The 67862-nt window shown below is 52.6% G+C and overlaps 3 protein-coding genes, 3 long non-coding RNA genes and 1 other non-coding gene across 16 annotated transcripts; 4 read left to right on the top strand and 3 right to left on the bottom strand.

Moving 5' to 3' along the window:
* Positions 1-496: 496 nt before the first annotated feature.
* HOXA11 (homeobox A11) lies at positions 497-4722 on the bottom strand. 2 transcript variants are annotated; one of them, XM_047850774.1, is made up of 2 exons: positions 3769-4722; positions 497-2343 (listed from the first exon to the last, which is right to left on the bottom strand). In XM_047850774.1, exons 1-2 carry the CDS (start codon positions 4514-4516, stop codon positions 2111-2113), a joined length of 981 nt encoding a protein of 326 aa, XP_047706730.1. In that variant the 5' UTR covers positions 4517-4722; the 3' UTR covers positions 497-2110. The 2 variants fall into 2 exon arrangements, with proteins under 2 accessions (XP_047706730.1, XP_047706729.1); XM_047850773.1 differs by having other exon boundaries at positions 3757-4722.
* LOC125161141 (uncharacterized) lies at positions 4401-8661 on the top strand. The gene is made up of 2 exons (XR_007150476.1): positions 4401-4990; positions 7925-8661. It is a non-coding gene; the product is annotated as an uncharacterized LOC125161141 (long non-coding RNA).
* Positions 8662-15687: 7026 nt separating this feature from the next.
* HOXA13 (homeobox A13) lies at positions 15688-25543 on the bottom strand. Of its 4 annotated transcripts, none has more exons than XM_047849800.1 (4): positions 25475-25543; positions 23694-23754; positions 18802-20445; positions 15688-18079 (listed from the first exon to the last, which is right to left on the bottom strand). In XM_047849800.1, the coding sequence occupies exons 3-4, from the start codon at positions 19724-19726 to the stop codon at positions 17835-17837; spliced, it is 1170 nt and encodes a 389-aa protein (XP_047705756.1). In that variant the 5' UTR covers positions 19727-20445; positions 23694-23754; positions 25475-25543; the 3' UTR covers positions 15688-17834. The 4 variants fall into 4 exon arrangements, with proteins under 4 accessions (XP_047705756.1, XP_047705755.1, XP_047705757.1 ...); XM_047849799.1 differs by lacking the exons at positions 23694-23754; positions 25475-25543 and adding exons at positions 21888-22074; positions 23471-23517; XM_047849801.1 differs by lacking the exons at positions 23694-23754; positions 25475-25543 and adding an exon at positions 21888-22638 and having other exon boundaries at positions 18802-19759; positions 20180-20445.
* On the top strand, positions 22051-41474 carry LOC125160645 (uncharacterized). Its single transcript, XR_007150329.1, has 3 exons — positions 22051-22356; positions 39515-39653; positions 39807-41474. It is a non-coding gene; the product is annotated as an uncharacterized LOC125160645 (long non-coding RNA).
* LOC125160643 (uncharacterized) lies at positions 31547-55657 on the bottom strand. 5 transcript variants are annotated; one of them, XR_007150327.1, is made up of 5 exons: positions 55089-55657; positions 51115-51442; positions 47372-48454; positions 45312-45515; positions 31547-31558 (listed from the first exon to the last, which is right to left on the bottom strand). It is a non-coding gene; the product is annotated as an uncharacterized LOC125160643 (long non-coding RNA). The 5 variants fall into 5 exon arrangements; XR_007150328.1 differs by lacking the exon at positions 31547-31558 and having other exon boundaries at positions 45033-45515; positions 47372-47685; positions 48281-48454; XR_007150326.1 differs by lacking the exon at positions 31547-31558 and having other exon boundaries at positions 45033-45515; positions 47372-47685; positions 48269-48454.
* On the top strand, positions 42440-42546 carry LOC125161334 (U6 spliceosomal RNA). Its single transcript, XR_007150550.1, has one exon. It is a non-coding gene; the product is annotated as a U6 spliceosomal RNA (small nuclear RNA).
* A 6890-nt stretch (positions 55658-62547) lies between the features above and the next one.
* On the top strand, positions 62548-67375 carry EVX1 (even-skipped homeobox 1). 2 transcript variants are annotated; one of them, XM_047849456.1, is made up of 3 exons: positions 62548-63056; positions 64667-64914; positions 65538-67375. In XM_047849456.1, exons 1-3 carry the CDS (start codon positions 62630-62632, stop codon positions 66075-66077), a joined length of 1215 nt encoding a protein of 404 aa, XP_047705412.1. In that variant the 5' UTR covers positions 62548-62629; the 3' UTR covers positions 66078-67375. The 2 variants fall into 2 exon arrangements, with proteins under 2 accessions (XP_047705412.1, XP_047705413.1); XM_047849457.1 differs by having other exon boundaries at positions 62935-63001.
* Positions 67376-67862: the final 487 nt, after the last annotated feature.

Here is a 67862-nt window from a genome sequence, read left to right on the forward strand (position 1 = left end):
CCAAAGGGAAAAGGCAGCCTCAGCTGGGAGCTTGGGACAAAGTGCCCATAGAGGCTCCTGAGAGTCTACTCTTTGTACCCAGACCAGTCTCTGTCTTCCTAAGGAGATCCCCAGGGCACCCTACAGTGCTTCTACTTCAGGCCTCCTAGTCCTGAGGTGAGCAAACCCAGCTTGGGATCAAACTAATCGGCCACTTCAAAGCCCAGGGCTTTCTCCCAAGCCTCTCTCCAGTCTGAAAGGACGAAACCCCCAATTCCAGGTCCTGAGATACTCCATTCCTGGGACCCCGCCCCCCACCCTTCCCAAAAGGACCTGGCCAGCCACCTTGGCTTCCCAAGCCTGGCTTCCAGTGGAGTTAAATCCCGACTAAGTCACCTCCCCACCCCTGCAGGGGCCTGATAACTTGCCCCTTTTTGGGGGTGGGGGGGTGGGGGGGCAAACATTTGGCAGTAAAAGGCAAACAAGAAGAGGACTGTCACACCAGGACCCAATACTCAAGTTTCCACAGTCTTTATTTTCCTTGTGCCCTGTCACCTGTGTACATGCTGCGACATACGTGGTGGGTGAGAACGGAGGACAGGCCAACACTCCCATTACAAACAGAGCCACCAAACACTTCTTAAAACAGGGAGGCAGAGGAGATTCAATGGGAGGGTACCTGGCTTTCTCAGCTGAGGTCCCCAGAGCCTGTAGGGCCAGACTACCTTAGAGCTTACCCCTATGCTTTCCAAACATTCCAAGAAATCAAAAAGATCATTCCCATACCCTTCCCGCCCCTCCAATCCCCCAAGGAAGTCAACGAATGGCAAAATTTAAAAAGTATTCAAACAAAATAGGTTATGGTTCTTTTATTTACAAGTCTTTTGAACACCATCCCTGTATGAAGCGTACATTCAAATATTTTTAGCAGTGAGTGAGTTTAATCGTGGAACACTGTAAACAGACAGAGCCTTTAAATATTCTCTTCATCATCTTTTTCCCCCTCTACGTTGCATCTTTTAAAATTCGCTTTGGTTCCTGCAGGGAAATATATATATATATATATATATATATAATATAATATTTATTTTTTAAAATAATTCCAAACTCCCTTGAGCTCTTCGAAGGTCGCCGGAAGCTTCCAAGCTCAGTTCTGGGGCGGTGAAGGGCAGAGTGCGGTGCCAGAACTGGGTATTTTGGGGACTCAAGCCCCTCATAGCTGGGGACCGCTGGCCCGGCCCACTGTGTCGCTGAGCAAATCCAAGCCTCAATTAAGTGTGGTGGAAACTTTGCCAGGCTGCCGCACTCCACAGGCATTTCCTGCAGAGATCTTGGGGCCAGCGGCCTGGATGCAGCCTCTTAGCTTTTTGATGTTTTCCACCTCGGGAAAGGTCTGCTCTGTGACCAGGCTTTAGGCCTGAGTGGCAGGCCAGGAAGAAAACCCTCACCGGTAGGAAAAACTAGGTGGGCTGCAGGAGACAACTGCTAGAAGCCCAGGCCTCAGACAGTGCATTGAGTGGCTAGGAGGGGTGGAGAGCTGCTAATGCCACCTGGAATAGATTTTTTTTCCCCCTCCAGGATCAGCAGCCCTCTCCCACCTCACAGTCACCTTTTAGTCCAGCCACCGTCTTTCACATTGGCTTTGGAAAACAGCCCCACTCGGAACATCTAGGAATCCTCCCCCCTTCCTCCTGTTCCTGTCCCCAAGCTGAACTGTGTTTAAAGACAGAATAGCTTCTTGACGCAGGGGTCCTGGGGGTGGGCAGGCTCCATGTGGAGGGTCCTGGGCCCAGGTCGTTCTCCAGGGCGCTTGGCAGGGGGCCCAGTCCTGATGGAGACCACACCCAGCCCAAAGCTCCACAGTCTCTAAGAATGAACCACCAGGGGTCCCAAACCGTTTATTCTAGTTGATGCACAACTCTCCAAATCCAATTTTTGTTAGGAATCTTAACCACAGATGCCCAAGAGAGTCCCGGGCCGCCTCCTTAGAGGCTGTCTCCGTGTAGCCTCCTCTCTTTTGCACATCTCTTTTCTTCGAAAGTCACCACGTGCCTTGACCTTGTCAAGGGCAAAATCTGCATATAATCTCGCGTGTATGAAACCCCCCACCCAATTCCAGCAGGCTGGAGCCTTAGAGGAGCGGGTTGGCCGAGTAGTACTGTAAACGGTCTCTGTTAATTTTTTTTTCCTTCATTCTCCTGTTCTGAAACCAGATTTTGACTTGACGGTCAGTGAGGTTGAGCATGCGAGACAGCTGCAGGCGCTTCTCTTTGTTGATGTACACACTGAAGAAGAATTCCCGCTCCAGCTCCCGGATCTGGTACTTGGTATAGGGGCAGCGCTTTTTTCTGGTGCGTTGGCCACCTGTGGAGGGAGAAAGAAGCAGGGAGTGAGTCAGGTATGGGGGCTGCAGTCCGTCCTTGAGCCCCGAGCGGAGGAAAAGGGCTGGCCCAAGGGACTGCAAACCCCATCAAGGTCTCCTCAGTCCCCTGCCTTCAGACTCCTACTGCCAGCTGGGGACAGGCTGCAGGCGGAGACTCAGCCCCAGATAAAAGCCAGCTTCCTAGATAGGCCCCCAGGGAAGCTGCTCACGCTGCCCCCAGAGCAGAAAGGAGGGTTCCTTACAGCAACAGGCTAGTTTGTGCCGCAGAGGCGGCTTTCAAAGCTGCCGAGTGGGGGTTGCCGGCTGCCTCCAGCCCCGCCAGACTAAACAAACAGCCGCCCGCGGACATTTCACCTTCAAGCACCTGGGCTGCTGGTTCCTGAGGCAGTAAAGTCGGCCCCAGCCCCAGTCTTTCCCGGCTGCCGCCCTGACTCGGCCCTTGTTAGCATCTGAGTCAGCTGCCGGGTCTTTGTCAGCCTGCGTTCTGGCCACCAACTCCTGCCTCCTGGACCAGCCTCCTGGCTTCCACGAGGTGAGGGGGTGGCAGCGGAAGCCCCCTACCCTGGGCCTTCCCTGAGCACCAAGGCCACAGAGCCACCCAGGTCCCCAGCAGGGCAGGGGTGCTGATTTAGATAGGGTGGAGGGAACAGGGGCTTCCCAAAAGCTGCCGGCAGGCTTCACTTGCTCCCCTTTTCAATAAAACTTCACAGGACGGAAAGGAAAAACCCGCTTTTGACAGATTGAATAACAATTGTTAGTAACATGCAGTTGGACAGAAGGCGGCACGTAATTGCCACCGCGCCAGAGGAAAATGGCTTCCTTTTGGATAAAAAGGCCAACTTTGGCTTAATTTGTTCCTTTTAATGTGTTGCTCGAGCTACAGCGGGCTATTTTATCTGTAAAACACGCTCCTAGCGCCGTCGTTAAACAGGGATGCCTTTGAATCCCGGCTGGGACTGGAGTCCCGGCGCAACACATGGCTTTTATAAAAATCTCCGGATTACCTCGCTATCAAAGGCTCCCGGAGCCTTTGCAGGGGGAATTTACAGGCGCCCACCTCCGGCTCCCCAGCCCGATCTGGCCCTGAGCGGGGTCGAGCTGCCAGGCTTGGGACTGAGAAGGGAAAAAAGGGGAAAAGGGAGTTGTGTGTGTGTGTGTGTGTGTGTGTGTGTTGTGTTTTTTTTTTTTTTTTTCAGGCATGCCTTGGCCGGTGGGTATTTCACGGCCAATTTCAGCACTCGCCACGTGATCCCGCCTTTTATAACAAAGTTTTGTTGGGGGAAACCTAAAGGCCCTTCATAAACCTTATATGCTTATAAAACAGCATATAAAAATTTAACAGCGGTGCTGCGCTAGATTTCCAACTCCCCTTTCATAAAGCGCAGGGCGCTTGCCTTTATACGTACTGGAGCCGCTGGCCTTGTCCTCAGTGTGGCCGGAAGACGACTCGGGGCTGCTGCTGCTGTCAGGGCGCCGTCGCCGCTCCTTCTCCTCCGCCGCTGCCGCCGCCGCCTCCCGGCAGCCGCCGCCGCCGCCGCCGCCGCCGTCCGAACTTGAAGTTGCCGGCGTGCCCGTGCCCGTGGCCGCTGCCGCTGCCGCCGCCGCCGCCGCCGCCGCGGCCGCGGAGGTCGCTGCGGCCGCCGGGGGCCCTTTCTCGGCGCTCTTGTCCCCGGGGTAGTCGGAGGAGGCGAGGTTTTCCGGGGTGCCGTAGGCCGTCTCGAAAAACTGGTCGAAAGCCTGTGGCAGAACGCCGTTCCTGCCCACGGTGCTATAGAAATTGGACGAGACGGCGGGGGTGGGGTGGTGGTAGACGTTGGCCGAGCTCTTGGCCAGCACGTCGCCAGGCACGCCGGCCGCGCTGGGCGCCTGCAGGCAGTCTCTGTGCACGAGCTCCTCCGCGGAGTAGCAGTGAGCCAGATTGCCGCGGGGGTGCCATTTAGTGGCGGGCTCAATGGCGTACTCTCTGAAGGTCACTTCGCGTACGGGTTGGACCTGGGGCAGGTTGGAAGAGTAGGAGTATGTCATTGGGCGCGAAGACGGGGTCTGGGGCAGAAAAGAAGGGAGGCTGGAGAAATCTGGACCCGAGACGTAGTAAGTACAACTTGGCAAATACATGTTAGAGGAGCAGGGACCACGCTCATCAAAATCCATCATTGGGCTACCTTGGGCTCTCCGCAGTAGCCGAGCTTAACATGATTCTCCACTGCAGCTGCCTCTTTGAAGCGGATCCGTGAAGTAGAAATTTGGAGACGTAAGCTGACGTGGAAATCTATCCCCATCCTTAGCAGGGAGGTGCTGGTCATGTGACCCGATGTTGAAATTGACAAGCTGCGAGCTGGTCCGGGCCTTTTTTTTTTTTTTTTTCCCCTTTCCTTTCCCCCCCTCCCCTCCCTCCCCGGCTTCCTTTCTTTGTAGCCACCTCAGGGGAAGCAACAGATCGTCACTCGGTGTTCTCACCGAAAGCACGTAATCGCCGGTGTAACTCATGTTGGCTGGGGGGCCTCCCGGCGCGCGGCGAGGCTGGGGTGCGTCCCATGCCACTCGCTTGTGCTCAGCTGCACGGTCCTGGCCCTCAAGTGCGCCGAGGGCGGTGAGAGAGCTCAACTCCTGCCACCCATCACTCCCCGGGTGAGGGATGCCCCAGGCTGGGGGTGGCCGGGTGGGAGCTCGTCGCTGCGTGGCCCGTGCGCGGTCCTGGAATCTATTCTTCTGGAGGCTCGCGTTCGCACCTCCTTCTTCGCTATCCCCCTCCCACAGGCTTGCTCTGGAAACCACCTCTGCCTCCGACTCTGGCCGGACCCCCTTCGGGGCCAGGGTTCGCAGCCGTGGATGTGCCTGCCTCGTGGCTTGCCCGATTTGCACGGTGACTTGATTACACGCTCGCATTCATGGTCACTTCCGAAGCGCTTTAGTGCCTTCCGTCCCTAAACCGCCAACAACCAGGGCGGCTTCCCCCGCGGTTTGTCAGGCATCTGCAGGTCCCGGAAGGGCCTTCGTCTTACCCGGGATCCACCTCCACTTCATTCTCCCCGCCGGCCTCCTCACTCCACCCCCTGCCCTTGAAGAACCCCCCACCCCCTCCTCCCCGCTGCCTGCCGGGGTTCGGAGTCGCCCGGCAGAGCCGGGGGCTGTGGGGGCTGCGCCATGGTGCACCGGTCCGCTCGCCTGCCTGGTCTCATGGAGCTGAGGACCCGGGAAGCCGTGCGGTTGAGGCGAGCCTTGGGCTGCTTTAGGGGCGCTGACAGCCGAGGAGCGTTTTCCTGGGTATGCTGCACCTTCCGCGGGCTCAGCAGGCTGCCAGCGGAGCTTCAGAGCTGAGTGGGGGCAGTGAGGAGACGGCTAGGGACAGGGAGCCGTGGCTGAGAAAAGGGTAACGTGCTTCCTCTCCTTCCTGGCGAAGCGTGAGAGCCAGTGATGTGCAGGGAGAAACTCAGAAGGCTCGGCGCCCTTTCTGCTACTCATCCCACAGAAGAAACACAATGCCAGAGGAAAGAACGCTGCTTCCCAAACTCGCGGGACCGGGGGTGACAAGAACGCCTCGGAAAGGCTAGATTTGAGCCCAAGGTAGAGACATAGCTGCTAGTCTAGGGGCCATAGCTGCTAGTAGGAGTCTTAGCTTTCTTGGGAAAAAGAAAGAAAAAAATTAAGATGGTGAAAAATGCTTGCCATCCTGCAGGATTGAATTATCAACGTTTGGGAGAAGTGAAAGAGGGCATAGGGCTGCCAGGCAGGACCGCAGCTGGGAGGGGCCCAGCCCTGGGGCCTCCCCACACCTATCTTCTTGGAAGGAGCTGGATGTCGCTGAAGCAAAGTTGAAAAATGAAAAAGGATAACCTTTTCCCTTTCCCCATCCAGGAAATAGCTGAAGGTATTTATATATCTCGGGGAGATTTAGAGTATAAACTCTAAGATCTTTGGTATTTAAGTGTCAACATCGATTTATTTATTTATTGCTGAGCTGACTGTAACTGACTCAATAACAAATCTAATCATGTATTGCACTGGAAAAGAACTATTCTCATTATGTGTTTTCTCCAAATGATGGCCCACCGTTGCATTTGAATACCTGCTGTAAATATCAATAATATCGAGTAATTACTCTGCAGTGGAGTAAACTAATTTATTGGCATTAATGTTTATGTGGCTCCTACCCCCTTCCTTTACAAGGGTTGCTTATCACAAATCAAACTGGTCGGACACATTGGTTTAATGAACTCTTTATTCAGGATTTGTTGCAAGAACTTTCATACCCCTTGAATCCCTAAGAGGTGAACTTGAAATTATTTGTGCATCTTCAGCTTGACATATTTGTCCACTGTGGCTTGTGCACTGTGCAGAGGGCAGCAGTGGTGTGAGTGAGGTCTGGTGGGAAGGAAGGTTATTGGGGAAAGGCAGCTTGAGACCTCCTAAAGCTGGGAATCGCAGTTACGGGATTGCCCTGCAGCGAAAAAACTTCGATTTCCCGCAGTGACCAACAAGGCAAAATATTTATTTCTCCACAGCATCTCTTTCTTGGAGACAGAATATAAAAGGGAGAAGGAGAGGTTTGCGAACAGTAGTGTTTGAGCCGTTCCCGGACTTGATTTTGGCTCTCTGAAACTATCTCCCGGTAGCCCACCCAGTCCCCCGCCACCCCGACCCTCGAACAAAAGGAATGCTTGAGGGGTTTCAGTGACTTTGCTGTAACAAAGGCGCCACCATTTCAGGGCTTGCCCCGCCCCTGGGTGAAGGCAAACAAATTCTTGCACTTGTATTAGGGCTTTTAAGACTATAATTGAACCCGGGGGCGTCTAGGAGAACCGAAAACAGTTCTAGACAGACCTGGGGTTTTATAGCAGTTTTGGCAGTCAACTTCAGCTTGTGCCTGAGCAGACCGGCTGCGGTGGCCCGCCAGCCGGGGACGCCAGGCTACCTCCCCCAGCTGCACGCAGCCCCTCTCCTAATTAGATCGGCTTTCCCCTTAGTGCCAGGGAGAGGGGGTACCGGCAGAAAGGTCAGTATGGGGATATACACTGTTCTGCGTAATCAACGCCTCCCGTGTCCCCGAGAGCCAAGCCGAGAGGGTGCCAGCAGGTCTGGATCCCATGGGTATCTGTAGGAGACAAAGGCAAATTTCCGAGAAGAGGCTGGGATGGAGGAAGGCTCTCCCAAAGCAGTTGGCAGGGTAATTCAAGAAGGCTGTACCGATGCGGGGTGTCGGGAGGGACACACAGCCCGGAAGAGGGTATGTTGGGGTGCTGCAGCAAAAATGGATGAGGGGAAAGGCTTTTGATGCCAGGAGAAGAGAAAATGCCTGGAGTGGCGAATGTTTTTACTTCCCCAGCAGCGACAGGAGGGGGTGCTCAGATCCCCAAGGCTTCGGACTTTTCCCAGCTTCGCCCGCTCCTGCCCCTCTTGCCCAGAATACACTGGCAGTGTGAATGTTTGCGGGGGTGGGAGGGAATAGTTGGGGGTGGGCGCAGATTGGAGCATCAGACCAAATCTGGGCAAGCAGGGGAGGCACAGCTGCAGGTACTTGGTTTTGACTTTGCTTTGAGCCTAACTGACTCTTCCGCTTTGCAGGAGGCCCTACACCCGAACTGAGCCCACCCTGCTCAGGGGAAGACCTGACGGGTGCTAAGGCCACCTGGAATGCCAAGTCCGAGTTGTATTTCTTAAAGAGATCGAGTGGATGAGGCTGTGACATTGGCCCCTGCCGACTGGTTTCCCACGAGCTGTTCTTTCTCAGGAGCTCCACAAAGCGGAGCCATCTCCAGAAAGCAATCTTCAGCATGTATTTCCTTTTATCCTCAACCCAGAGCCCCACGGCAGCTAATGCAAAAGGCCAAAAATGTTTTGGAGGAAGAAAAACAAAGGCAGGAAGTGGCGGCGGCCTGACGGTGCGTGTGTGTCTGCGGAGAAGGGAGGGAGCCGTTTCAATCTCTTCTTGTTGTTTTTCCAAACTTCAAGGTCTAGGCAGCCCTCGCAGGGCTGGGCCCTTTCGTTCCCCAAGCCGCGTTTGGAGATGGCCACCCGGAGAGGAGAAGGCTGGCGCCCCCGCGTCAGCGTGGTCAGGCGGAAACGGCTAACGAGGCGATTTGCTCAGCAAAGCAGACCGAGCCTTTGCAAGGCTCCGTGTGATTTGGCCTTAAATGGGTTGGGGGGTGGGGGGTGGGGGTTGAGGGGTTCGGCAGCACCTCCCGGATCCTCCTGCTGGGGCTGAATGCATCTTGGTGCAGATGATTCCTGCGTCCTACACTCCACCCACCTCCCCAGGCAGGATACTGGAATAAATTGTGTCCAGGTGCCTCTGCCCAGCACTGCCGCCTCCCTCCACTTCTTTTTGCAGCTGAAGGGTGCCTGCTGGCGGCGCCCGGCGCCCGGGCCAGGTAGCTTTGGTGCAGTCGGTGCGCACCAGGGCAACGTGAGGCTCTTTCACCGGTGTGTGTGTGTGGGGGGGGGGTTGTCAAGCTGGGGATGTCTGCAGCACAGCCATTTGAGGGGCATGAGCCGAAAGGACTGTCACTTGATAGGCAGCTTAACACCTGTTCACTCAAAGGGAGAACAGAACAGTGGGCAGGGAGCAACTCTAGACTCTGGGGTTCCCAACCCCAAGTGCCGCTGCTGCTAGGGTGCCCTCTTTTCCCCTTAGTGCTAGCTTGGGCACTGAGGCCAGCTCACTGACCTCCAAATCTGAGAATCTGAAGTCCCCAGTGCCTGCACTTCAGCCCCTTCAGGCAAGTCAAGCCCCTCGGCAAGTAGCCAATAGTGGGAACGCCAATACCAGGCTGCTCGCTCACCATATTCCCTCCCTAGCTGGTCCTGTCTCCCTGCAGCTCCTGTTTGCCTGTCTCCCCATCCTCTTTCCAGCGGAGTCTCCCCTTCTCCAGCCTCCGGCCTTTTCTGATGCCCCTCCTAGGCCGAGCAAGAACTGAAGTGCCATGGGAGGGCACCCAACACTCAAGCACAGAAAAGGGGGCTGTTAGGTTCCTGACCACCCCCCACCCAAGTTTAGGACTTCACCAGGGATCTGAACTAGATCTCTTACCTCATTCTTCTGAACACTCCATTCCAAGGCCCTACCGTGTTATTTTTCTTTCCTTCTCTCATCAATATTTCCTTCACTTCTTGGGACTTAGCTCCAGGATGGCAGCTAGCCTGGGAAGGGTCCAGCCCACTTGACAGACCAAACCTCACTCGCAAAGATCTACAGTCATTTACCTATGGATCACTTAGGGCACTAAAATTTTTTTGCCTTTTCTTGTTGTACTGAGCCCCTAGCTACCTCGGTCCCTAAAACGTCACACTTATTTCTAGAAAAGCTACACAGAAGACTATTTCAACCCCAGTGACCACACTGCATACAGGTGCAAAAGCCAACTGGTGGCCCGGTGTAGAAACAGCCACCGAGCCCTTCCTGGGTTTGGAGGCCAGGCTTTTATTTGAGGGCCATCTCCTTCTAAATGGGAGGTGTCTGGAGGTGCGTTGTCCTCCATGGTGATTCTGGATAATGGGTTGTCTGGGGAAGCCCAGGGGATCTCCCAGGATTTGTTCTCAGGAAACAGTTTATCGGCAGATTTTGGCCAATCTATATCACATTTCGAGGTGTTGTCCAGAGGTGGCACTGAGGCTGCCATGAAATATTTGGAGACCCTCTCTATCACTAGTAGGTGGAGGCAGCAGTTAACTTCTCTCCTTGCCTTGGCAAGGCACCCGCCTGTCCACAAGCTCTTCTACCGTTGCCTATAGCACAAGAACAGGTAATGCCTTGAACTTGACCTTACAGTTGGTTCTCATCTGACTCACAGGTTCAATCTTCCAAGGTCCCTAAACATCTGAAGAAGTCCACATCCTTCCTCTGGTTGCTAAAGAGTGGGGCATAGGGCTCAGCTGAGGGTCCCAGACACTCAAGCAATCTGGTTATATTTAGTTTAGTGGGTCCCAAATTGATGGGAGAGAGTTACTTCCTTTGAGAATAACTATTTTTACTTTTATTGTTGTGGATTCATTATTTAAAAAAAATCACCCCCCTCATCTTATCAAGTGGGAACAAATGGAGTAGGGGAAACTTTCAAGGACAAAGCCCTGGTTCTCAGCATCTGCTTTCTATTCTCCCTGAAACTTCGGCCCAAACGGGTTTCTCCAGCAGAGGGTATCGGCAATAAAGTGGACAAAAGAGGGCGGCCCAAACAGAAGGCTAGCCCTGGCCCTCAGGGTCTTGTCCCTACAGCTGTGGTTCACAGGAAGCCTCCAAGGCCCCAAGCTCCAGCTGCCTCCTAGGTCAATTCCCCAGGCTCCTTCACGTCTACTCCGGCAGCAATCCGTGGTTCACATTGCAGACTTAAAAAGAGCGAGCCCATGCCCAGCCCATGGCTACCCTAGGAGTCTTTCCCACATGCCCTTCCAGGCATTTCTGTGACCATACCTATTCATGGGCAATTCCTCCAGCTAGTGTCCCTTCAAAGGCCCTACTTCACCCGTGCAGCTTTAGGTATAAAGCCCAGCTATTCTGTCCTCTGTGGAGGTGTGTGTGGGGGTGGGGGGAGATGAAATCCTTTACAGGGCCTCTTTGATTCACCTGGAGCCTAAGCTCAGGGCTGACTCTGCCTAAGCTATTTGTTTACCACTGGGCCTGATGGGTGACCCTGTGCAGGCAGGCTACGGGGCAGAGGGCAAGGCTCCCACCCCTCCAGAGCACAGTGAGTGGGTTTGGGGGCCCCGGGAGTCAGGGATTTTTACCTTTGGCAGAGTGCACCTCACTTCTTGGCACAGATTTTAGGCAGGAGAAGAAGAGCATCAAAGTGCACAAAGCATCAGCATGCACTTCAAGGAGCAGACCTGGACTAGAGGACCTTAAGAGAGGTTCCCAGCAGGGTCCTTGCTCCCCTATCCTATTCCTGGCTCTGCTGGCCCACAGGCCCTGCGGGTCCCCTGTTTCTGCCGGAGCCCAGAACTCTGATCCAGCCACATTCGCTCTCCAGAGCTTGCAGGCGCTGCCTCTCGCCGGGGCTAGGCCTCCGCGGGCTCAGAAGTGTCCTGGACCAGCTTTTCCAGGACTCGACGGGGACATAGCCTGGGCCACATCTGGCTGCGGGAACTCCTTTTCAGTAGCCAGGAAAGAACCCTCGCCTCCAGTCCGCGAGTCCAGGCCATCAGAACCCGCTAGCAGCCGGCCAAGTGTGGGTCCCGGGCCTTCCTGAGTCCGCCGCGGCCCTGACCGTGGAGGCGGCCATCCTGCCGAGGACTTGACCTTTGCGGCTCGGCGAGGGGAGGGCGCTCTCTGAGCTGCCGGGAGGGGGATTCTGCTTTCTCCAGCTTCTCCCACCCAATAGCAGCCTGGACAACCCACGCATGCAGCGCCGCTCACCTCCATCCCCCCTCCATTTTGTGCAGTGTCCGCAGACCCGCGGCCGAAACAAAGCCCCCAGCAGTGCTCTCACCACCTCCTTTGCGAGCTCTTGTCCCCAACTCCCCTTGGCTAAAAGGTTCAGAGCTAAAGCCAAGCGGTCCAAGGCCCTCCCCAGCGTCCTCTTCTCTCGCTGGACCCCAGCCGCCCGCAGCCAATGCCAGGGTACTACTGAGGGTGCCAACCGGGCCCCTGCCGGTGCCATCTTCCAGGGAGAGGGGTCCTGGCCTCGGGCTGCGGGCGGCGCCGGGCCTACCGCCGAGCAGAGCCACAGAGGCGCTGGGCGCAGCGAGGCCGGAGGCCGCTTCCCGGCCCAAGCCCAAGCCCAGGCCCAGGCCCAGGCCCAGGCGGAGACCCGGGGCTGCTCGGAGGGCCCGGATTCGGGTCCACAGCGTGCTCCCGCGTGCCCAGCTCGCTCTCCGCTCCCTCGGATGTCACCCCACCCCTCGGCCCGGGGCTCAGAAAGCGGAAGTATTTGGTAGAGAAAAAACACGGTTTCTTTTCAGTCCGTCCTCAGAACCCCTTTTAGAGAAAATGCTCCTGTCAAGTTTTATTTCCCGTGCAAACCACCTTCCACGCTGCCAAGAATTAAGACCGGGAGAGATTAAATACCCGATTATTCTCTTGGGGAGGGCGGGGCGGGGCGGAGAAGCGGGCACCCGCACAAAACATTCGTTTCAATCGGCTTGTCCTCATCAAATCACGCCTGGAGAGGCCCGCTAAGGCCCCGCTCTCGGGCGACCGTGACGTCAGCCTGCAGCTGCGGGGCGACTCCCCGGCGCGGGTGCCCGGCCCTCGGAGGAGCCCGCCAGGCGCGGGCCTCGGGGGTCCAGCGCCCTGACCTCGGCCAAGCGTGCTGCTGCGTGCCTCCTGCGACACACAAGCCTTGCAGGCAAGGCCGGCTCTGGCAGGGTCGGAGCCTCCATTTTGAGCAGAGGGTTCGCTCGGAAGCAGGGAGGATTTGGAGCGTCGCCTCTGCCCCGGGGGCGCGACATCAGGCGGCGCTCTGAGTCCGCGGCTGGCGCTTCTGCGGCTCGTCCACACGCCCGCACCTGGGCCGAGCCCCGCGCCGCCGCGCCGCCGCCCGCCGACGTTCCAGCGTCTCTAAGGGGCCGTGCTCATGCTTTCTGCCGGGGTCCCGGCTCTTCAGCTGCGCGACGGAGCCGGGCAGAAATGAAATCAACTGTGACAAGGCCGTAGCTGCTTTCATGGAGGGATTTTTCCGTGCCGGCGTCTTTCTTTCTTCCTTCCTTCCTTCCTTTCTTTTTTTTCCCCCTTCCTTTTGAAATCAAATTAAAAATAGCAGACACCTCTCAGGCATTCGGCGGTGCTAGGTAGAGGTTGGAGGATGGAAGCAGCCGATCAGAAAGTGGGTGTTTTCATAAAGAATGAGGCCGGCTGCTATTTACCCGGCGGCCTAGCCGATGAAAACTTAATTGTTGTGTGCGGTTCCTAAAACCTAGGCATAAATCTCCCCGGGCCGCTCGGATAACGCCACATCGTTGTTTATGAAAACTGGGATGTGAGCTACTTCGCTGCACGTTTCTCTGATTCACCAGGTCTTGGGCTGCTGACACGCATTCGATCAACTTTAAAGGAACGCGCATAAATCAGGAAGCCCCTAGCGTCTCCTCCGTAGAGGTCCGCAAATGCGGAAGGGCGCCTCTGAACCCACCCGGTCGGGGGGCTTAGCAGTGCTGGACAGCCCCCGTCTCCCCTCCGAAACTCCGGAATCCGTAGAGAGGAAGCGAGAAGCCGCATCTTCACCAGACCCTCCAAACACACGCAGCAGGGTGTAATCTGCACAGACATTAGGCGGTGAAATCTGTGTCATTTCCCGCACGCATACGTATGACCCTCCGCTGAATTTCACTGACTCGTGAATTTTTCAGAAAGCACTTCCATTAGGTTGAGTTTTAAAAAAGAATAGTTTTCTTTCCCCCTTTCTTTAAAAATTATTGCTTCTCTCTCTCTCTGTGTCTCTTAACAATTTAAACGGATGGCTTCAGTTCTGCATCAGGCATAAATAGTAGTTAAATGCAAAGTGACATTTTACAATCATCCACTTAAAATACCTTAATAAATTTGACAGTATTAAGAGCATATGGAAAAAGTGGTTGTTTTTTTTTTTTTTTAAGTCCCATATTTACAGTTTTGTAAAGGGCAGGCCATTACAGGATTCAAAATCTTTGCTAATAGATGAAAACAGTGTCTAGCTGTTTTCATATTTACAATTTCTTGTTCAGAAGAGGCTTCCCTTTTAGGAAAAAAGAAAACACATTTGAATCAGCTATCCATCCAGCTGTACTATCCTGGTGTCTGGTGTTATTATTGCTATATGGTGGCTGGAGTCCTTCTGGATGTCTTTTTTCTAAAGGTTTAGACTAATTGCTATTTGGGTATTAGGGATCATAATCCATGCTTGCTTTCGGTTATCTGGTAGATCCATAAGAATTTTAAATAAGAGGGGAGCTACGTCGGGTCGACTATCACCAACCATTTAGAACGGGGGAAAAAAACCCTGAAATATCTTCCGTCATTAGTTTCAAAAATTGAAGGGGGTGGGGGGAAAGAAAACTACTACTTTACCCAGAGTTCCTGCGATGGGTTTTGAAAGGGGCGGTATTCGGGCTTCAGAGCGGCTGTTGGCCTCCTTCCTAGGCCTGAGGCTCAGAATATTTCTTACATCTAAAGAAAAATATCCCCCGTCAACAGAAGAGTCCCCTTTGGAGCTGTTCGTAAACACACAGTATGATCCAGCTTCGAGGGGATTTTCCACCACTTTAAACATTTTGGGGAGAAAGTTGTTCCTTTGGCTTGATGGCAGCTTGTTTAGAAAGGGAGAGCTGTGGAACACGATGTGGGGCGCTTGAACTGGACCATCATTTTCATTTGTTTCCACCAGTGGAGTTAAAATCCATGTTCGGGGCAGCAAAACTGGATTGCACGTCTCAAGACCAGCCCACACGTATGCTTCAAGACCATGCTGTTTCTGAGACAGCTTTAAAGATTCTAGAATTCTCCGTCTGTAAAGAAGCTCTAAGTCCAGGTTGGAGAGGTTTCCGTCAGCCAGGTTTCTCAGCAACCAATGTTGTTTTCCATAAATCAATGAATATGGTTTTTTAATTCACAATGACTTTCCTCTAACATAAAGATAAAATTAACCTCATCTCAAAATTCTGCATCCTAAGGCTCCTGGTTCCACCAACATTTCAATATATATATATATATATATATATATATATATATATATATATGCATAGCACGGATTTGACAAAAACACATTATCTTGTGTGTATATTAAATAGAAAACATACATGCGTGTTATTTATGACTCTAAACACAGCACCTGATGTGTTGTTGGGGGGTCAACAAGTAGTAGATATACTTGGTATTATTGTTATTGTTTTGATGGTGATCGTTAATATTAATTGTGTCTATTTCTTCCACAAATCAAATGGCAGTTTCTGCAAACAGCAGTATAAGATTGCACACCACCCACGAGCAGTAATCGGCTCTGAGAGATCCAGGATAACTCTCCTTCTGCATCCATAATATGGTCATTTTGTAGATATGAGATCTTTCAGCTCTCCATACTGACCTCCTAAGAGGTTTCTTTGAGTTTCTGAAATGTAACTCTAGAACCCTAGAGTTAGCGAGGCATCTGAAACTTTTTATTTGCCATATAGACTCCCCTATAGCTCTAATTAGGACGGTAGACCACCTTGGAGGGTGAGGGCCAGGAAAGAATGGTTATTTAAGAACACCTTTTAGACTGTAACAAAAACGTACAGCTTTGAAGCAGATCTGCAGAAATCTGAGGCAGAGCGGGCACTGGGAAGACAAATCAAACTTGGCCATTAAAGAAAAGGAGCAAAACTTCATCATGTAAAGTACATTTTGTACCTCAACTCTAGAAATCACCTTAAGTTACAACATCTTGGGTCATCAGTAATTAGTGATATTGGATCTGTACAGACTCTACAAATATATATATATATATATATATATATATATACAAGCACACACAAGCACTGATATGCAAATGTATACATGTATACACACAAATAATATATATTCACATATATACAGGCACATGTATAACTTACATATATTCAAATTTGTTCCATCTGGAGCCAAAGAAATGAGTACTAAACCTCTAAAACAAGGAGTCAAGGAGGTAAGACCTTTTGATTCCCTTGAAGCTGAAGAATTACAAGGAAGCTTGTCAACGCGAGGTGGCGCCCTTGATCTACTAATCCAGCCGAGGCCAATTCATGAGCTGTCAAAAGTCAAGGTCACAAATTGTCTTTTTTCGTCAAGGTCAAGGTTTAAGGCCTTTCCTAGTCCTGTCATTTCAACAAATATCAAAACCTGCCCTTTCAGACACATGCAGACCCAACAGTATATTTGAAAATACGATATAGCCTGGGCATCACTGATACTCAACAACTGGTTTTCATTTTCCACAGTGAGCCTGGGAATTTATACTATCTCTTCCTCCTTTCTTTTTTCTCCTTCTCAGAATGTCTAATGCTTTAACTTTCTTGAAGCACTTATCTAAATTTTCGGGATTTTAGTTATGAGGGAGTTCTCCTTTTGCTTAAAAAATTTGTAGTGAAAAAAAAAAAGACTGAATTAATAATAGAAAAGAATGGTCCTTGGTTTGTATAGGACAAACCCGCTCCATTTTTCCTTTCTGTGCAGTGCATATTTAGTATAGGAAAATAATGAGTATTTCCTTTAGATTTTAATGGCAGTGACTATTTTATTACCATAATTAATACCACTATATCATTATCTACAGGTCTAAGGTTTTTTAATTCTTATTTTTAGTAGAAATGTTTGAAAAGCAGGTGCACAAATACATTTTCACAGTGTGCTGAATGTCTTTATTTACAAGATAGCATTTTATAGTGAATGTGAACAAAATGAATGTGCTGGTCGAAATAACTGCTTGATTAAAAATGTGCTGTAAAGATGAATCCTTAAACTTCCTAATGCAGTCTTATAACACAATAAACAAGGAAAAAATACTAATCCCTTAATAGATCAAAGTATAGAATTGTAAACATCTAAATGTTTCAGGGGAATGGATTTCCGTTCTGAGTTTTCTAAAAAAATAAAAAAGCAAAATTATTCTCCAGCAAATGTTTAGTAAATTCTGGGGGAAATACCAGTTTAAATGAAACATGAACTCTGTTCAATCCAAAGCCCACCATGTCCCGATGGACCTCTCAGGATAGCTGATAAAGTGAATTCTATGAAACATCTGATGCTTGAAATATTTTTTTTGAAAAGTTATCAAATCCTTTGGAAAGTAAATGGTATCAGGCAGAGCATATAATCCAAATGCCACAAAATATGCTTGTTATGAGCAATTTAAAATTATTGTCAGAAAGACGTTCCCAACCTGGGGTTCCCTTGTAGCCTCAAAGGCTCAGCTGGTTGTATTTACTACCAAGACAAATGATCCTCAGAAAAGCTCTCTCTCCCTTTCTTCCTTCATTGTAAATAGCCCAAGATCATTATTTCAGTACCTTCTCCTCTCTCCCCTTCTCAATCTATACATGTTTTGCAGAATATACAACAATGGTAGGCATTTCACTGAGATTTACCTGAGCAGTCACTTAACATGCAAAGGAGATGTCAATGGCGACCCAAAGACAAGCAGATGTTTACAACAGCCTCTTACTTTTGTAACCAAGTTTTGGATTATTACCATATAACACAGTATCCTGAAATAGTATGGTCACATAAATACTTACAAGATTTCAGTAAATGCGTAACTTATCTGAAATTGCATATTTGGGGGTTGACGTTCAACTCTAGAGTTTGTCATTTAACGGTCTGGTGGGGTTGGCGGGAGAACTGAAAGTCTTTACCTTTTCTTAAAGTTTTAAAAGAGTTGTAGATTCCACCAAGGAGAAAGAGATCTCCCTTAGGAAAGCAAAATGCCAGTGTCTTTCTCTTTCTCTTTCCCATTCTTCAGTTATTATTATTAAGCATTATGTTCATTCTATCTGGGCAAAGCAACGAGTTCTGAAGCATTTCTTCAAGTTGCTCTCTCGCTCCACTTTTAATCCATTAACTAGTGGTCTTCAGTTTGTTGATGACTTTTTTCTCTTTGACCCTCCTGTTCTGGAACCAGATTGTAACCTGCCGCTCAGAGAGATTTGTCGTGGCTGATATCCTCCTCCGTTTGTCCTTGGTAATGAATTTGTTTGTAGCATATTCCCGTTCGAGTTCTTTTAATTGCACCTTGGTGTAAGGGACCCGCTTCTTTCTCCCTCGCCTGTAGGAGCTGGCGTCTGAGGGATGAGAAACCACGTCTGGAAGATAGGGAAGAAGGCAAGTTACACAGGGAGCAGACCCAGACCAGGACAGGCGACAGACAGCTCGATCTGAGCCACCCGCCTTGCATCGCCCAGCTGCCTTTTGCCATGCGTGGGTACAATCTAGCCTTCCGCTAAGACCTGAAGGGTCGGTGGGGTGGGGGGTGGGGGGTGGTTAGCCCTGCACTGAAATGAAATAGCCTATGGCTCCATTGGCCACCCAGCCGAGCCATCCAGTCCACACAGCGCGCTGGGTTCGCTTGACCGCCTGGCCCAGCGGCCCACACCTTAGCCCCAGACACAGGGGATAACACGTCTATGCCTGGCTCCTCTCTGTATACCCCAATCCCCAACACTTGATGCTTCTACACTGAAGCCCTTTTTTGAGAGAACGAATAGGGGCAATTTTGTAAACCGTTTCCAGGTCAACTTTCCATCCTTAAGTCGATGTCAAGGGCTAAGGAGGGCGGGGCACAGAGGGAGAAGGGAGCCAGCCAGGGTCCGCACAAGCTTCTTCCCAGCCATCCCTCCTCACCCAGAGAGAGCCAGGAGTGGGCCCAACTCAAGGGCAGCGCGGGCCGCGCCAGCTAGCCGGGGTCGGGCTCCCAGGGGCGCAGGCCAGGGAGAGAGCAGAGGGGCAGGAGGGTGACCCGGGAGCGAGCGGCAGAGAAGCTGGAGCAGAGCCGGAGGACCGGGGTTGAGAAGGGGGCGCCATTTACCGGGCAGAGTGGACTTCCAGAGGTGGGGAGGCTGCGCCTGCTCTTTGGGGCAGTACATTTGGCCGTTCCAGCCGTTGGGCAGCGCCCAGGGCTGGTAGCTTTCCATGGGGAGACCCAGGGGCTCGTGGCGCGACTCGCCGGGGCCCCCGAGGCCGGGCACCACCGGCATATCCAGGTAGCCAGGCACGGGCTGATGGTGGTGGTAAGGCCCGGGCGCGTAGCCCTGGTGGTAGAAGGCGAACTCCTTGGCGCGGGAGCTGAACTCCTCGGCCGCCGGGCCGGCCGTATCCATGTACTTGTCCGCGAAGGCGGCGGCAGCCGCGGCGGCCGAGGCTGGCTGCGCGCACGACTTGATGGCGTTGGGGTGCGGGCCCATGCGGGCACACGGGTAGTAGCCGCTGCCGAAATAGCCGTAGGGCAGCGCCGCGGGCCCCGACGAGCTCTGCGCCGCCGCCGAGCAGGGACTGCACTGCTTGGCGGCCTCGGCGCCCGCCGGGCCCGCCGGGCCGGGCCCTCCAGAGGACGACGCAGCCGCGGCCGCGGCCGCGGCGGCGGCGGCGGCCGCGGCGGCCGCGGCGGCCGACGGGGGCGCCTCCCCGGGCGCGCTGTTGTAGGCAGCGGCGGCGCCGGGCGCCAGGGGCGCCGGATGCGCCATCAGGTTGCGGCACTGGTTGGCTGCGGCCGCGGCGGCCGCTGCGGCCGCCGCCGCCACCGAGAAGTTGCCCCCCGCGGCCGCGGCGGCCGGGTGGGGGAAGCCCCCGCCCCCGGCCCCGGCCGCCGCCGCCGCTGCCGCCGCCGCCGCCGCCGCCGCCGCCCCTTCCATGTTCTTGTTGAGTTCGTCGGCCACCAAGCCACCGCCGTTGTCGTAGAGAAACATGACGGTGGGCTCGATCCAGCGGGGGTGGAGGAGCACGGAGGCTGTCATAGCCCGAGCCGCATGGAGAAGACCCCAGTGGCGCTGTTTTAAAAAGCCCCCAAGAAGTGAAGAGCGCGCGGCGCGGGGCCGGGGCCCGAGCGAGGGGGGCGGATCGCGCCCCGCGGGGTCGCGCCAGGCGGCCGCCCATTGGCCCGCCCCCCCCCGCTCCGCCCACGGCGTATGCAAAGCGGGCGGCTCCAACCCGGGTCTGCGCTGTGCACCCGCGGTCCCCGCCGCCGCCCGCGCCGTCCCCAGCGCCAGAGCCAGCGCCCGCCGCGCGGCCACGCACCATTCACCCAGAAGAGAGGCGGGGGAACCGGGCGGGTGGGGGCGGAGGACCGGGCGGGTGGGGTAGGGAAGGAAGGGCGGCCTCCTCCAGCTCCCCTTCTCTTCCCCTAACCCAGTGGGGCCCAGAGTAGCGTAAAGCGGGGAGGGGACAGAGGCGCGCCTTTGGGTTGAGACCTGAAGCGGTGGGAATAGATCAGGTAAATCTGCGGAAGGTTGGGGATGGGATAGTAGCGAAAACGGGGCGTAGTCCAGGCTGGGTGTTTCCTGGGGCCTCCGACGCTGTTTTCTTTCCAGGTATCCGCGAGTCTTCCTGCCGTGGGACCCCAGCGTGGACACTAGCGTTTTCGGCTTCGACAGCGTCACGATTTGGCTCTTTCCAGAGGAACAGTGGCGGGGGCATTTGCGGATGCGCCTGGCTCATGGGCCCCCAGGACGTTCCACTGTGGAAAGTTCGGACTGTGTTTAGGGGATCCCTCCCCTTGGCTGTCCAAAGTGTTGGTGGGCAATTTCATACACTCGCACTTAGGCCCATAGGGTCAGAACGACCCCCTCACACCCACACTGACACACGCACACACACTCAAGTGTACCCTGTCCACATCCTCACATTTAGGTATAGAGACTGCTCCTCAGTCTGCCCCAGTGACAACTCTCCCTCCTCCAGAGACTTTGGAGCAATCTGTGTGCACTGTTCTCTGGTGCTCCCACCTCTCCAGCCAGGCTGGCCTGTCTTGGGAATTTAAAAGGAACAGCCCCAAGTGCTGGCTGGGAGCTCCCTTTCTGGCGCCTAAGGAGGCTTCAGACTTCGTAGCTCTTGGACAGGAGCTCATTCTTCAGGCACCTGGGCACTCCCCGTTTCACTCCATTTTTCGACAGGAGAAAGAAAGGGACTCTGTAGGGCCACTTCAAGTAGAACTGGGGAGAGCGTTGTCGCTAGCCTGCAGAGGGTGTCCAGTCCTCCTCTGTCCAAGAACCAGCCCGAGAAACCTTCCCTCTGTGTCGGAAATGCAGACCCTTTCCTGAGAGCAAGGTGGGGTGTCGGTGCTGGAAGAGCCAAGCAGCCCCCATTTTTTTTGGTGAGGGATCCTGGAGGTCCTGTTGCTTTTGGGTTACATACTTCCGTTTCCAATTGTGGAGGCTGTGAGCGCGTCAGATGCCCAGGAGAGGAATATGCGTTCAAAATGAAAGTGGGTATATTATTCTATGGGAACATCAGGTTTGGAGAGAGCGTTGGACTCCCTTTGACACCAGGTGGATTGGTGAGCATCCAAGCATGGACCTGTCCTCCGGTCCTAGTTTGCAGACTCAGCCAGCAGCTCAGGGCACTGCAAATATCCCCAGTCCCTGTTCCCTGCTCTGATCTGCTCTTTAAAGCTCCTGGTCTTCCTGCAGAGTCCGGACCAATGACCCTGGGCTCTGACTTTTATCTGCCTTGATCCCCAGGTTTGCTCAGACCAATGTTAAGTGTTGTTCAATAACACCTTCTATGACACCCTCCTCCCAACATAGACATACCCAGTGTGCCCTTTCCTTCCTGCCTTTTTAGTAGCTCCGGGTAAATATTGATTTGCCTCCAGTTTACCTCCTCCCTGAATGGCCGTTTGCAGACTGAGGAGCTAGCCTCTGGAGCGACTCGATTTTTGTGTTACTTTCCGGCCCGTTCGCCCCCCTTTCTTCCTCCAAGTGACATTGTAAAACTCACAGTGACAAAGAAACAGGGTAGGGTTCGAGGCCCCAGTTCCCGAGGAGTTGAGGGCTGTTTTACATACAGGTCAGACACGGCTAGAGGCCAAGGTCAAGTTGAAAGTTGCAGTCTAGCCAGCGTGAGAACTGCCATGCAAGCCTGGAGACCCAGGCAGCTGCCGATAAGCCCACTGCTCACCTCCCTTGTCTCGCTCTTGACTCTTTTTTTCCTTCGGAATGATTCTTTCTCGCTCTGTTTGGTTCCTCGGCATTTTTTTTTTCTTTTTTCTTTTTTTTGCTGCCTTCGTGGAGATTTTGGGGCGGTGTTTACAGACTCTTCTTCTCTGCCTCCACCCTGCTCTCTTGGCCCGGGCTTCCAGCCTCTTCTGTTTTCCAGCCAGACCCAGAAAAACGAAAACACAGCTCGGGGAGCCCCCACCAGCCGGGGCCTGTGCCAGCTCACCTCTGGCCATGGCGCAGCTGCTGGTGCACACAGCGGCCAAGGCCGGCTCCACATTCCTCCCTCCCTCTCCCCACTTCACCGGAGACCGAGCCCTGCATGCAGAGGAAGGGCCCCAGCTCCACGGACTGCCAAGGTCGACTGGGTCCCTCCTCACCAAAAATGGTGAGACAAGATTTCATCTTGTCTGCAGAGAAGCCACAAGCAGGTTTGTCTGGGAGGGAAGGCGCTGGGGGAAGACCTTGGGTTGCATCTCGGATTAGGTTTTGCTTCCTAAACTTGGCGGCTCCTCCAAGGAAGGGCTTCAAGCCTGAATTATTTATTGAGCTTTGTGGTGGATCTTTAGTGATCAAGTAATCTGGATATTTTCTGAGTTCCCCATATCTTTCTATCAACTTTTAAATACTCTCAAGACATCATTACTTAGAAAGAGGCAGGCTGCCTGTTGTCCCCCCCCCCTTGTTTTTTGTCTTGGATCTCGATATATATGAAATGATTTTTTTTTTTTAACCAGGCAAGTCAGTGGCGTCCTGGTGTGCCTTCACTGTTTTTTTTTTTTTTTTTTTAAGTCTGCAGGTCCTATTAGATATTGAATTGCAACCTCCAACCAGTGAGGATAGTTTCTAGAATTTGAATGAGCTCTGTGAATAATTTTGGGTCTCAGTTTCTAGAATTTCGACTCAACTTTGAAGCAGGAAAGTCTCTCCACCTTCTTTTTTTTTTTTTTCCCCCAAGACATAAGAGGTTCTTTAATGGTTCCTAATACTATTTCTTAGCCTCTTACCCCTCCAGGCAGCTACCAAACTGACTTTTTGTGGGAAAAGAAAGGATTGAGAACAGCGAAGAACTGGAGTATGCCTTAGGAAGCAAGCAAAGGCTCTCCCAGTGCTCTTCCTCTTTCCCTAAAGGCAAGATCAAGATTCACTTGCCTGCCCAGCTAGTTGCATCTGACCCTGAGCCATTGCTTTGCTTTTTTTTTTTTTTTTTTTTTTGTCTACTAGGCTCAGGAATTCCTATGGGATTGCAGGGAGGCACCATCAACATGAATCCTGGAGATGACAGTTTTACCCTCAGACCCTTTGTGGGCTAGGCTGGGGAAGTCAGAGGACCCAAAGGGATCTGCAGGCAGCGGTCGCCCTTTAGCAAGAGGGCAGCAGGGGTCGAGGTGGGCTCTGTCTGGTGCTCCTTGATTTCCCCCTGGAGGAGCCCTGAGTGGGCAGCATGGGCAAGATTAGAAGGCGGCAGCTTAGTGGCTTGGCCTTTGTTCCAGAGGCTGCCAGACCCTTTCTCTTGCCAGATTCTTGGCAGGCATGGCTTCTTACCTCCTAGTGCAGGCCAAGGTGCCCTGCGGGGCTTTGGCTGCCCTGGAACCTCCTGCTGAAGAAAGAGACCTTGGCTGGGTTTTTTTTTGGGGGGGGGGGGCAGGCGGGGTATTTGTTGCCAGCCTGGGTCACGGGGCCCTGGGATTTCAGGGTTGGAAGGAAAAAGGACAAAAGGAAACCAGGTTCTAATCGGGTTTGATTTTCACTAGCAAATGAAATTTACCTGCTCTCACTTTAACTTGAGGAGGCTGTCAGCACTGCTCCTTGGCACTGTTTCTCTGCATCTATCCAGCATTAGGATAAACATTCCTCAGTTGGTTTAAAGACACTTTGTATTTCAGGATATTCATGTGTTTCTAATGTATCCAAGCAGCTTTACGAGCTGCGTTTGCAGAACATCTTAACCCTCTCTCTCCCACCGCAGGAGGGGTAGGGGGGCACAGAGATAATGGCAAAGGAAGAAAGATCCAGGGGCGGGGGTGGGGGGGGGATGGCTGAGGAGCTGAGGCTAGCTAAGAGAGAAAGAGAAAGAAAAGGAAAAACACCCAGATAACATCTCAGAGTCTGCACTCAACCAGACCATTTAGGAAGAGAGAAGTGAGGCACTGCTCTATTCACCGCGGGCTTCGAGGCTTCCCTACCCTCATCCCAACCAGGGCAGAAGCTTCTGAAGAAACTTGGGCCGAAGCTGGCCAATAGGCAAAGAAATAGCGCATCCTGAGTCACTTTTGGTCCAGCTCTCACTCTAGATTTTTGTGCATTTTGAAGCGTTAATGAGGCAGCAAAAGACCCTACAGCAAAAGGCTGTAGGGATAGTTCTGGACTGTGGGAAGCCACTTGGCACTGTGCTGACCAAATGCTAACACGGTGAAAATGGGAGGAAGAGCAAGTTCCAGAAAAACCTACGTAGACCCCACCTTGCCTTTAAGATCTCACTCCACGGAACTTCGAGGAAGGCGAGGTTTTGGAGGAGCGGCTCTCCCGCTGCCTGGTGGGTTCCTTCCAGTACCAGGCCTTCAAGGTCACCGGTGCACAGCGCCTGGGAAGAGCAGGCGCCTGGGAAGAGCAGACGCCCAGGGAGCATCCCAGTTCCAGCGCTGCCCTGTAGTGTTTTCCCCAGAAAGTCCCTGAGCGGGGACGGCCTCCCTCCCCCTTCAGAACCACCAGCCCCAGGTCCCAGGCTCCCTGAAAGAGCAATTTCTTCCGCACAGTGCCTGTCACGGGAGCCCAGACTCCCCAGGTTGGCGCAAACTTGGAGTGAAGGGCACGGTGCCGCCCCGGCCCTAGGGGAGGTCGGGGTGATTCCGCCAGCGGTGGTGGTGGTGGTGGTGGTGGTGGTGGAGGGGACGCAGCCTGGCCCTACGGTGCGGGTGCCGAGGCTCTGCCCTTGACCGGACCTGGAAACTCAGCATTCGCTTAAAAGAGGTAGCACGCGTTAGAAGCAGGGAGAACTCAGAGAAGCGCTCAGCCGGAAGGAGGAAACGCCTTCTCGCAGTCCTCAGCTGGCGGCGGGGGTACGGGCCCGCTGGACTGTGGGGCCCATGCCACCCAGAGAGTGAGCTCCCCGTCACTCGGGGAGCGCAGGGCGGCCCCAGGGCGTCTGGGCGGCTGCGACGTGAAAAGGGCGAGAGGTCTCTGGCCCCGCCGCGGTCTGCCCCTGCTACTGCCTCCGAAAGCAATCCCACCCGCCAACCTCCACCCCCACCGTAGCTGGATGCTCAGGGCCCCGCAACAAAGCAGGAAACCAGCGCGGGGCTGCGGATTCATTAGGTCAACAAATACAGTGAAGACGTTCGAGCGGTCGAAGGAAGCAGGGGTTTGGGATGTAAGCCAGGCCCCGCGCAGCCCCGGCTTTCTCGCGGAGAAACCGGTGCAGGCAGCCAGGCGGCCACGCGGCCTGGGCCCGCGGGAGTCCGTCGCTGCTCAGAACCCTGAAGACTCCAGCGTCCCCGACCCGGGCTGCGCATTCTTAACGCACAGAGCAAGCGAGGGAAGGAAACTCACCAGCGCAGCCACGAGCAGGGGGGACAGAGCAGAGGATGCGAGGTGTGAGCAGACTTTTACGGCACGTTGTCTGCCGCAAGCATCGTAACGATGCGTGCGCCTCCATAGGCACGCAGATTCGCACGCGAAATGCGCACACACACGCAGTAAAGGAGGACATCCAACGTCGTGGGGGTGAAATACAGGCGTCATACCGAGCCCCGAGGAAAACTATTCCACCCAGTCGGACCAGCCTGGTGACATGCTTTGGGGTGGCTGGTGTCTCCCTACCCGGTCTGATTTTTTTCCGGCCACTCTCCATTCCGTCCCTCGTGGCTTTGTAAAAACACCTGTCCCCAGTGGGAGGCGAGCCCCTGCCTGGCGTTTACCGGGTTGGGGCGTTCTCCCCAGAAACTCCGGCTGGCTCTGGGAACCCGCGCGGAGCCCGACAGGAGCACCGACGCTGCTCGTGGCGCCCCAGCCGCTCCTTTGTCCCGCTGCTCCAGCCCCACTCAGCCCAACGCTCAGGGAAACGAAGCAGCTCAATAAAAACTTTTGATATTAGTTTTTATGGGTATTTACACTCTAGTCAGGGGAGCTGAGTACGGAAGCTCCATTAATCAGCCCCCAACCTCGGGTTTGGATGCTCAGTTTATGGGTTGGGAAAGGGAGCCTGCCGGAAAGAAAGCCTAAGGATGGCCGGCTGATTCCGGAGAAATGAAAAGGGAGTCAGGTCATTTTCCGTTCTTGGAAAAAGAAGATTAAGTGGGTAAACTCCAGGTGCTACCCAACTGACTGAATTTTTGTTCGAAACCCCTGGCAGGGATAATTTTTTCACCTTTGCTTAATACAACATTTCAAAAAATCTTTTTATTGTGGAACTTTCCGAACACACACAAAAGTATAATGAACCCCTGTATACCCAATTCCTAGTTTCAACCACAAATTATCATTTTCTTTTTTATGTTTCATCATCCACTTCCACTCTTTTTCTGCGCCCCCCCCCCCCGGAGCATTTTAAAGTAAATCCCAGATATCGAATCATTCTGCTCCCAACAGGATTCTGAGGATAAATTTCAAGGTTGAGCAATATTACTCAATAAAAAGAAATTCTTCCTATGTCTGAGGGTAAGCGGTCAGTGCGTTTGAACTTGAACTGTTCCGGTTACAATCTAGAAAAAACTTGAGGATCCACCCAAGAGAAATCTGGGCAAAAAAGGAGTTTGGGAATGTGAGTGCATTTTGCCTGAAAATTTATATGTCTCTTCTTGATCGAAAATATCTATGCATGAGGGAGACTTATATTACCTTTTTTCATGAGTTTGTTATCCTTTAATAGAAGATTTGTATTGCTGCATTAGGATCTGGAGAGCGATGATAACCATGCCTCAGTCCTTTCTATGTTCCAAGTTAACTTATATCCCCTTCTGATTGGACAAATGACCATTTCTTATTTCAACACACCTCTTTCCCCGGTAGAAATCACAAAGGGATTTCTCCTGATTGAGCTAGTAAGGAAATGTTTGCACTGGGTCTGCAGTTCATCTCAGCAGCCATAGTTTTCAGGGGAAAAAAAATGCAACTCTATGTATTTTTAAACTCTCCTCAGCAGTAAAACATTTTTCTTTAATTAATAAAAGCATTGTGGTTTGTTTTGCTTTGTTTTAAGTGAGTGGTCTAATTGACAATCAGCATGATCCTCCCCAGGAAGCTATGAGGGTGATCTAACTAACAGCCTTGGCGACTTTAGAAAGCAAAGACGCAAAAATAGAAAATTGTGAGCCGTAGAATTCGACAAGTCCTATACCAGACAGCTACTTAAGTTCTAAGACCACTTGTCTCAGTGAATGTTGGTCATCCTTTCTGTGGCAGAGTGTTGAGTTATTTTACATTTACATTGTTGATGGTTCCTTAATGATCTTTTGTTTTGTTTTGTTTTTGAGGAGTTCTTAAATACCTAGGAGCTTTTACTCTGGGATGCTTCTACGCTAATAATATATGCTAAAATAACTGCTCATTGTATTAGAAAAGAGCTATTTGTCTAAACTCATAAGGGATGTGTAATTTAAACAGGAGGAGAAATTACACGCACAGATTTTATATAACTCTCGGACAGCTCCAACTGTACCCAGCAAAAGTCCCTGGGGACATTGGTCATGAGTCCCTTCCTTGCAGGCGGTGGGGCATTACAACAAGATCGAATCCTACTGGTGCTTTGGGAACAGCCCCTCATTTTTGAGGGTCCCTGGCCTCCTGGCTCTAGGATGGAGTTCACCAGAGGGTTAGGGTTTGGGTCAGGGTCAGGTTGGGGACTGCAGAAATGAGAAGATTCTGAGGAAGAGGGAGAGAGAAGAGAGATGCCCCAGAAAAGCTGGGGGCGGGGGGGGGGGAGGAAGGGAGAGATGGGAAGGCAAAAAACAAGGAGCAAAGGAAACCAAAATTTCCAGCAAAAAGTCAAGCTACAGCCACCCAAAGTAGGCCTGTGTTTTTAAAGATCTGTAGAAACCTGTTCTCTCAGGAAGCCTATTCTCTGAACCCTGGCAGGGGGCCCCCCGCTGGTGGCGAGGAGGGGACGCTTAGGCTGCAAGCCTCCCTGAGATTTCTTTAGCTGCACAAAAATAATCTGGGTCTTGAGAAACTGATTGGGGTTCAGAGTTAAATACAGGCATGAACTTCTCTCCACAGGAGAGCCCAAGCAAGGGTTTCTGGCTGGTATCAGCTGCCCCAGCATAGGTTATGAGCCAGACTTGGGACAATCCCTCAAGCCTGCTAGCAATTACATGCTCTCAACCACTTTTAAAAAGGCCGTATTTCTTTACATTTCTAGGACCTAATGTGGGGTTATGTCAGGTCATGGGACCCTTGGCTAGTGCAAAGTAATTTGATGTCACCGAGAGCAAGCGCACTCGTTTGTCACCCCGAGGAAAAGACGTCGTCGCCAGGGGTCTGAGCTGGGAGCAGAGCAGAGCAAGGTTGGCTGGGACTGTGGGAGGGACCCAGCCTCGGTCTGGTGCTGGCTTAGCCAGGTGGGCTGGGAAGGAGCTTTCACGGTCATGTGCGGCAGTGCAGGGAATGAGGGGCCAGCTCTGTTCCAAGCACACATATTGGCCCACTGAACTCATGTGGAATCTTGACCGCTCCAGGCCCTTGGATCCTAGGCTCATTTGCTACAGGACCCAAGTCTTAGTTTTTCAGTTCCCTGAAAGTAAAGCTGGTTAATCCAGCCGCAGTCCTTCCTCCCACCTCCCACCCACCGATGCTCCAATGCTCTGTATCAGATTCAATAAAACCCAAGGGAGTCTCCCTATCTGAGGAGCAAGATTCATCCACCTGAGAGGTGATGAAGAGGGGAGGGCAAAAGGGGCCATAACCCTTTACCATCCTTCGGAGATGCACTTCAGTGTATGCTGGGGCTGGCTAACATCTTGGTGGAGGGCTTTAAGGCATTTGCCCAGAAAAATCTCATTCACAATTTCCAGTTACTTTCAGATTTTGAGGTGGTGGGAGGGTAACACGAAGCCAAAGAAATGGGGTTCCCGAGCCTTCCTTTGAGAATCGGGGGGGGGGGGATCCAAGCCCTGAGTATGGGCAGGTGTGGGGAAGGCACCTTGATGGGCAAGAGGAGGTGGGGGAGGGGGAGGCCACTCCTGACAACTGTGGACTGAGAGGGCAACTCTTAGCAGCCATCACCGTCCCCTGTAAGGTCTGGAAAGCCTCAGTGGAGCCCCCCTGCAGGGTGCCTAATTGTGGCTCCATAAAATCCTGGGATTCACATACTGAAATGTGGTGCATACATATCCCTCGATGATACAGAAGGCATCCTGGCTATGCTTCTCCTCCCTGACAATTGTAAGATGATGTAATGCCACCATAAATAGAACCAGAGGGGAGAACTTAGATCCAGCCCAAATGGTCTGCCAGGAGGCCCTGAGGAGGGATACCCTGCTTTAAATAGGTGACGTGGGCCAACAGAGGAGCTTCAGTTGGCATCTGTGAGGCAGATGGCACAGAGTCTATCGTTCTGCCTGCCTTCAGGTTACACAGGCATCGGTGAGGTGGCGAGAGCCAAGGTAAGAGACAGTATTCCACATGTGGGGCTCATTCCCCCAAGGCTGTGAGAGAACACCCAGTCCCCCACAGAAATTAGACAGCCTGGGTGAGAGGAAGCAGACAGGCAAAGTTCAATGGCCCCATGAAAGAGCTGGGGCGAAAATACTGCCTGCACAGCTAGGAAGCTGGGTTCCTATCGCTCTGCAATGTGTCTGGCGATCAGCAGCCTGCAGGCTGCTAGATGTCAAGGGCAACTGCTGGGTGGGATGCCTCCGGCCTCACTTGGATTCTGTGATGATCCGTTGGTCCCCAGGGTCACGCAGGACCCTTGAGAAGATCGTATACATGGTCGCTCCAGGACTCCACCCTCCCTGGGTTCTGGAGTCCCAGGAAGAGATCGATGGGAATCCAGGTATCCTGGGCCCCATGAGCCCTCACCTCGCTGACCAGGACCTCAACCTGGAGAGAGGAAAGCCAATGAGAGCTGGACCTTTCCTGGCCGAGTTGGACAAAGCGTCTGGGGCCCTGACTAGGGATCTTCAAGACCAGGGATGCTTCTAGGGGGGCGCGGAGGAGAGAGGGTTTTCTCTTTTCTGCCCTCCCACCCCCACCTAATCCAGGGGCAGTCAAGTAGCTAGGGGCTGAGGCAGAGGATGCGCGCAAGGCGGGCTGCAGTTGCGACCTCCTCCCACTAGATGTCTTCCCAGTTAATCGGAATTGAAGGGCGCTGTCTGCTCCCGGGGCCGAGACTGGGTTCCCCCTTCCCCACCCCGCTGCCCCGCCACTTTTTGAAGTCGCGTTCCATGGGGAAAGCAAAGCTTTTTCTTTCTTCTTAAGGCGCCCTCCCCGCCCCGCGCTCCAAATCCTGGCTCTGGAAATCCACCAGAATCAAATGCTGGCTCCCGGCGGGCTCGCGTCGGGACCTGCTCACGCCTTTGGAATCTTTATGACCTTTGATGTGTTTAAATAACATGGCAAGGCTGAGTACACACCTCGGATTAAACTTTAATCGGCTGCAGTCAAGGTCGCCCAGGTGGTAAACGCTGTTTCCTCCGTCGTCTCGGCTCCCACTGTGGGGTGCAAGGTCTGGGGCTGAGGGCCTCACTTGTGCCCTCCCTCCTCTGCCCAGGCATGGATGGGAGTCAGGATGAGGGCCATCCCATGGGGTTCCAAAGAGGACTGAGGAAATAGGATCGGAGGCAGACATCCAGGATGGGCTAATGACCCCCCGCGCTATTTTTACAGCCACTAGACAGAAGAGTTAAAAATTCCAATTTCCCCCAACTGCAGAGAATTGTGGGTCCAAAGTCATAGCCAGTGCCTGGATTGTTTCCCCCAGCACGGTTCTGGTTACCCAAGAGAGGTTGGGGGGCTGTGGGTAATAATGGTGCAGCTAAATTAGCTGACCATTTTGAAGGTTGCCAACCCAGGTGGAAGTACGTCAGAATCTACCCAGCCTCTAGTGGCACTTACCCTTGCCAGGCTACAGAGAGTTAGCTTGTCTTTTAGCTAAGCTGGGTCAGCAAGTCTGAATATATATATATATATATATATATATGTGTGTGTGTGTGTGTATACATATATTATATATATAATATATATTATATATATATTAGGTAATCCCTACACCGAACATGGGGCTCGAACTCATGACTCTGAGATCAAGAATTGCATGCTGTTCCCACTGAGCCAGCTAGGTGCTCCTGAACATAACTTTCTGAGCTAATCATGGAGAATTGTCTTGGGCAGTTATCTAGGAAGAAAATTCAAAGCCAGAACAGTATGTACAGTGAGGGCTACCATGGTGCTTTCAAAAGTGGGGGTGTGGGCGTGCCTGGGTGGCTCAGTCAGTTAAGTGTCCAACTTCAGCTCAGGTCATGATCTGGTGCTGTTTAGTGAGTTCAGGCCCCATGTGGGGCTCTGTGCTGACAGCTCGGAGCCTGGAGCCTGTTTTGGATTCCGTCTGTCTGTCTGTCTCTCGCTCTCTCAAAAATAAATAAACATTAAAACATTTTTAATAAATAAAAAAATAAAAAGGGGGTGTGTATATAAGAGCTGGAAGGTTAGACAAGTAATCAGTAGCAATGGCTTCCTCTGGGGAGAACTTGGGCCAGAGGGTCTGGTAGAGAATTCACTTTTTGCTGTACAAGTTTTTAATATTATTTGTAACGTGGGCCAGTGTTATGTGTTATCCACTGGGGTAAACTTTTCAGAAAACGGAGTGCCCCAATTTATTATTTCATGGCCAAACATTCCTCTGGGGGATTCCCTCCACACATCAGACCCAGACTTGGATTGGGGGGAGACATTGAAATAAGTCACTAAGCACCTCAGAGCTTAGAACGTAGCGTCATAGACATCCACTCAGATTTCCATCTTCTGGAAAGAAGCTAGTTTCACCCTAACCTGGAAATGAATATGCCAACCCAGTATATAAAGTCCAGCTATTCATAGCAAGAGAACTCCATTGTCTCAAAGTGAATTAAAGCCTGGTCATAAATTTTTCCCCAACCCTTGAGTGTCTGAGTACAAGGGCCCTACGTGCTCCTTTGGGCTAGAGATTTATTCCCACAGCTCCTGGTCATGTTGTGAATTGCAAATATCCTGTATATGTATATTTGGTTTGTCAATTCCCGTCCTCAAGTACCAAGAAGCCCCACATAGTCTACTGGGGTGTTGACTTCTGGAGTTAGGGATAGTAATATTATCACTAACTAAAGTTCGTTTTAAAAGTACTTCTTCATGGAGCCTTTTGGGGGCTACTAATGCTCTGTATCTTGATCTGGGTAGTAGTTACACAAGTGTATACACATATAAAAATTCAGCGAGCTAGGTGCTTAAGATTTTTATGCTTTGCTATATGTAAGTTATATGGCAATAAAAAAAATTTTTTTTAAGTGCTTCCTCATAACGACCTGTGAAGTAGGTCCCGGGGTTATTATAATCTCTCCATTTTACAGACAAGGCAAGTAAGACTCAAGGGAAGGTAGACCGTCCCAGGCCTCCATGGGAGAACAGAACCGCTCCCAGTTTCCTCCTCCTGGTCTTGTGGCTTCCGTAGAAAGCCATTTCTTTTCCAGCACGTTTCTCAGGTATCAGTCTAGAGATGCTCTCCTCAGGGTGGTGAGACGGGAATACCCGCAATCTGTGCCTTCTTCAAATTCTTTAGCTTTTGAGTAGGGAGAGACGGGGAGGGCACTGTGCTCAGAGGCTGTGAGGCCTAGATGGCCCCGCTCGCATCCCTCTAATGAGGAAGGCGGCCTCCGGGGGGCTCGGAATATATTTTCTTTCCCTTATTCCAGTCACCCCTGCCCAGGCGCACCCCGCAGCAGACCCCGAGGCCCGGGAGACTTCTCCAGGTGGCCATATCCTCCCGCCTGGCCCCCCTCTACCACCTCCCCCCCAAAAGCTCAGAAACAGGCGGGGGTGGAGCAGGGGTGTTCTGAAATAACGGTGGCTGTAGTTAGATGGCCGAGGACATAGAAAGCGATTATTTATTCCAGGCACAGTCGCAAAAGGCTTCCAAAAATATCGAGCCGAGATATTTTATTGTCCCGCCTGTCTGCAGCCTGTAATTATGCGTTCAAGATGTTTAATGTGTGCAAATGCATTAGCCGCTTTCGCTGGTGAAAACCGTAGCTGCGAGCGGGGGAGAGGCAAATCTGGAGATAATTATGTCGCACAGTCACAAACGTTATTCTGCTCTTACTGTAAACGGCCCCGGCCACCTTTACGGGCCACCTTTACGAGAAGCCAGGAAAAGTTTCAGAGTCACTCGTAGAGCTTAGGCGGACAAACCGCCTTCTAGCTTGCTTTCTCTCTCTCTGTCTCTGATTTCCCTCCCGTATTGTTCGAAGTGTCTATGGGGCCACTTGTGTGCCAGGTTCGCGGGCGCGCCAGAGAGAAGGCGCCGGCGGAGGAGCGCAGCACAACTGCCACCCCCCACCCCCCCGCGGGTCCGCAGAGCCCGTGGCCCTCCAAGGCCGGGCCTGGCGCTGGGAGGCGGCTGGGGCTGGTGGCCTGGGGCCGTCGCTGCTTCGGGCAGCCCGCACCTCGGGCAGAGTCTGGCCCTCCCACCCTTTGCGGCCGCTCAGGTCTTTCGGCACCCCTCCCCACCTACCCATCAGGGCGCCGGTCCGCGCACCCGCAGTCCCCACTCCGAGTTTGCTCCGGGTTGAAATGCCACCGCTAGGCCGAGGCCCTGGGCCTTGGAGCAGTTCTCGAAAGGCGAACGGCGGCGCAGGCCGAGCCTTTACTGGGGCGGGCTGCAGGGTCGGCTCTCACTGGACTGACCCGGGGTGAACTTGCTATTTTGAGTCCCATGTGCTAAGGGGCCAGAAGAACAGCTGGGACCGGGGTGGGGGGGGGGGACCTCCCGCCTCCACCCCCGGGCCAGCACGTCCGCGCCCAGGGGCAGGTCCAGCGCTCCCCGCCCCCACCGGGGCGAAGGCCTGCGACAGGGGCTCTCTGGGAACCTTGTAAGGTCTTGTGCTGGCACCTCCCACTCCCACCCTGAGACGCATACACCTCGGTCCCGAATTCGGGCAGCGGCTGCGCCCGCCGAGTGAGAGTGACCAGTGCAGGGACAGCAGTCCGGGCCGCGGCCGGCCCCCTGAGGGACAAAGCAACTCTCACCTTCCCAAATTTCCCTTTCAGCTCAGGCTTTTAGGACAACAAAAACAAGGACGCGCGGTGCGGTGCAGGGGCAACGCTCAGCCGGTGGGTGTAGGAGACGGAGGGGGACTCTGGCTCAGAGGTCTCCCCGATCCCCGATCCCCGGAAGAGAAAACCCTGCTGCGAGGCTGGTCAGGGGCTGCTGCGGGTGCCCGCCCGGGCCAGGGCTCTTTTCCTGGAGGGCCGCAGACTCCCCTACGGAAATCAGCGGGTCTGGGCTCGCGCTAGCGCGAGGTAGGCCTGTCCGCTCTCCTTTCTCCTTAGGAAATGACCACATTTGGAAACTCATTTTAGGCCACTGATAAACAAAACACGACACAACAATCTGGCGATCATTTCGCGTTGAGGGGCACTTAAGAAGATCTGTGTGGGATCCGGGGTGCATTTACTTCAGACTTCAGGGCATGCCGGCTCCAGGGCATGGAGAATGGGCGGGTGTGGAAGGATCTGGGAGGATGACATAATCCCGGGGAGGGGAATACAGAGAAGAAAAACAAAACCTGCCAGACGGGATTTGTTCCTGCTCCAAGTGCATCATCCGAGGAGAATCCCTCTGGACGACAGTTACCTACCAATGGTGGGAGAGGTTCCCTGAAATGTGTGCTCCCCACCTCCCCCTTGAGGGTGCGGTCTCCGGCTGCAGGAAATGAAGGGGAGAGGGAAAGCCTAGTGGGGGTCTTGGGTGGCTTCAGCCCCAAATTAAACTCCAAGCCTTGGATGCCAAGGCTCCCAGACCTGGAGGAGGCAGCTGGTTAGCTAGCAGCAGCCAGAAATTGGGGGACAGCAACACCCTGGCAAGAGGTGCAGACTAAAGCTTTCCGACTCCCTTTCACTGTTCTTCCTCCCTTCTGTGTCTCCCTTACCCTTCTCTTACCTTCCCCACCCTCCCCCCCCCAGCCCCCTAGGGGCTTCGGCCCCCATGCACTAGTGGCTTTGCTCCCAGGCCCTGCTTGGAGGGGAAAGAGAGACTGGGAAGTTTGAGGAAGGGTCTCACTTGGGGGTTTAGATTTCAGAGACCCCCGGGGAGTGACTACCAGCCAAAGACCCCAAAAGAACTTTTAGCCACATTCCGTGTGCCCCACGCTTGTGGCCTGGAGGACCTAAAAAAATGCCATTCCCTAACCCAGAGGTTCCCGGTTGCCTGAGAAGCTAAGCAGAATTTTGCAAGCTGAAGGGGATATGGGGGGAAAGGCCACCCTTTCTGCAGATGTCCTGGCTCTGTTCGAAATCAGTGCTCACAGAAGGAGGGTATGTGTCCTGTTACTGCTCTCCTGAATGTAATCTTTCCGTCTTTCTCTCATGTAGACTCAAGGGTTCTAAATGTCCTCCAAGCAGTCCTATATTTGATCCTCCCTCTGGGAAGTGAATCTGATGAGGGCCTTCCTTCTCCTCCTCCTCTTCTGTTCTCCAGGCCCCTCAAAAGAGCCCACAGAAACTCAGAAAGGTCCAGGGGGAGTCTCTTGCTGCTGGAAATGACTCTGCCTGGGACCCAGAATCCAGAAACAGTGAGTGGTTTCTCTTCAAAGTCTGCCTGGGTCCCGTGGCTGGGGGAAGGCTAGGCCGGGCTGCCAGGGGGCCTCCCTTGCAGCTGCACCCAGCCAGGGGAAAGGGGAGGGCTCTCAGGAAAATGGGTGAATAGAGCCACCTGGAAAATTTCGATTTCTCAGCTCTCTAGATTCCCTGGAGGAGGAATTCTCTGGTTGGGAGTGATTGCTGCCAATTCCAGTTTCCAGATTTGGTTTTCCGGCCCAGGAAAATTGGGGCCTCGTTTAATTCTTTTCCTAGAAGTTATATGCTCATTCTTCGACTTTCTGTTTTCTATTAGCCAACGAGAGACTTCACGTAAGATAATCTCAGTTTCTCCCTCCGACCTCTGAAACATGTAATTTGGGGGAGATATTGTATTTAAAATGCCAATCCCAGTAATGAGCCCAGTTTAGCAGTGTGAGCTCCCGCCCTTCCTTAATGAACAGAGCTGTCGAGAAATAATTTCACTTTGATCTAGTTTGTGACCTGATTTTTTGGCTTAAAGAAGACTGGGCGGCTAATTGGATTCTTCAGTTGCCTTTAATCTCCACCTCAACACTTGGAACCTGACCAAGCTGAATTAAAACGAGTCTGATAAACAAGATGTAGCTGGTTCCCAGGTTAACAGCAACGAGAAAATCCCCCCACCACTGTGGGGTTTAATGATCACAGTGTGGTTGGCACCTCACAAAAAAACATGAGGCCGTAGGCCCCCAGAACCTGCAGCACGGAAGTCTTCGGACCCTTTCCCCTTCCCTCCCGACACCCTGGATGTGGTTTAATTAGAAAGAGAAGGCCGGGTAGAGGGAGGTGGGGAAGAGCAACTTACAGTTGGTGAAAGAGGCAGGGTTGGGGGGTTCATCTCAAAGGGAGGCAGGATGTTGAGGAGATTTTTGTCCCTGGGAGAGGAAGCAGGCCGAGCCTTTGAGGGCTGGACAGTAAAGATTGCAATTTGAATTTCCAACTGTGTTCCAAGACTGAGGGGGTGCAGGAGGGAAATAGGATATGAGGGGCAGGGTTATGCAGCCTGAGGGGCTGGGAATCATGGGTTTTATTTAATCTTTTCAGATGCCAGGGTTTTGTGTTCTGGAGGCAAAGCAGAAGGAGGAAGGCTCTGCTGGGACCTCCCCATTCTTAGTGTGGGGCCTGAGAAAGGGTTCTCTGGAGCTCCCCTCCTGATGCTCTCGCTGGCTGTCTGCTTAAGAAACTGGAGGAATTCTGAGACCTTATTTCCTTTGAGGCAGTGGGAGTTTGGTTTACGTCAGGATCTCTCGACCTAGACACCATTGACATTTTGGGCTGGATAATTCTTGGCCGCGGGGGCTGTCCCGTGCACTGTAGAACCTTTAGCAGCATCTCTGGCCTCTATCCACTAGATGCCAGTAGCGCCTACCCCAGTTGTGACAATCCAAACTGTCTCCCGACATTGGCGAATGTCCCCTGAGGGCCACAACTGCCCCCGGTCGAGAACGCCCAGTTTGGGGCTCTATGGTGCAGGCATTTCTGAGGAAAAAGGGGAATGCTTTGCTGGAAATGATCTTTGTGGGGTTTCAGGGAGCTAGGGGACCAGGATGGGAGACTACTTCTTCGTCTTTGACCTCTCGGGCCATTTGGATCATGAACACCTTTTTAAGGGCTGTCTTAAACCTCCATCGCGATACCTGCATGAAGCGTTTGGACAAACATGTAGTTTCCAAGGCACATAATCCAGACCTTTAGACTCACTGACACTAGGATGTGTGTGTGTGTGTGTGTGTGTGTGTGTGTGTATTTAGCATAGATGCTGGGGGAGGGGGATCCAGGACACTCACTTTTTCCTGCAGCCTTGAGTAGAAGAAAGTTCCTTCCTTAGCATACCTAGTCTTGGGGTGGGAAATGGCTAAGCTTTTGCACAACCTGAGCTGATTTTCAGGGAATAGAGAGCCCATCTCAAATGTTGAGGTGAGAGTTGGCCTTTAGGATACTCTTAGGCTGATTCTGATCCAGTAAGTGGCCCTATAGCTCTGTAGTCATCTCTTTCCTCCAGCTCTTAGACTCGGCCAATCTGACTCTGAGCAACCTCTTCTCGCCTAGATTTTCTGGAAAGTGTAAGGTCCAGGAAAGTATGAGTTTGGCATAATTTATTGAACATTTGGCACTATTATTCCATCATGCTGATGGAAAATAATAAAAAAAGATGTTGACCACAGTCCAGCCATCTCAACCAAATCCTTCTTCCCTCCTTTTTTTCCTCCCCTCTTTCCTTCCTCCCTCCCTTCCTTCCTCCCTTTCTCTTTCCTTTGAATTTTCCTTCCAGAATGTGTCTACATACATACAACACAAATGAAGAAAAGTAAAGATTGAGGGCAATTGGTTAATTCTAAGGATAATTCTATCAGGCTTGAAAATCGATAATAAGAATAGGGTTAAATGAGGTGCTCCTGAGTGTCTCCTCTAGAACAGATTATAACCACCTAGAAGTTGCTAGGCATCTTTAGGAGTCAGGGTCTCAGATGTATTAAGCTTTAGGTGCTTGACAAAAATCATGGATTGAGCGCTTACAGAGTGCTAATCGCTCTTCAAACAATAACTCACTTAATCTGCTTAACAACTCTAGGAACTATTATTACCATCACTTCCATTGCACAGATGGGGAAACAGAGGCACAGGCAGGTTTGGTAACTTGCCCAAGATCATCCGGTTAGTAAGGGGCAACACTAGGATTGAACCCAGGCATTGGGTATTTTCAGCAGCTAATCTCTCCTGCCTCTTGTTAGCGTGCCGGGTAGAGACAGTGGTCCAGAGGACAAAAGTTGGCGAGGTGGGCATCACTGTGCTCAGCGGATAGCCATCGCTCTAGAAGCCTCACTCTGAACCTCAGAGCCAGATTCTCTGTCAACAGTGGGTCAATTAATAGATGCCTTCTCTGAGTATTGAAAGTAAGTTATGGGTAGTGTAATGCATAACCCCAGCATTTACTACCTCGGGAACACAGGAGACATAATGAAGGAGGGAAGGTTGTAATTGTAGAAAAACATCAAGTCTAGTAACAGAAATCAGGGGCAGCCAGAGACGTTCTCCCCAGGTTTCCGGCCCTGCTGGTGGCCCCTCCACCAGACTCCATGCAGGCAGGAACCCCCCAGAGGAGGAAAGGGGCCTGTTATAGGAGTCATCAACCTGTCACCACGGCTAGGGTGAATATGGCTTCTGAGTTGGGGGGAGGGGGTGGAGGCTTAGTCTTTAGCACCAGCAGCTGCAGGAATGGGGGGAGGGGCAGTAGGGGGGGTTGGAAGGGGGAGGCTGGAGGCGGAGAGACCTTCTGCACCTACTGCCTGGGAACAGACATTTATTGAGTCAGCAAGGCCCCGTGCTAGGCAGCACTTGGCATTTAACAGGAGCGAGGCGGTACTTACCCTCAGCAGCATTAAGAGTCTGGAATTGCGTGCTCGCGTGGGTCTGTGTGTGAGAGAACGGTGGGGTGGCACAACTGAGTGATGGATGGCACTGGGGGCGGAGATGAGAACCCAGGGGTGGATCAGTATGAACAGGATGCTCCAGCGTGGGGGTCCCGTGGGGGCAGACAGCAAGGAAGCTGAGGTACTCGTCCTGGTCCCACAGGATGTCCCTGACCCCGGCGGGCAGAGCGAGGGATTTCCTCCGCGGGAGATGCCAGAGAAATGTTGGGAACATAGCTTGGCTGAAGGGGAGGGGAAGGTAAGGGAAGTATTGTCCAGCACCCACTATGTTGGATGCTGTGCTTTGCAAAGCCTCTCTCATTCAGCCCTCACAACACCCCTAGGGTTGAGCAGTGTTGTTATTCTAATTTTGCAGATGAGGAAACCGAGGCACAGAATGAGTGAGTGACTTCTGCGAGGTCCCACAGCTGGGTGGCAGAGGCCAGGATCTGTGCGACTCGATCGATCGGTTACTCTGTGCCAGGTCCTCAGGCGAGCTTGTGCCTTAAGTCCAGGTAACCGGGAGCCCGGGGTGGGAGGCTTTCTTTGTGGTCCGCGTGAGAAAAGGCTGTATTGTTCTCACAGTTCTGTGCTTCCTCCCGCCGCCATCTCCAGCTGGGGAAGATATCCAGGAGCGATGGTAAATTGGGTGCTTTTTTCCGGGGTAGGTCCCGCGGCACCGTTGCTCAGGGTAGGGGACTAGAGTGTGAAGGTCGGCGGGAGACAGTGAAGACACCGGTGGACGGATGGACGGACCCTGCCGGGAGGACAGGCGGGGCCGGGCAAGCGACCGCGAGAATGAACCTGAAGCCCCAGAGACGGCGGCGGGGACCCCGCGAGCCGGGAGGAGGCGTGGCGAGGCCTCCTCCGGGCCGATCGCGTCCCCGGAGCTCGCTCGGCCCGCCCGGCCTCCTCGGCCTCCTCGCCCAGGGCCTCGGCAGCCCGCGTGGCGGCCAAGTCGAAATGGGGCAGTGACCCACCCTCTTCTCTTCCTGTTCTGCTCCGGAGAAGAACGGAGGCTCCGGGCTCTGCGACATAACCGACCGCGGGACCGGGGCAGAGGCGTGAACTTGTAATCTGCTAAGAAAGGTTAATAGTGACAACAGTAACAGTACTCTAGGCGTTTGCTTGCCCCACGCGATCGGATCGAATGCGATCATTCATTCGATAAACACTCATGTGATATCCACCTACTACATGACAGGCTCCGCACTAGGCTCTTTCATTCTAAAATATTTCTCTTTATTCGTGTCTTTTTGGATAAGTTTTGTTGTAATATTATGTACCCCAAAGTGGCTAAAATCCACAAAGTATCACAAAGTGAACACACCTGTGACATCAGCAACAGCTCAAGAAGCAGAACACAGGATCTCACTACCCCGCCAAGGGGAGCCGCTACCCTGACATCAAACAGCCACAAATTGTTCTTTTCATTCAACAAATAAATGATGCCGGAAGGGCATTGTACACGACCAGTGGAGTGCTATTAATAAGAGGCTCCATTCCCTAAGTTAGTTGCCGTTGAGCCAGAACAGGATTTGTGGGAGTGCTTGCTTTTCCTGGATCTTTTCAAGGGACTGAAAACCTGGGTTCTCACGCCCACCCCTTCCCAGACCACGTAGGCACCTCCTGTGATCCCTGGGGTCCCTTGGTGGAATGAAACCTTTCCCTCTGAGGACCCTTCCTTCTGCGACTAATGAGGGTGGTTAAATATTATTCAGAAATACTAGGACAGATTGGAAGCATGGCTGATTGCAGTATTTATTATTACTAAAACCAATGTTCTTCACGAATTTAGAATAATAACAACACATGTTTGAAAGTGAATGTCTCCACTCTGAGGCTCCGCATACATGTGGGGCCTGGGATTCATCACAAAACCTCACAGAGGTTCTATGACTTTAAATAAGAATTGGAGGCTTCTTTAGAAATCTTCAGAGAAGAGTGTTTCTGCCTGTAGCAGCAGATTCTTCCTACTGAGCAGAACCTCACGTTCCACGGGATGGTAGACTAGAATGGCCCACCTTCATTGTTACCATGAGTTCCAACCTACAAACTGTTAACAGTGGGAGGCACGGATCTTAAGGAGTTTTTCCCCTGCATGTTCATTTCCTGCCAGACGGGGTGATGGGGGAGGGTCCAACCTGTTTTCCTGAGCTGCCTGGCCTGGGGATGCCTTAGGACAGTGCCCAGGAAAATCTCTTCAAACATTAGAAATCTTTATCTATAGAACTGCGATGGGGCGCCTGGGTGGCTCAGTCGGTTAAGCGTCCGACTTCGGCTCAGGTCACGATCTCGCGGTCCGTGAGTTCGAGCCCCGCGTCGGGCTCTGTGCTGACAGCTCAGAGCCTGGAGCCTGTTTCCGATTCTGTGTCTCCCTCTCTCTCTGACCCTCCCCCGTTCATGCTCTGTCTCTCTCTGTCTCAAAAATAAATAAATGTTAAAAAAATTTTTTTAAAAATTATAGAACTGCGTCCTTCATGACACCAGCTCTTTCCCAAAGGAGTCAGATGTCCCCAGAACAGGAGCAGCATCCGTTATGGAGAAAATGATGGGGTAACAGTTCCTTACATACAAGTGGGGATTTATAGTTGACAAAGCAGACCGTTTCTCCAACTGTTTGGTGGACTTTAACGTGAATGCTGTCCCTGGGTTCTGTTTCTGTGACGATGGACGGGTATGGAACCCCAAACCCCTCGTTAATTTTGACGGTGACTTTGGCTTTGGCCCTAGAGTCACACAGACTTAGATTTGAGTCCCCCCCCCCCCCCCGGCCACTCACTTGCTTTGTGACCTTGGGCAACTCTGTTCACATTTCTATACTTGTGTCCTCGACTTAAAAATGTATATGATAGTATCATCTCGTTAGCCCATAGGCTGTTGTGAAGTTGAAATTCTATGATGCAAATAAAGCACTTAGCCAGTGCTTAGAGCATTGCAGGTGTAATAATAGTTAGGTTTAATTATATATTGCTAATATGTTCATGTAATCTAATTCTTGCAGACATGGCAGAAGTCATTCTGACTTGACGGCCGACAGAAAGTAGTGAACTATTAATATATGCTGTATCATGGGTAAATCTGAAAAATCATGCTGAGTAAAAGAAGTTAGACACGAGAGACCACCTATGGAATGATTCCATATATCTACAATGCCCAGAAAGGGCAAATTTATAAAAACAAACAGCAGATTTATGATTGCCTCAAGCTGGAAGTGGGAAGGGAGATTAACTGTAAAAGGGCATAAGAGATCCTATGGTGGGGGGGGGCGTATACAAATGATCTAAAACTGATTTATTTTGTGCTCGCTTTGGCAGCACATATACTAAAATTGGAATGGAAGAGAGAAGATTAGCATGGTCCCTGCACAAGGATGATGTGCAAATTCATGACATGTTCTGTATTAAAAAAAAAAAAAAAAGGATTTATTTTGATGATTGCATCACTAGGTAAAGTAACTAAAAATCACTGATTTGTACACCTAAAACAAGTGAGGTTTTTTTTGAAGAGTTTTTTTTAATTTTTTAATGTTTATTTATATTTGAGAGAGAGAGAGAGAGAGAGAGAGGAGGGGCAGAGAAGGAGACACAGAATCCGAAGCAGGCTCCAGGCTCTGAGCTGTCAGCATAGAGCCTGACGCGGGGCTCGAACTCACAAACCGTGAGATCATGACCTGAGTCAAATTCAGACACTTAACCGACTGAGCTACCCAGGTGCCCTGTGAGTTTTATGATACATAAAATATGTGTGAATAAAGTTGTTTTAAAAACTCAGAAACTGTCACAGAAGAAGGGAAGAACAGACTCCAAGTATTCAATTAGATGTTCTTTAGACTATGGCCCAGTCTTTGCCTCCCACTGGGTAGAAGAGAGAAGGCAAAGGGGGTGGGGGGGTGGGGGGGTGGAGCTACTGTTAGAATCTTCACGAAAAAGGGATGGGACAAAGACAATTTGGAGAATGTAGAGATGGCAGTATCTTAAGGAAGGGAGAAGGAGGAAGAATAAGCTTTTTTGGGGGGGGTGTAAAAAAGTAGTAATTGAGACTGTTACTCAACTTTTAGTATTATAAAAGGCTTTATATTCTTGGGGTGGCTGGCTGCCTCCGTGGAGCCTACAACTCTTGATATCAGGGTTGTGAGTTCGAGCCCCACATGGGGCATGGAGCCAACTTAAAATAATAAATAAATAAAAAGAACAAGCTTTATATTCTACAGCTTTCTCAGTATTCTAAAAAGCTTACTGATCTAAAAGCTGTATACACATCATCTTGTTTACACTGCATAACATATTATAAAATGAGTGTTATTATTCCCATTTCAGAGGTCATAAACTTGAAACACATAAGAGTTAAATAACTTGACCAAAGTCATAAGCTAATATATGGCAGTCAAGATCGGAACCCAGGTAGTTTGTTCCAGAACACCTGCATTTTACAATGATGCTTTTAGTGCATATGAAAGGGAGAAGGACATCAGGGTTCTGAGCAAAAGTTGAGGTGTGTGTGTGTGTGTGATTCTGGAATATTCTGAGACCTTTGCCTAAGGAAATATGATGTTGATTTATGTAAATAAATCTTACGTAAAAAAGAACCATATCACACATGTTGGTGGGAGTGGACCCTCTCAGTTTAATGCTGCTGGGTGCCATTTTTTTTTTAGATGAATATTTAAAAAGGCCTGACAACTCCTTCATTTCTGCATGTTTGAAGTGTGGCTATACTTGTTTCCCATAGTATGAATTGAGCTCATGCTTCGGAGACAACATTCAGACTAAACAATCCCAGAATCCAGCCCATGGTCACATTCCCCTCTCCCAGCCTCTCACGGTGTCCTTCCTTCAACCAACAGTGCCCTTCCCACTCCAATTCCTGTCCTGTCAAATCCTGCTCAACTTTTCTTTTCTTCTCTTTAAAAAAATGTTTTTTAAATGTTTATTTATTTTTGAGAGAGAGAAAGAGACAGAGTGTGAGGGGGGGAGGTGCAGATAGAGAGGGAGACACAGAATTTGAAGCAGGCTCCAGGCTCTGAGCTGTCAGCACACAGCCTGACTTGGGCTGGAACCCACTACCCGAACTGTGAGATCATGACCTGAGCCAAAGTCGGACACTCAACCGACTGAGCCACCCAGGTGCCCCCCCACCCTGCTCAACTTTTCAGTGGTATTTCCTCCGCAGAGGATAACACTTTTCTGGATTAAATAGAAACAAGAACTGTGTTTTAAAGATCTCTCATGGTTGGCTGCATTGAGAGAGAATATGTGCCATATCCACACAGAACTTGAGAAGTAATGGATTCACAACTGCAATGCTTTCAAGGGCAAACAAACAAACACACGAAAACAAAACAAAACAAAACAAAACAAACCCCCCACACCTAATCTTGTTGTTTGAAAAGTACGGGTAGCTAAAGTGGAAGTAATAGTCTCACTTCTTTCAACTTAAAAGATTTTAAAAACTGCACACATGAAACGGGCAATTTGTAAGTTGAAATGAAAGGAATTCAAGTCTCTTGGATGCTGTACAGGGATGAGAGGAGGTTTAAGGGAAAGTTAACATAGTAATGAAAAGATCAGGGAGGACTGGACAAGTGATAACAATCTGGTAGTCTGACTGTGGGAAGGGGTATGATTTTTAAAAATCTTTATTGTTTTCAGTGTGTGGGAAATACAAAACTAATGCATGTTTGTTTTAAAAGAAATCAAACTTTCTTTTAAATATATAATATGGGAAGTTAATGTTCCACATACCTCCCTCTCAGGATCACCCCAAAGAAAAGCCATAACAGTTGGGTATATATTTCTCCAAATATATATATATATATATATATATATCTCCTATATAACCATCTATGAAATAAGAAGTCATTAATCATATCCAAGTGAGCTGTAGACATTTACTTACAATCTCTTTCTGCATTTTAATGAATGTGGAATCATAGCACATTTACTTTCATAACTTACTTTTTTTCATTTAACATAAGCTTAGACTCATTTGCCTGTGAACACAGATCTCTTCTATAGAGTATTTCTGGGTATGTAAACGCACTATATATTCAACCATTTTATCTCTATATATTGATGAACAGTTGGGTTGTTCCCACTTTTTCATCATCACAAAAATGACGTAGTAAACATTTTTTTAATGCATCGCGTAGGAAAAAATTCCAAACGGGAGACTGAGGGGACAAACGAAATAACACCTGTAAATTCATAAATGGCAAAATTGCCTCCGAAGAGGTTTTGTCTGTTTTTTTGTTTGTTTTTCCGTCTTCAAAGTTCTTTTGGACAAACAGAACTCTGGATTATACAGACCACTGGCTTCTTTCTTTGAACTTGACAGAGCATCAGGTCCTCTGGGCTTGGCTGGAATAGGTGAGGGGGCTTTGAAAGGGACACCAACGTCAGCGAGCGCTAATGTGTGTCAGAGCCGAGTGGCAGGTGGAGCGAGGGCTCCCCAGGACTCCCAGGAGCCGGATACCGCCGCCCGGAGCCCGAGGCTTTCCCAGCAGGTGGAGAATCCATTTTTAAGCCCAGGCAGGAAAGGGCTCAAGGATCGAATTTCCTCCCAACAGATACGCACCGTTCGTTTCAGGGCATTTCCCGGCTGCACGCAGGCCCCCCGCCCGCCCTGCCACCGTCACGCCCGCGACGCGAGTCGCCCGCCAGCCGCCCGCCAGCCGCGCGCTCTGGGGTTTCTGGGCAGGTTGGGCCGCGCGCGCTGCCGGAACTGCCGGAGCCGCCGGGAGCCGCCCCGCTCGCGCGCGCGGCGCCACCCCGCACCTGCCCGCATTGGTGTTTGCAAAGCGCATCCCCGCGCGTCTGGGCGTCTCGGGTTTGGCTGCACCCACGAGGCAGGGGACCCACAGCCGCGACGCCTGACACCGCGATGGTTCGGTGCCTGCCCACAACACATTCCTTTTCTGCCTGCGACCGGCAGGCGCATCTTTGGGTGGAGAATAAGGCCCCGCCTCTGGTAGAGGAAAATACCCCTCCCCAGCACTCCCCCCCCCCCCCCCCCCCCCCCCCGGCCCCCAACCCCGGTCCCCGGCCGGTGGCCACCCGCCGACCCAGGCCGTTTCAGGTGCGCTGGGGAAACTGCAGCTGGGGTAGGAGCGGCAGCGCGGTGCCGTTCAGACTCGCCAGCCCACCTCTGGCCAGGATCATCTGTGCTCTCCAAGTAGGGGACACTGCCTCCACCACTCCCCCCTACCAGGTCCCCACCTAGTTTGACTCTTCTTCGGGTCAGTGGGCTGCAGAAGACTCCACAATTGACCTAGTAGGCCACTTCTGGACTCGAGTCATTGGCCAAGACAGAATTTTATAACAATTCACATTAGTTGCCAACATGTGACACCATTTGAAAACGAAATATCTGGCAACACAATCAGTTCTGGAGCTGAGAGTCTGTCATCTGGTCTTCTCCATTTCCTAACATGATCAAGGACATCTTTCTCATCACTACTACCAGGCTGCGCCCATAGGCATTAGTATGTGTCCTTGGTGGAGTCACAGAATACCATAATGGGGACACCCTAGAAAACAAATCCCTTGGGGTGCCAGGGTGGCTCAGATGGTAAGCATCTGACTTCGGCTCAGGTCATGATCTCAGGGTTCATGAGTTCAAGCCCCATGTCAGGCTCTGTGCTGACATGGAGCCTGCTTGGGATTCTCTGTTTCCCTCTCTCTCAAAAATAAATAAGGGGCGCCTGGGTGGCACAGTCGGTTAAGCGTCCGACTTCAGCCAGGTCACGATCTCGCAGTCCGTGAGTTCGAGCCCCGCATCGGGCTCTGGGCTGATGGCTCAGAGCCTGGAGCCTGTTTCCGATTCTGTGTCTTCCTCTCTCTCTGCCCCTCCCCCGTTCATGCTCTGTCTCTCTCTGTCCCAAAAATAAATAAAAACGTTGAAAAAAAAATGAAAAAAAAAAAATAAAAAAAATAATAAATAAAACATTAAAAAAAAAAAAAAAGAAAAAGAAAAGAAATCCCTTTAGCTTCCTCTGATACTCCAGGCTGTGAGTTGGCTAAGGTCTCCCAGTGTGGGGGTGGAACTGGGATTGGTATTCTATCCACTGATGATGGCCCATAAGAGTGAAACGACTTATCCAAGGTCACCCAGCCAGGGGATGGCAAGAATGGGTCTAGAGCCCACCTTCCTGAACCACTGGCCAATTTTCTGGGCTGCCCGGGGCCTCAATACAGTATAGCCATTGGCCATAGATGTTGCATGTAACTCTTACCTGGGCTCTTGGGCTTTCGACCTAGTGGTCATTGGTCAGACCAGCCAAACATCTCTTGCCTCCATCTATACCTATGGAATGGAGAGAGTAATCCATAGGGGCTGGCATGCATCTTAGTTTCAGTTTTCAGGTGCTGGGTTCTTGTGTATGAAACTTTACAGACCTGTGGGTAGCTGTTCTCATCCTCATGCACAGCCTGAAAATTGACCTTGTCAGTACGATGGCAATTATAGTTGAATGTGCTAATCTGGTCCCATTGGAAATTGGCGCATCTCAGCCGTCAGGGAATTTCCCCAAACCTTCAAACTTGCCACCTGCAGGGTAGATGGAAACCAGAAAAGTAACAGCCACATCACATGGCCAGTCCTGTCATCATGTTGAGCTTTGTCCTCCATGTTTCACTGGGGAGCCAGAAAGAATTGGCTAGACTAGCAGAGGGCCCACAGTGGTGGAGACTCCCCTACCATAAAACCAGTACAGGGAAACACGGTGGATGGAAAATGAGTTGTTAGAGATAATAAGTGGTGTGGGAAAGGAGGAATACTTCTGAAATAGCCTCTTATTTTACTTCGGGGCATTTCCCACCCAAGGCTAAAGCATGTAAAACAGGCCAGAGATCCTGATGTTTCTCCATCAAGGAAATAAAAGTTTGAGGCATTTATGTTAAGTTGGCATATGGAATATCTATCTATAACTGCAATAGCTCTTCAGACATATCCCTTTACCTCCCCAGCAGTAAGTGAACAGCTTACAAAAGCTACACTTTTTTTTTTTTTTTTTTTTTTTTTTGGTGAGAGAGGCTGAGTTTGGATTCAAAATCAAGAAGGCTTAGCAACACCCACTCTACGTGAAATTACCACCCCCTTTTAATAAGGTCCAAGATGTTTAATAGCTCACTCAAAGTCTCACAGCAAATTGAGAACAGAATAGAATCAGAAGAGTTGGCTGTTTTTTGCAACTGGTCTTCTGAGAAAGGCTTGTTCGTCGCCATTCTATCTCCCGGGAAACTTCTCGTTTGCCTTCTTCACAACCCCTCCACAATATCTCACCGAGATGTTATCACTGCGCAGGTAAAACAAATTCCTATAGGTGGCATAAGGTATAATACATAAAAATAATTAGTTCGCTGGCGGTACTTTCGCAACTTTTTCTTTGGTTCACCACCTGCCTGGAAAAAAGTTTAGTGCAACCTTAAGTTCTGTGACGATGTTACATAATTCGCCATATAGGTTTGTTTCGTAAGGAAGCTGCCATATGACATTCCTGCTGACATTTCGTCTGCTGAATTTAGTCCTAAATCTACTAGTTGCAAGAGAGACAGAGGAATGTGGTGTTTAGACCTGAAAGCCACGTGGATGGCTGAAGTCTGGATGCTCTTTCATCATGAAAGAAGGGCAGATGGCTGTCTCTGTCACAGTAACTCTGTTACCAAGTGACTAGCTCAGGGTGGGACACACAGTAGGATCGCAGTAAATGTTATTTAGATTGAGTCAAACCGAAGTGTCCTTTGGGGATTCCTGGAACCTTCACCAGGAAGACTAATAGCATCAGAATCTTCTGCTGGGCATAGGAATAAGAAGCTGCAAGGAAAAGCTGGTGAGGAGGATTCAGGTAATATTGCTTTCCAAATTTGCTGTGCCTTTAAGTCAGCTCTCTGGAGAAAGGAGAACTCTTTGTAATGCATTCCCTCCATCTCCCAAAGTCCCATTAAAAATTACCCAACATGGCGGCCTCCTTTCATTGCTTACACTATTCACGTCCCGTAGATACTGGAGAGAGTCCCACACCACCGTAACTTCCTCTCTTCCCTCAAAATAGAAGAGAGACTGGCAGGGACCATTCTCCTTTGGCAATTTACAAGACTTGTGGGATTAAACCAGTGACATTACTGTAAGGCACCGGGCAGGATGCTTCTCGGTTAACCATGTGCAGGGAGTGAGGGGTCTTGGAAGTTTTCTCAACTCCTGCTCTCCTCCTGTCCTCAGTCGTGTCTCCAGCCCTCCTCTCACCCATTCCTAGGTAACTGGTAAAGTGCTGATGTGTCACTAAGGACTGAGCAGGTAATGGCTTAAAATGTGGCTCCTCCCGGAGGGCGTACCCCGAAACGAGCAGAAGAAAACCTTTATGAGTTCAAAGATCAGAAGCTAAACTGACAGGCAGTTGGGCTCTATTTGGGGCAATAACTCTGAGAAGAAGGCAAGGCAGCTGTTATTCACACCCATTTTACACGCGAGTAAATAGGAGCTCCTGAAGGTTCAGTGACTCCTCCAAGCCCACTCATCGTGGAGCCAGTAGTGAAACCCCGAAGGCAGGTTGCAGTCACTGTATCCTTGCTCCAGGCAAAGGGCTCTTGCTTCCTCCTCTTCTTTTTCATTCCAGATTCACAGAACTCCCTTAGGCTCACATTCAGGAAGAAGTAACACCCACCGTAATAACAGTTACTGTTTATTGACGCTTACTATATGCCAGGTATGCTTTCAAGTGCTTTATAGGTACTAACTCGCTTTCAAGTGCTTTATAGGTACTAACTCGTACCAACTCGTTTTGACCTCATATGGCCCCATTTTACGAAGGAGGAAACTGAGGCCTAAAGAAGTTAAGTGACTTGTTCAACATCACACAGCTAGCACGGTGAGCGGCACAGCCGGAGTAGAACCCAAGCAATCTAACTTGGGTCCGTGCACTTAACTATTATATATTATACCACATTGCCACTACGTTTATTATTATCTATGGATCATCTGCCTATGCTTTTAAACTACCATGAAGGGACAATTCCATTAGCACATGAGTCGTGTCTTGATTTTCTTCTCACTATCCCAGATCCCAGTGAATGGAGTTACCGCCATATTTCATGCAACAGATGCATGAAAGCCTGAATGCTACGCAGTTATTTATTTCTGGGAAATGTCAGTCACCACGCAGGGAGAGGGGCACAAGCATATTATTGGTTCCCTGGGCCATGCCCTTTCACTTGACATTCTCCGCTGGTTCTCACTCACCAAGGGTACAATATTGAGAAAGGAGAATCACAGACACAGGAGGTGAAGTAGGGGCATTGCCAAGGGGGGACAACAGGGTATTTACTCTCATCGAGGACCCCCTGGAGGACAGGCACTGTGCTAGGACCTCTTCCATTTTGTATCTCCTTAAATCTGCTCTGAGAGGCAGGTGGCTTGTTTCTTAGATCTGACATCCTGCAGCTTTGGTCCGCTCAAGGTCACCGGCCAGTAAGTGCCAGAGTTGAGGTTGAAGCTCAGGTCTGTCTGGCTTCCAAGCACATCCTCCTACCTTGCCACCAACTGTCTTTGAAGTATCAGAAATCTCGGCTGGGCAGATTTGAGAGCAGTCCTCCACCATGGATTCTGTTCTCATCGCAGCTATAGATTATCCTCTACCTTCCCAAAGGTCCCTGGGCTCTGTCTCTCTCCCTCCTGGGCCCTCAAAATCCAGGCCTCACTGCACTGTAGACCAGCTCCTTGCTGCTCCTTTCCTGCTGGATCATAAGATCTCAGAATTTACATCCCTAGGGAAAGTAGATTTATAGCTATTGGAAGTTAAACTGCATATTTACAAGCCTGGGTTTTCCTTTGGCTCTCCTTTACCTCAGGCTTGTGGGACGGCAGGCCGGTTGCTTAACCTCTCTCTGCCTCAGTTTCCTCACGCATAAAGTGGGGAGACCCATGCTCCCCTCCAGGGATTGCTGTGAGACATGAATGAACGTGTGCCTGTCACGCTCTTACCTTAGAGACTGAGCACATGAGCTTTTCCTTTTTTCCGCTGCCTATGCGGGGGGAAAAATGAGGGCTGTGATGGAAGGAAGGAATCCAAAGAAGACTGGTCAATTTTTGGAGGTCATGTGGTTCTTCAGTTGCTGATGGGCTGTATTTAAGATGAAAATCATCGCCTGGCTGTTGCCGCTTGTGAAAGTACAGACCCCTTCCTCAGGGCCGAAGACCAGGGCAGAGTTACATCCTGGATCCGGGTTCCTTTGGCTCTTTCCATGCCTATTTTTAAAGCGGTGACCTTTCTTTCCTCTTCTAATTCTTTCCAAGAACAGTAAGGCTGACTCTAGAATAATTAGGAAAACATTCCAAAGTTGACATATTGCCAAATAATGGAAGTTATGAAACAACTTTAAGTCTATTATAATAAAAAGTTGCAGGGGCACCTGGGTGGCTCAGTTGGTTGAGCATCCGACTTCGGCTCAGGTCATGATCTCACGGTTTTTGAGTTCAAGCCCCGCCTCGGGCTCTGTGCTGACAGCTCAGAGCCTGGAGCCTGCTTTGGATTCTGTGTCTCCCTCTCTCTCTCTCTGCCCCTCCCTCACTCTCTCTCTCTCAAAAATAAATAAACATTAGGGGCGCCTGGGTGGCGCAGTCGGTTAAGCGTCCGACTTCAGCCAGGTCACGATCTCGCTGTCCGTGAGTTCGAGCCCCGCGTCAGGCTCTGGGCTGATGGCTCGGAGCCTGGAGCCTGTTTCTGATTCTGTGTCTCCCTCTCTCTCTGCCCCTCCCCTGTTCATGCTCTGTCTCTCTCTGTCCCAAAAATAAATAAACGTTGAAAAAAAAAAATTAAAAAAAAAAAATAAATAAACATTAAAAAAAATTTTTTTTTAAGTTGCACTGATAGCACATTAGGTTTTGAATACTTGTAAACTGGTAGCTTTTCATAATTGTCAGCCTTTCCTTTGGGCATCCATTAGCATTGTCAGGCTTTAAGGACGGGACAGGGAGTAAGAATGATTCATTCATTCTGTGGGATTCTCTACAAAATTCATTCTTGCCCATGAAAAGTCTGACACTTTGATTCCTATTGTGGCTCCGTGACCTTACTCAAGCCCTCTGAACTCTTGGAATCTTGGCTTCCTCAACTGGAAACTGGAAAGAACAACGCTGGCCTCTTCTGCCTCATTAGGGACCTTCGGAGGAGCGAATAAAATGCTAGACATAGAAGTCCTTTGGAGCAGCCTAAACTGAGGGGGACGTGTCACAGACTAATATGATGATACACGAAAGCATGAAAGTGTTTGTGAATGAGCCGAAAGAAAAAAATAAGAAACAAAGACAATGATGGCCAAAGGAGTAATGGTGTTCCTTGCTTTGCCATTCATTAGCTGAGTGATTTGGGGGGAGGAACTTAACCCCTCTGGATCTTGACTTCCTCATCTGTAAAGTGGGGATGATATTAATATTCCTATTCCTATTAGATGGGACTATTTTATCAAATGGGACAGTGGGTGTGAAAATGTTACCTGAGTGGGAAAAGACCAACTGTTAGTTATTATTAACATTACTATTAGTAATGCCTGATGACGCTGTAATGTTATTCTAGGGCTTTGACTAGTTTAGTTACATTTGGAAATTAAATCAATCCTTTGAGATGACAGGTCATGACCTGTTAGCTTCCACGGGCAGGGGCTGAATCCAGTGAGCAGGGGCCAGGCGTCTGGCATCCCACTACTGGGATTCAAATATCACCTCCGGGGCTCCCGGGTGGCTTAGTCGGTTAAGTGTCCGACTTCAGCTCAGGTCATAATCTTGCAATCTGTGAGTTTGAGCCCCAAATCGGGCTCTGGGCTGACAGCTTAGAGCCTGGATCCTCCTTCAAATTCTGTGTCTCCTTCTCTCTCTGCCCCCCACCTCATGCCCTGTCTCTCAAAAATGAACAAATGTTAAAAATTCAAATATCACCTCTGCCACTAACAGGCCATGTGATCTTGAGTTAGCATTTAACCCACCTTTGACTTATTGTTTCCATCTTCCTTCATGGAGCCTTTTTGGCTCCTAAAACTGCTTGCATTTAACCAGCCACCAACAGAGGCCTAAGACACCATCTTGAGACATCCACAAAGAAAAATACTTGTGTATCTCAAGCTGGGGCTGGGTCCCCCCCCAAAGCCTTTGAGGCAACCCACAGAAAATCGATTTGTGTGCCTCACCTTTCCTCATCCCCACCAAGGCCCTTCTTTCCATTCTCTAGCAGGATGGGTACCCAAACATGGAATATCTGCTCTTCTCTACTCTGCAGCCAGGAAACCAATCACACCTCCAGGCCTCTGACTCCCTTTTGTGAGGGAAATCTCTGTGGAGGGCAAGTTTTCCCCGCTCTGCTCCAGTGGCTGTGGTTCCAGAGCAGTTTCTGGTCTGCTACCAAGCGAGGCGTGTCCGTAGGCCGTGGATGAACCCCCAAGATGAGTGAGAAGCTAAATTAAATAATGACATCATTAGGTGATAGTGACATCACTAGGTGATACGTTAGTGCACAAAGAAGAGATCCACGGAAGTGAAACGATAAAGCGGGAAGAACAAATGTGAATAGAAAGAGGCATAAAGTTCTGTGCCATAGACAAACAAAAACAAGGTACACTGGGGGGAAAAAAGTCTTTGCAAGCATAATGGAGAATCATGGGAACTTAGAAATCAGGGTGATGGAATCCATAGGGCAGCGGGTCTTAAACCAGAGTACATCAGAATCACTGGGAGGTCTTGGTAAAACAGACTGCAGGTTCCCCGCTCCAGAGTTTCTGATTCGGTAAGACTGCGGTGGGGCCCGAGAATGTACACTTCTAAAACTTTTTTTAACGTTTATTCGTTTTTGAGACAGGGTATTAGCAGGGGAGGGGCAGAGAGAGAGAGGGAGACACAGAACTCTGACCTGTCAGCACAGAGCCCGACATGGGGCTCGAACTCAGGAACCGTGAGATCATGACCTGAGCCGCAGTTGGACGCCCAACCGACTGAGCCACCCAGGCGCCCTGAGAATGTACATTTCTAACAAGTTCCCAGGTGGCACAGGGACCACACTTCAAGAAACACTGCCAAAGGGAAAGGGGAAGAGGTGCTAGGAGGCTATGTTGTTTATAAATGGGCTTCAGAACTAAGTGAGACTCAAAAAGGAATCATTTGAGGACTGTGGAGACGGGGTGGTCCCAGGGGCTCCCCAATGTCTGGCCTTTGTGGCCACGACAAATAGAGTCGACACAAGTGTTGGGAGCATGATTGATCATACTGGCTGACCCGGGGAATCTATAAGGCATTTCCCCCTACACGGCCTGCCTTCTACCAGGCTAGACAGGTTGGGGGTGGGTTCCACTGCCCCTGCAAAGGAAGAGGGAAGATACTGAGCACTGTTCGCTCCCTCCAGCCCCTCACCCCGGCAAGGTGGATTACCTATCCCTAGAAGCCCAGGCTACCGGGCCCCGAACGGCCACGCATTCTTCCTGGGGTCAAGCTCAGAAGGCGGGCGCTTAGGGCAGGGTGAGGTTCCCTAAGGAGCGGAAGTCTGCTGTCCGGGATGATCAGCAGGGAGGGTCCCTGCTCCTCGTGGAGTCGCGGGATCCCAGCCAGCGAGGACGCACCGCGACTTCCGCCTCTGGCGGTCGGCAGTGGGGGGCGCACCAAGACAGCAATTCGGGAGCTGCGCTTTGTCACCGCCGCAGCAAGGGGAGGGGAGGAGGGCGCAGAAAGGGGCCGTGGGGACAGGACTGGGCGGTCGACCGGCTTCGAGGCCAGAAAGGGACTCTCTGGGGGCTCCAGGCCGCACCTGGCACGGCCCTGTGGGGGAGCAGAAAGGACTGGGATTCATCCGGACCCAGCCTGTGCGAGCAATCCAGTCCTGGGCGGGTGACACCCTGTCCTCTGGGCTGACATCCGTTCTGCTCTCCCCTCACTACAACGAGCCCCTAATAGCCAGTACCCTCCCCTCCGAAACTCACTGCCTCGGGCGCGTGCGCACCCTCACTCCTTCAAGGTCAGGCTTCCGAGCCGGGAACGCAGTCTCTCCACGTCGCGGCGCCCTCCGGCCCGTCCTGCTCTTCGTTACCTTTCCCGTTGTGCCCCGCTCCTCTGAGACTTACGGTAACAGCCCGAGCGGCTCCCGCCGACGCTCAGCCTCTGCGGGGGCTGCAGGCGCAGCCACCCATCAGCCAGAGATGGGTGGCCCGCGTTCGCGTCTTTCAATCACACCCAAGGCACCTTAGTTGTGTCTGAGGTGTTAGGGAACGCAGTCCTCCGCCCTGGGGGTGCGGCGCTAATGTCGAAGAGAATCTGGCTTTTGGAGGCCGGACGACTTGGGTTAAAATCCTAGCTCGACCACTCCCCAGCTGTGTGACCCTGGGCAAGTTCCTCAACCTTTCTAAGAGTCAGTTTCGCCGCTGCACAACGCCAGGAACTGTACCCCATCAGGGCTCTGCGAAGCTCCAGTAGGAGGAATGGAACTGGTCCGGGTCAGGAGAGGGCTTTATAAAAATCAGTCCCCAGCACTCTTCACACAAGGGTTTTTCCATTTCGCTGGAGGGCGAGGCTTAGCCCGCCCAACCGGTTGGACTTCCTCGCCTGGGGGCGGTTCTCCTACCCCCTACACTGGGAGACCAACTACTCCGTTTGCAGGCCGGCGCCACCGCGTCTCCTGGCCGGGCAAGGCCCAGTGGGGAGAGAGGAAGGGGGTGCTGCCTCCTCTGCCCGGGAAACAGGAGAGACAGACACACGGTCAGGCAGCACACAGAATCACTCACGGAAAGAAACCTGCCCCCGGGAGGGAGCATTAGGGCCATTTAGGGCTAATTGAGTCGTAGAAGAGCGATTCCATTGAGTAACGACTCTACCCGGATCCGGCTCCCGCGTCCCCTGGTTGGACCACCCTGACCGGACTGCAATGGGCCGGTTCCCTCTTCCTGAGCCGGGGTGAGAGTGGGAAGCACACTACTGGGGAAGGGGCAGAGTTTTCAGGCTTATCTGGCCTTTGGGCAGTCCAGGGCTTGGAAAGGATTTGTGCCCGGACAAAATCTATTAAAAAAACAAAAACTGAAAACCTGCTCACTCCCTGCCCCTCCCCAGGGAAAAGGAACCCTTGGTGAACAGGACTCCCTGATGATAATAATCGGCCAATTCCCTGCACTGCAGATCCCCCCCCCCCCCCCCCCCCCCGCGGCTCCTTAGGCCAAGCCAAGCCCCAGCTTGGCCATTCTCTTTCCCAGCATGCACCTCCAGTGACTAGGTTTTGAATGGAAGCATGTGCAAAGCTTGACCAATATGCTGAGGCCAGATGCGGTGTGGAGAGGCCTGGCCATACCCTCAGGTTTTGTCCCTTGGGCCAATCAATCTGGAGGACAGTTCGAGGGAGGCAGCTGCCTTGTCAGGGAAAACACCCTGGTAAAACCACAAAGGGATTTGGTGATTGTGCCTGGGGTTTGGTGGTTGGGGTGGGGCTATTGTGGGTACAGGAATCTTAGAAGCTGAAGGCTAACTCTAATGCTTCGGTGCATTTTTCTGGGGAGACGTTTGCCAGATATGCGAAGGGGCCATGACTCCCAAGAGGCTAAAGCAGGCGAGGATAACTCTGGTGAGTCTGCCCGTTTCCAGATAGAGGCTCAGGGCCTTGGTGGATTGCTATGGTCAAAGAGCGACTGGATTTTGTCTCTTAGGGTCTCCAGAATCACTTGCTGTGATTATCTTCCTGATATTTTGGAACTCACACCCTGTAAACAATTCCCCCCCTGCTTGGGGAGGGCAGTTAGGCTCTCCCACCCCAAACCCCTCAGGGTGGCTCCAGCCTCCCTGTAGGCCCCTGCACAATCCCCACCTAGCCTCTGATCCCCATCTTAAAAGAGGGCAAGACCTGGAGGCCTCCTCCAGGATACATTTCTAAATGGTTTTGTACCACCTTTTTCTTTACTCTTCTCCATGCTCAAATTGAGTGGCCGGAGGTTAGTTGTACCCCCACCCCCACCCCCACTTCTCCCAACCCCAGTGAATTCATCTGGGAGTGAGGCAGGGGAAAGGGCTGGGCGAAAAAACACAAGTGGAGCTTTGAAAAGGAGAGGCTCCAAATGCAATGCTTGGCATTTTCTAATAGCTCCGGGTGTTGTGAGTGAGGACTTGAAGCTAGAGGGATAGATAGAAGTTCAGTCCTGACTCTGTCACTTATATGTGGGCCTTGTCTCTCCTTCAGATGACTCAGCTGCAAAATAGCAATGATTCATACTCTCTTCCTCGGGCCTATTGTGAGGATGGAAAGAGCTAATACTGCTGAAATGCCTAAAACAGTGATTATTCTTATCATGTGGGGGTTCCCAGATTTCCAGATAGGGTTTCTCTTTGCCCTCCTGGGAAATCATTGGTGGGACACTGTGAGAAGAGTCCAGGTGTGTGGGCCCTGAGGCTTCTGCCACTGAGGGCAGGTGGCCAACCTCTCTGAGGGGCCCCTGGACCCACCTAGATCCCAGAAGGGGCAGGAGGTTTGTGGAGGATGGCCTCTTGGACAGTTAAGACACTGTTGGGTGTTGAGGCATCCCTGCCGGCCAGGCAGGGACAGAGCCTTGGAAGGAGAATTGGTCTAGTGCCTGGCCATTTGAGTCAAGACCGCTGGTTACCCGATCACTGTGGTAGAAAAGGAACTGTGGCCTGTTGAGGACTTTTAAAGGAGTGTTGTGTAGATTAAGTGAGAAATGGGCTTGTAATGCAAGCAAATGTCTGAAGAGTAATGGTGAAGGAAAAACACATACCATCCCTGCTAGGGTAGAGGAAGGAAGGGTATGTCTCGGCTTTGGTTGCTTGGATGTTGGGGAACTGCTCCTCCATGGAAAAATGAACCCTTCCAGTTGGTGCCTTGAGGCAGAAGCAAGCCTTGAGCTTGAGGAAGTCCAAGTACTGCCCTGGGTCCTCTGGCTCTGGGATGGGCAAGTCGTGGGCTGCTCAGGCACTTGTCTGAAGCTCAGGGTGGGAAAAGCCACTGGGCTTGGGCCTATAGGACCCTGGGGCTGACAGGTGCAAGAGGCGCTGTAGGTCTGGCTGGCACCAAGGATCTAAGGAGCAGGAAGTGTCAGGGTCAGAAAGCATCCAGTTTCCTGTCCCAGGCTCCTGGCTCCTGGCTCTGGGAGGCACGGAGAGAAGGGGAGCGTATCCGAACCAGAATTCCAGAAGCTGCAGGTTCTCCCTGCAGGAGAGACTGTTCTGTGGTGCCCACTGCAGGTGAGTGTGTCAGGGCCTCCCTCTATGGGGTGGGTGGGCAAGGGTTTGGGGGAAGTAGAGGAGGCGTGATCTCCTGGCACAGGGAGAACGTCTCTGGGCGTCTGAGATCCAGCAGACCTTGCTCCTGGCGCGGGGTGGGGGTGGGGGGGCACCGGACGGCGGTGCTTCTGGGTTTGGCGTTCCCAGATGGGCGTTGGCAGCTGCCAGGGACAAGACAGGGACCAACCTCAGAAGTCTCCTCACCCCTATGATCCCCGCCTCGGAGACCCAGCCGCGCGAAAACTTCGATGTGCACGCCCGCGACACGGGCCTGGAGGACGTACAAGGGCCCAAGATCAATATCCACGAGAGCCGGGCAACGCTTATTGTTTAAAAGGAAGCTCCCTTTGTTCTTGCATTTTACCAAAATGAGAAGCACAAACAATTTTTTTTCCTGATCAAAATCGTGCCGGCACCGAAGCAGCCAAACCAGTTCCCGCAAACCTGCGCCCCTGCCTTTCAGCCGGGACGTGTACTCGCCTCTGGGAGTCCCCGCACCTGGCTGGAGAAGGTACCCAGGGCCGCAGATCATCGCACCCAAGCAGGGTCCAAAGGCCACTGAGGCATTTCCCCACCCCCTGCCGCCGCTCTCCGGAGCGGGGTTTTCTTGGGAAGCGTAGCGGCTCCAGCGGATCAACGCGTCTGGTGGCCCAAGCTCGGCTTCCGATTCCATTTAACACGAGCCGCGCATCTTATCTCCGCGTCGCCTCCCCGGGGTTCCCACCCACCCCCCGGCCCATCCCTGCCCGGGCGGAAGCGGAGCCTCAGGCTTTTGAAGTCCCGAGAATTTCAATCGGAGAGGAGGCGGCGGGACCTAAACCCGTCGCCCCAGCGGGGGAGGGGACAGCAGGCCAACGGGGGTGGGGGGAGGGGGTCGTCCCTGCCGAAGGGAGAGAGGGAGCAGTAGGGGCCGAAAACGGACCCCACTTAGGTTGCTATCACCCCCTCTCTGCGTTTATGGGGTTTCCCAGGCCTCTGCGGGCGCGGACTTGACTCCCTCTGCGAATTTACCTTGCTTCTTGGGCAGTGTCGTCGGGAATAACCTTCCTGATACAGTAGTAACCACACTATTAAAATAACCCTTCCCCACCCTAAAAAAAAAAGACTAAACAGAAATAGTGTTCTTATTCAGTCCCCTCGTGTTTCTTCCTCTAGTGAAAATTCCAACCTCTCTTCATCTGATGTTGATGAAAGGATGCTTTTGGAAGAAGTGACATTTGGTTAACATTTTTTTTTTTTTTGCTTCCCCCCCCCGCCCCCCCCCCCCCGCCCCGCGCAATAGGCCCCTTGAGACCGGGGACGGAGGGGGTGGGGAGAGGTGGGGAATTGATCCTTTGAAAGGGTGGAGGCAGAGGTCCAGAGAGGGATGGGGCAGAGGGGGCGTTCCAGAAGCTTCAGATCCGAAACCCGGAGGAGGCATGCCCCCCATCCGGGAGAGGCTGAGCCCTGGCTGGAGCCTCCTTCCTCCCCGGGACGGCGGGGGAAGCCCCGCTTGGGTGGGCCGGACCCAGGAAGGAGACGCAAGGGGTACCTCTTGATCTTTCAATCCTACTCGGCTTTCATCTCGCAGGAAAAACCCAGAGGAAAAGAGGATCAAACGCAGAGCACTCCCATTGAATGCAAAGCTGGGGGCGGGGCGGGGAGACTGGAGTCCCTCAGAGGACTTGGCCCCAAGGAGGTGAGCCCAGCGGGAGAGGCTGTGAGAAGGCGGCAGGCTCACAGGGGGGGCAAAGGGTGGGCGAGACCCAGGCCCGGGGTTGGAAGGGCCCAACGGAGGCAGCTCGAACACAGGCGCCGCGGGCTCGACTTTGACAGGAAGGAGAGAGCAAGCCAGGTGCTCCCTCAGGCTCTGGCTGCTGGCTGGGCAGGCAGGGCACACGACAGAATCCGAAGACAACTCTGCAACGCGGCAAAAGGCTCTAGGATTTGATCCCCACTCCCAGTCGCTCCTCTCACCTTTAGAATATTCCCTGGGAGTTTTAATCTAGCAGTGCTCAGCAGATGGTTGCTTCAGGAGTCCCAGGGAGTGGAGATGTTTAGGCCAACATTACCTTACTTTTCGGATCCCCCTACCTTCTCCACCACCACCCCCCCCCCCACCGGCCCCAACCCCAGCTGAGGTGAATGAGCATCTTCTTACTGAACAGGGGAAGTAGAAAGCAGGAGTGAGAAGGGAACTTTGTCTTGCTTGAATGCTTTGCTGTTTCCACCACCTCCACAAGCCCACAGAGAGAAAGACAGAGGCAGGGGAAAGAGGGAGAGGAGTTGAGAAAGAGAATATGGAGGAAAGCAAAATAGGAAGACAAAAAAATAAAAGATAGTGATAACACTTTTCTTTAGAATCTCAGAAACTGGAGCTTTGTCTTGGGACACTGAGAAGAAGTGGGGGGGGGGGGTGTACAGGGGCAGCCCTAGCTGCTTAGAACCAGAAGCTCTGAGAAAGGAGAAGGGGCAGAGAAAGGAGAGTTGGAGGGATAGGACAGTGGAGAAGAGGGCTGCCTCCTGCCCTTGGCAAAGTGGGGAGAGCCCTTGCCCACCTGCCTGGCCCCAACACACTTGCTCAGAGCTGGCAAGGGGTCAGTTTCCTAATGGGTTCCAGTGTACCTTCCCTGGAAGCAGACCTGAGAGAGGGAGCCTGTGGCTGCTTCCAAAGACAACAAGCACTACAAACTACCCCCAACCTTGCCTTGGAGGTTCCCCTTTGCCCTCAAAGATTATGAGCACCCCTAGTCACTTGATATTTCAGGGCATTTTCAGTGACTTCTCTTTCTTCTATCCCCAGTGCCACTGAAGCCTGTAGGCAGGACCTGGGGGAGGACCCCGGGAGTCCAAGCTCTGTGAACCCCGATGTCATGTGCTGGGGTACTCTCAACCCCTCCCCTGCCCCCCGGTCTCTAGATGAGAACAGCACCTTCTCCCAGCTGGGAGCCTCCGTTGCTGCCGCTGTAGGGGCCGCACTTCTTAGTGTCTCCTCACTCGCAAAACCTGTTTCCAGAGGAATTCGTTGACTCTGAACGAATACCTTAAAATATGGGCAAGAAAAGAAAAAAAAGGCCACTCTTAGAACCTCTCCCCACCCTACATACCTGAAGCGCAGGCGAGGCCCAAGCAAATGGGAAAACGATTTCTTCTATGAATAGCCACCTGGAGGTCAAGCCGAGCTGTGGAAAGCTTAAGGCCACCTAGATGGGGAAGGGGAGTTAAAAAAAAAAAAAAAATCAGCTAGCATGTGGAGTCAGCAGCCAAAGCAGGTCCTTAAAGAAAAAGCCTTAGCGCATTTATCTCCTACCCCTTGGGGAAGAAAAATAGCAAAGTTCTCTTTTGGTTTCCAGGAGGAAGGAGACATCTGGGGGTAAGGGGGGGGTGGGAGGAGGAAGAGAGAGGAAAGGATACCCCCGGCTCAAACTCTCCAGACAACCGGTGGGAGGAGGAATATGTTTTTTCGGTAGCTTGTAAAAAGACTTTGGAGCCCCTGCGAGGTTAGCCCGCCAGCACAGGCAGTTGTAAGGACGCGAGAAGCGAGGCTTGTGAGCCGGCCTTCACACTTTTAAAATGCAGTTATGGATTCTCTCATCAAATGTTAGATCAAGGCACCAAGTTAAGAAAACAAAAGCCAAAACAACAATAAAACACACACACACACACACACACACACACAAAACAGAAGCTTATTCAATTACCGAGTCCCGCAGCTCCTGCGGAACTCGCGGCGCGCCTTAAGCTTTCTTTTTCTTTCTGCAGAATTCCATTTGCATCCCCTCTGCTTGGGTGTCTCCCTCTCTCAGTGTGTGTATCTCTCTGTTTTCACACTCTCCTCCCCATTCGAGCCAGGCCCACACCTGGCGCATCACTGCCGAGCCATTAGCTGCGGGTCTCCTTTCATCTTCGCTGTGGCAGACGTTTCTATTTATCCACTTGCGCTCGCCGAGTGGCGTCACCAGCGGTACTGTAATGACGATTGCAGCAGGAGGATGACAGCTTAGAAAGAAGAGGGCAATGGGGCTTCCTCCCAGAGGCGGTGCGGCACAGAGGAGCGCTCGCATCACAAGGTGACCCCAGCTCCCCACCGCCGCCACCGCCGTCACCGTCGACATCGCGCTCCGGCCGCTCCGCGCCCGCCCGGTCGCCTGGCCTCTCTTTCTGCCTCCCGAAGCCAAGATCTGTCGGACCGCTGGGGACCCAGGGAGACGGGGGCTAGGAGCTCACTTGGGGCTTACTCCCTCCCCCACCCCCTCCGGCGAGCCCCGGGATGGAGAGCCGAAAGGACATGGTTATGTTTCTGGATGCGGGTCAGCTTGGTACTCTGGTTGGCAAGAGAGTCTCCAATTTGTCCGAAGCCGTGGGCAGCCCGCTGCCCGAGCCGCCCGAGAAGATGGTGCCCCGTGGTTGCCTGAGCCCGCGGGCCGGTCCTCCGGCCGCCCGGGAGCGCGGCGGGGCAGGCCTGGAGGAGGAGCCGGTCGACGGACTAGCAGGCAGCGCTCCCGGGCCGGGCGCCGAGTCGCGGGCAGCCGGGGCTGCGGTGCTTGGCCCCGGACCTCCGGCCCCCTCCGCCGACAGCCTCTCGGGCCAGGGGCAACCTAGCAGCTCGGACACCGAGTCGGATTTCTATGAAGAAATCGAGGTGAGCTGCACCCCGGACTGCGCCACGGCGAACGCCGAGTACCAGCACAGCAAAGGTAGCCATCGCGCCCCCTTCTCTTCCCGGGCCTCCCACCGCGCCCACCTTCCACTTCAGCTCCAGAGGGGAGGAAGACACTCCTTTCCCCCAGGGCAGGGTGGCTGGGGGGACCCACCTGAGCAACTCTCCCCAGCTATCTGCGCCCTGGCTGGGGTCTCCTTCTGTGCTCTGGCATTGGCGGGACTGAGGGTGACAGCTGTGCTTTTCGGGAGGAGGGAGACGCAAGCCCTGGGCTTGAGGGGGGTTCAAAGCGCACCCCAACCCCCCAGAGTTTTGTGGTACTGCTTCAACTGCTTGGGGAAGACACCTTCCCCCCCCCCCCCCCCCCCCCCCCCCGGCGTGGGCGAGATCAAACGCGGGTCGGGGCAGTTTGTGGCCGGCGGGGTGTAAGGCGCATCCAGGCGCGGAAGCCCAGAGTCCATAAAGGACCGTAAAACCGCGGCCGACTCGGGCTGCCTGGGTGCCGCGGCCCTCCGACCAGTTTGCACGTCGGTCAGAGGTCCAAATTACCTTGTCACTTCCCGGGCTCGGTGGCGCCAGGTCGGAAATGGTCCCAATGATCTAATTGCCTTTGGTCTCCGGTTGCATTTGAAAAGGCAGAGCTCTGGCCCTCCCCCATTCCCCTTTCCTTCCCAGTCCCACTTCTCCACCCAAAGGAAAAAGGAGCTGCGGGGGGCAGGAGCCCCACCCTTCCTCGGGTTAGACCCAAAAGGAGGGGTGCTGTCCTGCTGCTTTAACTGGAGAACCCCTCCCTGACGAGGGGCTAGTTTGTGGGGGAGGTGGCCAAGAAGGGAGTCTCCCAAAGAGGGGTGGAAAGCTAGTAGGAGGGAGAGCCCAGCAACAGACTCCTCCACCGAGCTGTGGGGGGAGATGGGAAGACCATGGCAGGGCAGAAAACCACCCTCTGGCCTTGGCAGCCAACACCTGGTTGAACACCCACGTCCATTCATTACCATCTTATCCATTCAACCCAGACTCCCTAACCACAGCATGCCCTCAGAACAAGCCAAGGGCCGCTCAGATCTATGAAGGCGATAGGATATTCACGCACACACTCCTATGCACATGCAGCCTAGTATACATTCCCGCACCTACACCGGCAGCCTGGCACACACAAAAGCAAGGAAACTCAGTTTGTGCACCGCATCCTGCAAGGCACGAAGACCCCAGAGCTCACAACACTCTAGTACCAAAGGTGCATCTCAACTTGCCCGGCAGATATGCACACTGCCCACTCCTGCCAACGGAGGGCACAAAGCTCAGAGGGTCTGCTTCCAGTCTGTGCCCCAAGCAAGGCAAGGGGCCAGGGTGGTTGCGGCTTCTGTACCCAGCAGGCCTCAAGACTGAGGTCTCCCAGACAGCAGCCCGGCCAGGCCTAAGGGCTGCTTTGCAATCGTCTGGATGGTGAGCCACCCCCCCCCCCCGCGCCCCCCACCTCTCTTCCCTGTTCTCAAAGTCCCCCAGGCCCCAGCAGAGGCAGAAACTGAGGCTGTGTCCCCTTCTCCCCCACCTTTCATATATGCCCTGGGCCTACAGCCCCACATCAGCAGCGTTTTGTGTGTCTGTTGTGTGTTCTGTGTGTGCATGTGCTCTGGGCTCCCTATGCAGGGCCCAGCTCAGAGGCACCGGCCAGCAGTCCCAACAGCGGCAGCGAGGCCCCCAAGAGCAACAGCAGCGGCAGCTCGCAGGGCACCCTGGCCTGCAGCGCCAGTGACCAGATGCGCCGATACCGTACCGCCTTCACCCGGGAGCAGATTGCCCGGCTGGAGAAGGAATTCTACAGGGAGAACTATGTATCCAGGCCGCGGAGATGCGAGCTGGCCGCCGCCCTAAACCTGCCGGAAACCACCATCAAGGTATGCGCCCCGAGACCGGGGAGAAGGAGTGCGCCCACTCAGCAGGAAGTAAATACCAACTGTCCACTCCCTAAGTCCTGGGCCAAGAATCACAGCCTGGGGTCTCCCAGCCCACGTGGCAGCTAGGCCGGGGGTGTCGAGGCCTGGTGCGGGCGCCAGGTGTGTGCACTTTCACCTTCCCGACAGACCCTAGGCGGGACCTGCTGGCTTGCGGTAGACTCTCTGCCTTTTCTAGCCAAACAAACAGCGGGGATGGGGTGCCTTTGCCCCGAGGGAGAGCGGCTGGAAGGGGCGGTGTTTCTGGGGAAGCCCTGCCTGCGACCTCAGACCAGCAGAGTCCTTAGTCCACCGGGCTACTTGCGCGTCCACACCGGGCTGGCCCTCCAGGGAGCCCTGGCAGAGGGAAGGAGGGACAGATCCTGAAGCCACTCCCCGAACCTCTCCACGGGGGATTCCAGCGCCAGGTGGTGGCGGCGGGGCTCTGCCCCCGCCCAGAGGGTCTCTGCCGCGGCTCTTCCCAGCGCCACCGGCATCGTCCCCCGCCGCGGGGGCAGGACTCCTGGGGCTCCGTGCGCCCGGGCCGGCGCCCCTGCAGCCGCCGAACCTGCCCCTCTCCTCCCCAGGTGTGGTTCCAGAACCGGCGCATGAAGGACAAGCGGCAGCGGCTGGCCATGACGTGGCCTCACCCGGCCGACCCCGCCTTCTACACGTACATGATGAGCCACGCGGCGGCCGCGGGCGGCCTGCCCTACCCCTTCCCGTCGCACCTGCCCCTGCCCTACTACTCGCCCGTGGGCCTGGGCGCCGCGTCCGCCGCGTCCGCCGCCGCCTCGCCCTTCAGCGGCCCGCTGCGCCCGCTCGACACCTTCCGCGTGCTGTCGCAGCCCTACCCGCGGCCCGAACTGCTGTGCGCCTTCCGCCACCCGCCGCTCTACCCCGGCCCGGCGCACGGACTGGGCGCGGCGGCCGGCGGGCCCTGCTCCTGCCTCGCCTGCCACAGCGGCCCCGCCAACGGGCTGGCGCCCCGCGCCGCCGCCGCTTCGGACTTCACCTGTGCCTCCACCTCCCGCTCGGACTCCTTCCTCACCTTCGCGCCCTCCGTGCTCAGCAAGGCCTCCTCCGTCGCGCTGGACCAGAGAGAAGAGGTGCCCCTCACCAGATAAGGGGCTGCCCGCGGGCCGCCGGCTCCAGGACGCCCGTGGGCTCCCCCCCGCCCCCCGCGTGGGGACTCAGCCAGCGCCCCTCCCTGCCCCCAGGGCACCGAGGGGGAAAGAAGCCGGCCGAAAAGGACCAGAGGGACTCGGCCTCCAGGATCGGGACGCCTGGGGAGCGGCAGTGGCTGGCGCGTTTGGGGATCAGGAGTGGGGATGGGGAGGCAGAGGCCGAGAGACCTTCCTCTGGGGCGGCCCCTCAGCCGTTTTTCACCGGACCCCGTGCCCCGGACGGGGGTTGAGGCGATGGCTCCAAAGCCAAACAAATTTAGTAGCAGCAGCCACCGATATCCAGCCCCTCGGTCCCTCCTCACACCCCCACCTCACACCCTTGCCTCACCCGGGACCCCCCCTTCCCCCAAAGGCCAAGCCCAAGCACTGGAAAGGAAACTGCTGTCTCTCCCAACAAAATGCTGTGTATGCAGGGCAGGTAGAGATTAATCTTTGCCAGCTTTTCCAAGGCACGGCAAGGGGCTTGTGGATGGCGATGCACCAGCCGCCTAGGGGAGAGAGTGGGAGGGGTGATTTACTACCACGGAAGATCCTGGCTCTCCCATGGAACCTAGGGGCTCTCTTGCCTTCCTGGAGCCTCAGTTACACATTTTCTCGTTCTGGCATCTCCCAGCACCTGATCTCGTGTCTCTCTCCTAGCTTCCTGCTATCTCTCAACTTGCAGCTCCATCATCTCTCCTTACCTACCCCCACTTTTTGTTTATTTAGCATTGGCAGAGACGTTGCGGAGGCCTCAGGGCCTCTTGGCAGCTTCTACCAAGTCTCTCTTCTCCCCGGGCCCAATACACACCCTGATTAGCAAGTGATATGTGTGAGGAGGGTTTTTGAATGCTGAATGTATAATAATGATCACCGTGCCACGGAGCCCAGAGTTGAGCTGTTAACAAGGCGCCCAGGGAAGAGCTTAGGGAGCAGGGACCTCGTCTCCTTCCCTCACTAAGTATCTGCCAGCAAATTAGAGGCTATTTCAAGCCCTTGCCTGTTCACCTTCCCTTCACCAAGAGCTTTCTGGCTCTTCCCGGTACAGTTGGCATTTTACGTCCTTCTTCCTCTCCTTTTCCTCCCAAGCTGCCACGGAGGCTTGGCTTTCAGACACTAGCAGAAGCCTTCCGCCCCTTCTGGGGACCTTGCCCTTCCCCTTCACCAGGTTTTGTTTGGGGGCTGCGCCCACACTCTCACTCTCACCCTCATTCCTGCAGCCAGTTTTTGAGGGCTAGGAGAACGTGTACCCCTCAATAACAAGCTTCACCCTGACGGAGGGAGTGGTTCTTCCAGTAGGGAATGAATTCGGTTTGGTTTTCCTTCGAAGCCTGAAGAATCTGCTGTTGCAATTTGTGAACCATACTGCAATAAAAGCTGGACATAATTCTCACTTTAACATTTTAATGTTTGGGGCAGCAGGCAGTGCAGTGACTTTTTGAATTGCTAGGTCGGCCACCAGAAGCTTAGGTATAGAAGGAACCAAGACGTGCACCTGCAGACAGTCTCCCAAACTTCTGCTGGCCCTGGCAGAGACAGGACATCGCATAGATGTGGAGAAGGCAGGCTCTGACTGCCCCGAGGTGCATGTTTTCTTAACTCCCTGTACACTGGGGGCCTTCCATGCTGAACTGGCCCACCTGGGGCTCACCCCTGCGATGGTTTCGTCTCCAGTTGCTCCAAACTTTGGAGGAAAGGGGACCCTGGACTAAGGTCTCTGTGGATCCTGCTTCCACCCCCAACCCA

Source organism: Prionailurus viverrinus, chromosome A2 (assembly GCF_022837055.1).
Source record: "Prionailurus viverrinus isolate Anna chromosome A2, UM_Priviv_1.0, whole genome shotgun sequence".
In the NCBI taxonomy this organism is placed as follows: domain Eukaryota; kingdom Metazoa; phylum Chordata; class Mammalia; order Carnivora; family Felidae; genus Prionailurus; species Prionailurus viverrinus.

What these genes read in the sequence shown, in the direction of transcription:
- EVX1 (XM_047849456.1), top strand. Translation starts at nt 62,630, where the DNA reads ATGGAGAGCCGAAAGGACATGGTTATGTTTCTGGATGCGGGTCAGCTT. An exon ending in CGAGTACCAGCACAGCAAAG is followed by an intron (nt 63,057 to 64,666) that starts GTAGCCATCGCG and finishes CTCCCTATGCAG; the next exon opens with GGCCCAGCTCAGAGGCACCG. An exon ending in TGCCGGAAACCACCATCAAG is followed by an intron (nt 64,915 to 65,537) that starts GTATGCGCCCCG and finishes TCTCCTCCCCAG; the next exon opens with GTGTGGTTCCAGAACCGGCG.
- HOXA13 (XM_047849800.1), bottom strand. Translation starts at nt 19,726, where the DNA reads ATGACAGCCTCCGTGCTCCTCCACCCCCGCTGGATCGAGCCCACCGTC. An exon ending in CTGGAAGTCCACTCTGCCCG is followed by an intron (nt 18,080 to 18,801) that starts GTAAATGGCGCC and finishes CCTATCTTCCAG; the next exon opens with ACGTGGTTTCTCATCCCTCA.
- HOXA11 (XM_047850773.1), bottom strand. Translation starts at nt 4,516, where the DNA reads ATGATGGATTTTGATGAGCGTGGTCCCTGCTCCTCTAACATGTATTTG. An exon ending in CGGCTCCAGTACGTATAAAG is followed by an intron (nt 2,344 to 3,756) that starts GCAAGCGCCCTG and finishes CTCCCTCCACAG; the next exon opens with GTGGCCAACGCACCAGAAAA.